The 72089-nt window shown below is 34.4% G+C and overlaps 1 protein-coding gene across 1 annotated transcript; it reads right to left on the bottom strand.

The window, feature by feature from the left end:
- Positions 1-50735: 50735 nt before the first annotated feature.
- LOC149540419 (Nucleic acid-binding, OB-fold-like protein) lies at positions 50736-68505 on the bottom strand. The gene is made up of 3 exons (XM_089801518.1): positions 67945-68505; positions 51477-51683; positions 50736-51222 (listed from the first exon to the last, which is right to left on the bottom strand). Exons 1-3 carry the CDS (start codon positions 68335-68337, stop codon positions 51079-51081), a joined length of 744 nt encoding a protein of 247 aa, XP_089657644.1. The 5' UTR covers positions 68338-68505; the 3' UTR covers positions 50736-51078.
- Positions 68506-72089: the final 3584 nt, after the last annotated feature.

Below are 72089 nucleotides of genomic sequence, written 5' to 3'. Positions count from 1 at the left end.
TAGTGGGATCATGGTCCTACAAGGGTTGAGGGTGGATAGGTCAGATTGGTCATGGGAATATTTTCCCATGATCATTTTAGAGTGGGTTTAGGGCTAGCATTCTTGCAACCAAAATAATGTGGGGACTGAGAGTCTTAGTGGGTAGTCCATGCCCAGATGACAAGATCCTACAAAAGAGGGTTTAAATTGAGCCCCCCTATACACCTAGATAATCTACTTCTTGAACATCATGTTTGCACAATGACAAAAACATAAATTCATGATAGACTCTCTCTTGAAAAGCTAATGAAATATTAATTCCAACATTCTAGGATGATGTTTTTCAACTGATTGGGTAGCTTAATTGAAGATAAATGTTCATGTTTAACAAGGAAGCCTTCGCTAGTTCATTATAATCCAATCTGTAACTTTTTGACACCTAGAAAATATTTAGCAAAAAATAATATTTTTGTTATTTTCTAAATTTTAAGATGATACATGCAAGTCTAAATTAACATGATTTTATCTCTTAGCCATTTTTTCATAAAAATAAAATTGCAAAAATAAGGTAACAAGAAATATAAGAAAATTGATAAAAATAGGAAATCTAGACTAAGATAAGCCACAATGGCAATTAGTCTATGAATTAAATATTTGAAGGGGATGGTAGAAAAGAAATGAAATTTAGAGCAACACATCGTAATCTCCTTGATGCAATCATCAATGGAACTTTGTAAGATAGTAAGATTTTTCATGACTCATCAAATAGTGCACCCATAGAAAGTGTCTACACATAAGAAAAATTGCTATGAAATGCATGTAATTTATCCCCTTGACTCATCAAATAGTGCACCCATAGAAAGTGTCTACACATGAGAAAAATTGCTATGAAATGCATGTAATTTATCCCCTTCTCCAATTACTCACAATAGAGGTATTATGAGGCTATACATGAAAAACTCCCAAAATACTAAAATCACATGATCATTCATAGTCAATAAGACTATTATCTCCTTCATTATTTATGAACTATTAATTCACAAAGAGGAAACACATTCCATCAAGAATCACTATACACAAAATGAGAGTACCAATAACATACTTTAGTTCATAAAATCTTAGATTTGAATACATGTTACAATCATGTATTTATATTGATCCCTCTCCTTCATATAAATTGAGGAGATAGGGTTTTTCTCATATAAAGAGTATGATAAAATGAATAAAATATAGAAAATTATATATTGATTGACTCCTAATATGGTGCTAAGTAGGCCTTCACCCTTGTTTTTATCCATTAATGGGTGTGTGAGCCTTTATATGACTTAAAATGATAAAAGAAGAAGAAGATAGAAGATAGACATCTCTGAGTGCATGTTAGAGCTTAAGGGCCTTCAAAAAATAGCAACTCATCTTCCTCCATGCTCAAGTACTAGTTAACCACTTCAGCACATCAAAAAATGTGATTTTGATGCATGAAATCATCACACTTACACACCTTGGGAAGTTGCGCCCCTATGCACCTTTGGAGACAAAATTGATTACTCGAGCAAAAATTCAAAATGAGGACCTACACAACTACGCACCTTCACAGTTCTCAACACCAAAATTGGCAAGGTTTTTGATAGTCTAAAATATTAATTTTCAACATTTGGGTCTTATTGATTCTCAACCAAAATTATGTATGGATGGTCCTTTTAGCATGAATTCTAATGGTATTCATATGGTGGAGTATCCTAGGTATCATAAAGAGTATGTACATGATTGAAATGTTGCATTCACGACTGTCTTTGTCATTGGTGTCAACATAGTATTATTTTTGTGAAGACTATCAAAGAAATAGATAGAGAATGAGGTCGTACGAGTTGTGTATTGATGATTAGGTCAAGAACACTTAAAGATAAATTCTACACAGTATCTTGATGAAGTGGATAAGTGCGTGTATAGAGAGCTAAAGACCTATGGAAGATATGCTTGATTTACAGAAGACAATAAGTAGATAGAGTACCTCATAAGTGATTTATGATGATTGATTTATATCTTGTAATTGGGATAGAATTAGGATGAACATAGTTAGAATGTGATAGAAGATACCCTGATAATGACATCAATGAGTGTGCAAGGTTTGAGGTCACACGTGTGAGAATTTGTAAAGACTATGAGGCGACAGTGTTGTGTAATTGTAAGAAGATTGTTTGTCTTAAAGAGGTCCTATTATAATTAATTGGTAAAGCCTCAAGGCAGACTCAAGGAATGATTTTGACGATAGGGTATAAAGGAATCTTATTTTACTTTTGATGAAATGTGTGATCGATGAGAGCAAGAGTGCAAGTCCAAATTATGAAAGTGATATGTGAAGTTGGTAAATGCATATAAGCGATCCAAGGGATTATTTGGATGCAAAGTTGGTAATTTGGTATTAAGACTAGAAGAGGTTTGGTTTGGTCAAGAGGATAGAGAAGGATCTAAGGATATTCATTTCTATTACTCTACAAGGAATAATATAGAGACTAGATGGATAGTGAGTTTGGTGGTCTTTCCCCTGATGCTATTTGGACAGTGGGTCCATCTGCCTTCTAAAACTCCTAACAGGGTTGGAATCTCCTAACAAGGAATTAAAGTCTCCTAATAGGGACTGCTATGTATTGAATTTATTTCATTGGCTCCTAATGGAATCCATCCTCTTAGAAGGAAATTTTATATTAGTACATCATTTTGTGGTTATCATCCCTATCAGGGTTTTCCCTCTAATCAAGGGTTTCCCTAGTTAACATATATGATGTTATTGTGTATGAGCGCCTTCTTGTAGTTGTTGGTTATATTGCTCATATGGTTAAGGATTAATAAGGTTGATAAATATTTTAATATTTGGATAACTTATTCATTCCCCCTCCCCCCCTCGTAGTTATCTTGGTGGACTTTACTTTCTAACAATATGTATTAGAGCATCAAGTCCTTGAAGAAAAAATTTAACAACTTAAGGAGATTAATGGTGGGCCACTTCAGAAAAGGAAGTCATAAATTTGATGGAGTTAACTATGAAAATTGGAAGGAGAAGAAGAAGACTCATTTTCTATGTATGGGTCCATGTTATTGGCTGATAGTAAAGAATAAAAAGGAAATTATGGAAGAGAGAAAGCTTTGAGAAAACCATTTAGATAGACAACACATATGATTGAACAAGTGATACCTTGTACTAAAAGTTTTATCAGAGAGACTTTACTTGGAACATTGCAAGAAACAAAAGTGAGCTTAAAGCAATCTAGAGAATTTCCAAGAGTGTAAACAACTTTTAGTGCATTAAGTGTTTGTCATTATTTATCAAGAAGTGCAAGCACTAGTGGAGACTTTTCTAGTAGTAGTAGATCTAGATCCAAGGAGGATAGAAGAATTGAAGAAGGATTTACAATGCTTGTTAGAAGAAAACTAGATGGTAAGAGAATTTCTAAATGTTGGACTTGCAATGAATTTGGTCATTATGCTTCTAAGTGTCCTAAAAGAGAGAAAAAGTATAAGAAGAATTTCAAGTCTAGAAGACCTAGAGATTGTTTGTATGTAAATAAAGATGACAAGTCTAAGGAAAGAGTTCAAAGTGAAAGTGATGATGAGTTAGGATTTGTGGCTATAAAAGAAGAAAATCCTTTTAAAAAAATTAGAGAAGAAAAATACCTAGTTTTGCAAGTTGAAAAGAAATTTGATTGGATTATAGATAGTGCATGTTCACACCATATAATTAGAGATATGAATAATTTTTTAAAGTTTAGTAATCATGATGGAGGAATAGTCAGAGTTGGTAATAATGCAACTTGCCATATCAAGGGAATATGATATATCACTCTTGATGGAAAGATTAACATTGATAATGTTTATTTTGTTTATGGACTAAAGCATAACCTATTGAGTGTTGGATAATTGGTTGATAAAGGTTATTAGTTGAAATTCAATGAAGAGACATGTATCATCAAGGATAAAGATGGTAAGTTAATTGGCACTAGTAGAAGATCCATAGGTAATGTGTTTCAATTGAATCCAATAGAGATGACTTGTTTGGTTGTAAAGGTTGATAACAGTTGGTTATGGCATAGAAGATCCTATCATATAAACTTTGATAACATTGTGAAGGCTAGTAGTACATTCGTTGTCAGAGATCTACCTAAAATTATGAAACCTACTAATTTTTTTGCAAAGAATGTGTCATGGAAAAGAAGAAGAAAGTTTTTCTTTTCCCAACAAGAAGTTCACTACTACAAAAAAATTAGAGATTGTTCATACAGATTTGAGTGGTCCTACCACAACAAGAGTATTCTATGGTGAAATGTACTTTATATATGATTTTTTATAATGATTTCACTAGAATGATGTGGGTAGCATTTCTTAAAGAAAAGTATGATGCATTTGAAAAGTTTAAGTTGTTCAATAATATAGTTGAGAATGAATCTGGAGTAAAAATAAAATGTTTGAGGAGTGCTAGAGGTGGAGAGTTTACTTCAAGAGAGTTTAACATCTTTTGTGAAGAACATGGTATTAAGAGACAACTATCAACACCTAAGACTCTTGAGCAAAATGGGATTATTGAAAGAAGAAATAAGCTTGTAACATAAGAAACAAGAGAAATGATGTTTGAAAATGATATATCCAAGAAATTTTGGAGAGAAACAATCAACACAACAGTATACACCATGAACAGAGTGCATATTAGAAAAGGTACAAACAAGGCTCCCTATGAATTATGGTTTGGACATACACCTTCAGTGAAATATTTCAAAATTTTTGGGAATAAGTATTACATAAAGAGAGATGATGTATTGGTAAGTTTGATGCAAGAAGCGATGAAGGTATTTTCTTTGGTTAGTCATTGAAAAACAAAGCTTATAGATGTTTTAATCAAAGAAGTAAGATAATTGTTGAGTGTGCAAATGTGAAAGTGGATGAAAAGTTTTGAATTAAAGAGAGAATATTGGACTATATATGTAATGATGAAGAAGATAATCCTAAACCTATTAGAGACTATATTGAAGTTTACTTTGAGACTAACATTGATTTGCAAAATGATGTTCAAATTGTTGAATAAAGAAAATAATAGAAATTTGAACCTAGAAAAGAAGTAATAATTAAAATAGTAGCACCTACACCAAACAAGAATTTGACAAAGAACCACCCTAAAAAATTAGATTATTGGAAGAAAAGATAAAGGATTTATGACAACAAATAGAGTACATGAGGAATTGTGTTTGATTTCTCAAGTTGAACCATATAGTGCAGATGAGGCATAATAAGATGATCATTAGATCCAAGAAATGAAGGAATAACTATATCAGATTGCGAAGAATGAGACATGGGAATTGGTTCCTAGAACTAAAGACAAGAATGTTATAGGATAAGTGGGTTTTCAGAAATAAGATGAATGAACAAGGCAAGTTTGTGAGGAATAAAGCAAGATTTGTATGCAAAAGATATTCACGGAAAAAAGCCATAGACTATGAGGAAATATTTTCCCCTGTTGTGAAACTTGAAATAGTAATAATGTTCTTGGCTTATGTAGCAATGAAGAATTTCAAAGTATATAAAATGGATGTAAAGTTAGCAAGATTGGTATGCATCTTGAAGGATTTCCTTTGGCATAAGAAAAAGACATGGTATGTAGATTGAAGAAAGCATTGTATGGTCTGAAGAAAGCACCTGGTCTAAAGAAAGATTGGACAAGTATTTGGAAAAATTGGGATATGCTAAAGGAATGATAGATAACAATTTGTATTTGAAATAAATTGAGAATGGATTGTTGATCATTGTGATATTTTTTGATGACATAATCTTTGGAGGAAATGATGAAGAAAGTGATAAATTTGTTGATGAAATGAAGAATGAATTTTAAATAAGTATGATTGGTGAGATGAAATTTTTCATGGCTCTCCAAATTATATAGAATAGTTGTTGTATTTTCTTATCATAAGCTAAGTATTTGAAAGACTTGTTGAAAATATTTGGCTTAGAATGTTGTAAGCATGTTGGTACACCTATGATAACTAGTCACAATTTATCTAGCAAAGATAAGACAACTATAGTTGAGCAAAAGAAATATAGATCCATGATTGAAGGTTTGCAATATTGACTCACACCAGACTAGATTTAGAAAATGAAATTGGGATAGTAGCAAGATTTTAAGTTGATCCTAAGGAATCAAATTATGTAGCAGTAAAGAGAACATTCAAATATTTGAAGGGTGCACCTCATTTTGGATTGTGGCATGATAGTCAAGTGATTTCACTTTGTATGCATATACTAATGTAGATTGGGCAGGCAGTATGGATGATAGAAAGATCACCAATGGTGGAGCATTTTTCCTTGGAGAAAGATTGGTTTCTTGGCTAAGAAAGAAACAAGATTGTATTTCACAAAGTACAATAGAAGCAAGAATCTTATGTTGCATTTTAAGATTAATAATATATCTATTAAGTATCATTTTTTAGAGAGAAAGTTGTAGAGAAAGAAATTAGATTAGAATATGTAAGTACAAAAGAGAAGATTATAGATATCTTTACAAAGTCATTTTCGAAAGATAATTTGAGTATTTGTGAGGTATGCTTGGGGTTATGCCCCTTCATACTTCTGAGTAGATGATATAGGAAGTGCATCTATCCAGTGGTACATCAAAATATTATTTTTCAAGACTAAATGTTGATGCTTCTTGTATAGGGGAGTATCTGTGATGAGCAAATTCATCAAGGACTCTTGGTAGTTGCTATAGAAAAATGTTTTTGGACACTTACATTGATTGAAGACTTGGAAAAAATGATTGACATAATGAAGCCTTTGGCATTGATGTCAATGGGGGAGAGATTGAACGAAAAACATCTCCTATGTATGGGGGAGAAGTGTTGTAGATGAAAATAAGCTCTCTAACATAGTGGGGGAAAGATTGTAACAATGGGGGAGAAATACTATTGAAAGTGATTGATGTCAATGGGGAGAAATATTGATGTTTATGGGAGAGAAGTCATGAACAATTGATTTCCATCCATGTAATTTTTTCCTATGAATTAGAGTGTGAAAACCAATGTCAATCCTAAGAATGAGGAAGTAGATAGAGTAGTGTTCCTCTAAGTTTTAGATTTGATTGATGAAGAAGATTTGAAAAGAAGAGAACAACAACAACAACAGAGTTGGTATTCTTAGAACTTAGATGTTTTTCATCTATGTTGCCATCGATTCCAAAGGAGGAGAGTCTCAGCATGAATTTTGATGGTATTCCTTTGGGGGAGTATCCTAGGCATCAGAGAGAGTAAGTATATGATTGACATGTTGCAGTTGTGATTGTTTTTGTTATTGGTTTCAACATAGCATTGTTTCTATGAAGATTGAAAAAGAAATAAGTAGAGAAAAAAGTGGTATAGAATTTGTATTGATGATCAAGTCAATCACAATTAAGGATGTATTCTACACTTATCCTGATGAAGTGGATAAGTTCTCATACAAAGAGTCAAAGACATACAGAAGATATGCTTGATTTATAGAAGATAGTAAGCCAATAGAGTACCTAATAAGTGGTTTTTGATGATTTATTTGTATCTCTTAACTAGGATAGAATTGGGATGAGCGCAAATAGATTGTAATGGAAGATAACCATGCAATGATGTCAATGAGTATGCAAGGTTCAAGGTTGCATGTGTGAGAAGTTGTAAAGAATGTGAGCTAACAGTGTTGTATAATTGTAATAAGATTGTTTATCTTAAAGAGATCCTATTACAATTAATTGGGAAAGCCTCAAGGCCGACTCAAGGAATTATTTTGAGGATATGGTATAAAGGAAGGTTATTTTCCTTTTGATGAAATGTGTGATAGATGAGAGAAATCTAGAATGATGATTTACCAGTACTTCCATTGACAAAATTATTATATGAAAATGTTGCCTGTGGTAAAATTAGATCTAATCCTTTTGGTTTATCTCCAACCAAACATCTCAACAAGTTTCCCAAACTGTGATTCACAACTTTTGTTTGTCTAGTCTATGGATGATGTGATGAACTAAAATTCAAATATATTTTTAATTTATTCCACAATGTACGCTAGAAATACCCAACAAATTTGGTATCACAATTTGAAACTATCCTCTTTGGCAAATTATGTAGTCTCACCACTTCTCTAAAAAATAACTCTGCCACATGAACAACATCACTAGTATTCTTGTAGGGAATGAAATGTGCAATCTTTGAGAATATGTCAACTACCACAAAAATAGAATCATGCCCTTGTTGAGTCCTTGGTAATCCAAGAACAAATTCCATGCTAACATCCTCCCACAACTTCTTTGGTATAGGCAATGACTGATACAACCTTGTATTCTACTTCATTTCATTTTCCACCTCATATACTTTGCAACTCTACACAAACTTCTTCACATGCAACTATGGCTAGCCATAATTCTTAGCAACCAAATAAATGATCTTATCTCTCCCAAAGTGTTCAATCAATCCTCCATTATGCTTCTCCTTGATGAGATTCTCTCTCATTGAACTTCTTGGAATGCAAAACAGGCTCCCTTTGAACAACATACCATCTTGGATTATGAAATCCAACCACTTTGTCATATCAAGAGTGACAGGTTTTGTATAAGTCTTCCATGCTTTACCAAAATTTGGATCCTCTAGATACAAACTACTGAGTTCTTTGAACCCAACCACCTCAATCTACATCTTTGTCAGCAAAAGTTGTCTTCTACTAAGAGCATCTACAACTCAAGTAGACTTCCCACTCCCGTATTTCAAAACAAATGTATAACTCTGCAAAAACTCAACACACTTTAAATGCCTCTAGTTTAATTTTTCTTGACTATTCAAATATTGCAAAGCTTGATGATTAGTATATAAAACAAACTCCTTAGGAAGAAGATAGTGTCTACACTTCTTCAATTCTTGAAATATAGCATAAAATTATTGATCATAAACATAATATTTTCTTTTGGCATCATTCAAATTCTCACTGAAATAAGAAATAGGTCTACCTTCTTGGCTCAAAACAGGTCCTATTGTAGTCTCGTTAGCATCACAATCTACTTGAAACACCTTGTTAAAATCTGGAAGTGCTAAAATAGGCTACTCTATAACTTTTTGTATCAATATTAAAACTCTTATCTACTCCTACAATCCACTTAAATTCTTTTTTATCCCCCTTCATTCTTTCAAGAAAGGGTCCACAAATACTACTAAAACCTCTTATGAACTTTCTTTAAGAACTAGCTAGTCCATGAAGAGATCCTACCTCTTTAGCACTCTTTGGAGTAGGTCATTCAAGGATAGCCTTCACTTTCTCCAAGTCCATTTTTAGACCTTCTGTTGAAACTACAAATCCTAGGTACACCAACTCCTTCTTCACAAAACTGCACTTCTTCAAGTTTATCAGCAAATTTTCTTCCCTCAACTTATCAAACAACTTTTGAATATGCACCAAATGCTCCTCTAATTTCTTACTAAAGATCAATATATCATCTAGGTAAACAATGACAAACTTACCCAAAAAATCCCTATATACCTCATTCATGATCCTTATGAAAGTGCTCAGTGCATTGGTTGACCCAAAAGACATTACTAACCACTCATATAATCCTTCCCTTGTCTTGAAGGTAGTCTTCCACTCATCTCCTTCTCTAATGCAAATCTAATGGTATCAACTCTTTAGATTTATCTTTGTGAAATACACAGCTCCAGTCAAAAAGTCCATTATATCATCCATCCTTGGCAATGGAAATTTGTACTTGATTGTGATCTTGTTGATAGCATGAGAATCCATCTACATCCTCCATTCTCCCTTATTCCTTGGTCCTAATACTTCTAGTAAAATACATGGACTCAAAATCTCTTGAATCAACCCCTTCTACAATAACTCATGCACTTGTTTATTCAAATCCTCACTTTCTGCTACTGTCATTCTATGGGCTACCTTATTTGGAAAATTGACTCCTGGAATCAAATCCATTTGGTGACTGATCTTCCTTATTGGTGCTAATTCATCAGGTACATTATCAGATATAATATCTAGAAATTCTTCCAAAAAATCTATAGCTTCAGTAGATACTTCTTTTCCATCTTTTAGAATTATCACAAAACACATTTGCTCATGCATCATACCCTCTAAGAACTTAATCCATCAATAAAATAGACTCTAGGAACACTACATAATTTTTTAGTTGTATCCTTCAATGACTTCAGCTTATGTTTCACTCCATCCTTTGTCAAAGTGTAGGTATTTTCTCACCCATCATGTACAATATGTATGTCAAACTATGACGACCTGCCTAGAAACATATGACATATGTCCATAGGTATGGTATCACACAACATGTCATCCTAGTAGCTTCCAATATTGAACTTCACTAAGCATTGCTCACTAACCATGACCTTGTAGTCATCTTACACTCAAGCAATACAGTATGGACATAGGTGTTTCTGCCTCTTCAACGTCAATGTTTTGACCATCTTTTTTGAGACTATATTGTTAGTACTTCCACCATCAATGATCACATCACAACACTTATTTTCACATTTGCACTCAATGTGCAACAAACTCCTTTGATCAGGTTCATTTTCACCACTCAGCAAGAATCTCCTATTAACTAGGACTTCTCCTCTTTCAACAAATTCATAATAGGATAATTTGGTATCTTCATCAACATACACAACTTTGGCCTAGCCTTTTGTTCTTTGATATGTCCTTCCTTGCTACTGGGAATATTCAAATGCTCTATGCCCTTCTTCTCTGCAATGAAGACATTTTCTACAAAAACCCCCTCTTCGAAATTCTTTCCCTCTTCCTCTTCCTCTCTGATCTTTATTGTTCTAATGTTGGAAATTATTGGAATTTTATCCCCTCTAGTTTTGAATGTTACTTCCACCCTCATCCTTGTTCTTATGATCATCATTTCAGCCTCCATAAGATTGTCTGCTAGATCTTTTATTGCAACCTTTACCACTACTTTTGCTATCAAACTTTTTCCTCGGCTTCTCCTCTACTATTAGGAAAAATTGGTATGCCTCCTCAATATTGGTCATTCAAACTAGGCTCAACTCCTCTTGAATTCTTGGCCTTAACCCATTAAGATAACATGCGACTTTCTCCTTATCAACTTTTACATGGCTAGTTCTTATGAGAACTTGGTAGAACTCCTCAATGTACTCTTGAATAGATCTTCTCGCTTGCTTCAACCCTTGCATCTTATTTAGCAAATCAAACTCATAATCCATAGGAAAGAACTATCACTTTATTTTAGCTATCATTTGATCCCATCTGGTGTTTTTTTCATTCCCTCTTTTATTTCACTCCAATTTGATCTCCTACCACCAAATCTTCGCACAACCCTTCAATTTGGCCATTGAAAACTTGACCCTATACAAATCTTCAATATATTCATATTTAAATTACTCTTCCAATTCATTGATCCAATTGAGCAATTCCTCTAGGTTAAGATTTTCAAAAAATGTTGGAACATCAAACTTAGGTCTTTTTCCAATCTAAAAAAAATCCTTGAAAAGCTTTTCCTCCTCTGGGTTCAAAACTTCATCTTCTACTACTTGATCAACATTTCCTTCTTCTTCCCTTTCATCCTCACTTTTGTCACCACCTACAACAAGATTTATTCCTCTGTGAATCTTTTCTTCTAATGCTTGCATTTACTATTCACCATCCGCGCCCCCCCCCCCCCCCCACCTATTTTCCAAACGTTTATCAATTCCACGAAAACTAGGTTGGTAGCCTTGATCCATGTTCATTGAATAATTATTAATTATCATGCAAACCTAATAGGAATACAAAAAAAATCCTTGACTTTTCTGTTGTATTTATAAGTCTTCAATCTTTTCATATTTGCATGTTATATATCCTTATGAAGATTCCAAGTTGCAACCTTTCAACTGCTCTTCATCGCTTGGTCATAGGCAATTAGCACTTAACCATTAGGGAAGCTATGAATGTGTGACATGGTTATCCTAGTAGTTAGTGCAACTTTATAGGATAAAAGATTAACATTCAAATGCAGGTTGTGAGGTTGCAAAATGCATGGTGGTTGCATCATTGTAGGAGGTTTAGAGTAATCATGGTTCAAGTTGTGAAGCAGTGAAATGCTTTGGTCACATGTTCACGAGGTTAAATTTTGAACTCAAAGTTTAAGTTGCAAGCTCATGATGAGTGGACATGTGTTTGGGTAAGCCCAATAATTCTGATTTCCTTCAGTCGTAGCATCACATGGGTTAGTTTCAAAGGATTTTTTCATTGAATGAAAGCAGATAAGATTGGATTGATGCATTCCATCAATAGAGCTTCAAAAGTTAAGTCACAACCATGTGAAAAGTCAAATAGGCCATAGTCAAAGCTCCATCATTGCAGGTGATCAAGAGAAAACCATATTTAGAGTTGTGAAGCTACAAAATAATTTCATTGCTTGGTCGTAGGAGGTTAGGCCTAACCTAAGGTTAAGATGGCAAAGAAGCGATCACTTTGGTCATAGCTTTGTAGGATTAAATAAAGGAATTATTGCAATTGTGACTATGTAATCATGGTTAAGGGTGTGGTCTTTGTGCAGTCATAGGTACCCAAGTTGCAGTCAAAATTTAAGCCATGACAGTGCAAATGGAAACACAAGCAGTCATATTCTTAATGTTCCTAGGGTCATAAACATTTTATGCTAGCTAGGATTTAAGCTACAATAAGGCAGCAAGGACAAAGAAAAATAATTTTGCATCATCACATGGTTAGAATAATGTCAAGTCTAAACTATGATAATGGTGTGAAGGTCCAATTTTACAATGTTCATAGGGTTGCTATGGTTAGGAGAATAAAGTGAAAACAACCTATGACACAACGATAAGTATGAGATAATGGGAAGTCACAGCTTCGTGAAGTTAGATAGTTAGTGAAGGAAACAAGATACAAAGCCACAAACAATGGTAGTTAGTGGTCAATAAGTAAATAGAAGATTGGGTTAGGTGGAAAAATATTTTAGGGCCATTGGGCCACATGGAAAGGTCTGAGGATTGACTTTGATCGACCTGATAACATGGCTGACTTGGCATGTTGAGAACAAAGAGAAGCAACTCTTTAATGGAAAATTGATCTCTTGATTGTCTACAACCACTCCTTGGTGTTCTCCATGCTTATTCAATGCAATTTCCTTCCTCCTACCACTTTCTTATCCATCTACCCAATCATAATGGTGATGGCCACCATTTTTGTCCATTCAAAGCCAGATTTTCACATAAAAGATCAGATTTTATGTATGGGAATGTGCATATGATCATGATTTTCTTCTAATTAGTAGTTATTGCTCCTTTGCAATCTCAACTCTACTTGGTTAGATTTTGAACTCAATGTAATATCAGAGTTATGCCTGAACTCTATAAAAGGTAGTTGTAAATATTTGTAAAGGGTTCTTCTCTGCCTGTATGTTGTAGCAGTAAATATTTGTAAAGGGTTCTTCTCTGCCTGTATGTTGTAGCAGCATTATGCTTTGCAACTTTTCCTTCTATTAATGAAATCTTTGTTCCTTACCTTCTCTTTCCATTTTTTTTCTAGTGCATGTATATGCCTTGTAGTAAATATTTTCTTTCTATTTTCTTAAGTTTACATGTTGTGTTCAATTTGTTGGCAATCATTACATAAGTGAATATTATCTTTCCTTTCAACATTTCATCAATTCCAAACCTACATGTCACTTTGGGGAATAGACTGAAGTTAAGTCTAGTGTATTTCCAATTTTCATGGATGTTTTGTGTAGTTGTAGATAGAGTTGTGACCATCTCAATTAGGTGCATCACCCCCCTTTAGATTAGATTAGGTAGTTTGATTTCATGCATCTCCTTCTCCCTTTTCCTTCAAAGAGTAGTTAAGTGCATCCTATTGTAAGGAAGTCAAACTTCTTTGGAGATTCAACCTCAAAGTGCAAGTCCCACACTTAGAGGTCATTTCCATGTTATAAGAGGTCACTTGAGGGTCATACCTCAAGCAAGGGTGCAAAATTTTTTGTTAATATTTAAATTTGGAGGGCTCTAAAACCATTAGGTGTAACACCTATGACTCTCCCACTAAACTCTCTTTGTGGAGGCATCTTCCCACTTCTATTAAAACCCTAGTGCAAATTGCCTTATAATCGCAATCAGTCTACACACTCAAGAACTCTAGCTTTGATACCACTTGATGAAGGGTGCTCCCCTTAATACCTTAAATGCATAACAAGAAGAAATAAGTAACAACAATTTATGAGAATAATATATGGGCTTCTTATTATCACTGCAAATGTGGAATTATAGAATTTAGGATTACAATATGCTAACCCACATGGGTGCCTTCATTAAAGTAATCTCAAAGATAAATCTATGAACTATCACCCAGAATTTTCTGAGACAATGTTTGGGCATTTCTTAAATAGGTAATTTTATGCCACCTGAAAAGGTTCTAGAAACTCAAACTTAATACCTAGGGCTAACAAACCCTAATAATACATGTACAGTCAGCCAAAGACATTTTTGACATTTTTTGGTCAACCCAACTTTAGAAGGCCATATCTCCCAAACCATTTCTCTGATTGACTATTATAACCACTTTTTGGAAAGCCATATATCAAGTCTTCAGGCCTCATTTAGGCACATTTAGGCCTTCAATGGTGAGCCTAAAGTTTTTATACCAAAATTGTACACCAAAAATTCATAATAAATCCCTGAATATGCATGATATGGCATTAAGCCTCAATAGGTTGATTGGTATATCCAACATGAGCATCCACCTCTAAAATTAGGACATTCTAAGCTTGTATGACTGACTTACTAAGTAGATATCAACTCTGCATTAAGACAAGCCTTATTTACACAATTGAAATGAAATATTTTTGGTTGGTGAAAGATTTATCTTACACCCAGGATGCTCCTACATCAATTTTTGTAGTGTAATTAATGCAAGGAGGGATGAAGAGCTAGGGCCAAAGGGACACGTAATTATCCAAAAACCTCATTGAGTAAAAAAAAAGGAAGAAAAAAACATAGAGAACAACACCATGGAGAGAAGAAGCAACAATTATTTTATTAATTCATCAAATTGTCTAAATACATGCTTGACTGTGAGGCCTTCTGGGTTACGACCAACAAGATTTACAAAATTCTAAATTAGAATTTACACAAATCCTTAATTCAAACTTCTAGCTCTTCCAAATTTAAAATCTCCCTCTAAGCATGCCTAACATAAACCTAAACACTGCTATTTATACTTGCCAAAATAGTTTATAAAAGATTCTAGATTATTACATAATAGAAAGTTGACCTCAAGATGTTCTACACACATTCAAAGACAAGATCCTTATATTAAATTCATGACCCAAATAAATACATAAGTTGTCTCATACTCAATCATAGAAAATATTGTTCAAAGAAGGAACTGAGCATTGACAAACATCAGGTTCACTTGGCATGTGTTACATGAGGGAATCCAACAAATAAAGATTAAACCTCAAGAGCAATTTTTGGAAGTGAAAATGTACTATAGCATCACTAGCATTGAGATTTTTGAAGATGAATCAAAGACCAAGCTTTCCTCAATGCCTCAATAGTTCAACAATTTAGGGATACATTTGAAAATGCTTCATGACAAGATGATGTATGACAAGCATTGAAAATTGAAGAAGCATTGTTGGAACTCAACACCAACCTTGAGAATTTTGTGAATACTAAAATAGAAGTAAGTAATTACTGACAAGTAGTTAAGGACAAATATGGTACATTAAATTTTTCAAAGGCTAATGAAGTTGCAGAGATAATAGAGGCAAGCATCTAGATATCGTTTTGGTATAAAGGGGAAAAACCCAGATGTTGGAAATTTAGTTTCGACACTTAGAATTTTTTTGGATTTTTGGAACTTGTCACCAAGGTGCACATGTGTTCTTTTCATAAAGGTATGCCAAAATTTTTGAAGAAGAAGTAGTGCACCAATAGTTAACTATTAGTTGCTATTTTAGAGCATCACGTGTATTAGAAATGCATTTTGATAGTAGTTCAACTTCCGCAAATGCCTAAAGAAGGTTGAGCTTCCATTTTTAAAGCTTCTAGAGACTTCCAGATCATCTCACATCTTCCTTCTTCTTTTTTACTCATTGTTTTATTCTTGTGTGTCATGTAAATGCTCATGCACCTATTAATGGATATAAACAAGGGTGGAGACCTACTTAGCACCATTTAGAGAGTCATTTTGTATATAATTAGCTTTGTTTTATTAGTTTTTAGCATAAGTTTGCATTTAAAGAGCTCTCACTCCTAGCACAAAGAGAGGAGAGGATTTATTTTTAAATACATGGATGTAATATGTACTCCAAACCATTATTTTTATGCAATAATATATGCTATCGATGCTTTCATTCTGAGTGTAGTCATTCTAGCCAGAGTGTGTTATTTTTGTTAATGCATGTTCATGAATAATAATGGAGCCAATGGTTTTATCGTGTTGTTATGATTGTGAAATATTTTATTGTTGGTTTTTTCCCTATGTTAAAGAATTTTTTCATTTTGATAAATTGGAGAAAGGATCATCTTTGTTCTTGCATAGTGTTTTGTCTTGTGTGAGCACACTTTTTGTAGACTCTTGATTTGATGAAACATGAAACATCTTTCAATTATTATTGAAGTTCCCATCAATGGTTGCATTAGTGGAGTTGAGGAAATGTTGCTCCTAATTTCATTGGTTTCTCCTAGATCCTTTTGATACATTAATTCGCAGACATGTTACTTTGGCTTATGTCTTTTAGGAATTTTCCTTTCAAAAAAATTCTTAAAATCTCTGTTTACTCTATCTTTGTTATTTTCTTTTCAAACATTTAGTTAAAATAGAAATTCATATAGTTGCATTGATAAATTGCATTCATCATAATATAGAAAATACAAAAATATATATCTCTTTGTGGTTACATTTCAACAATAGGTTGTGCAAATTGGTTGGAACTAGCAAAGGAATCCTCATGAACATTCACATTTATCTTCAATTGAGTTACCTAGCAGGTTGAAAAATAATCATCTGAAACCTCGAAGCTGGTCATTGATCAACTTTTCAAGAGAGATACAAAAGGATTTATGTCATTCAGCATCGTGCAAAATGACATCTCAACAATCCCTTTGGGGCACCTATCTTATAACAATGGGTAGACTATGTCTTGATATTAAACATCTAAGATGACACTTTTATTGGTGCAAGCATATGAAATCAACCCTTTTTCTTGTTTAGTATCAGTTATAAATTTGGTTAAGCCTTTGCCTTAGACCAATTTCATAGGTTGGATCTCAAGGTTTAACTCTTGTAGTATATCCATTCATTTTCCTTTTGTTTCTCCCAACTCATTTTGCATCAACAATAATTTAACCATGGGATCTAGTACAATAGCATAGATCTTACTATGTAAGATATAGTGCCTGAATTTTTTGACTGCCTTTGCCAAGACAAAGGATTGCTTATCTAGACTCAGATAGTTTAACTCGACATTTTTCAAGGGACAACTCATGAAGTATATAGGTCTTTCATCTTCATCATCTTTCTTCTAAGTCAAAAGATCAACACATGAATGTTTTGAAGAAAATGAATACACTTTAAATTGTAGTTGATAGTATGGGCTTATGAGTATTAGTGCAATAGAAATTACAGCTTTAATATTGTCAACAGACTTCTTGACCTCAAGTATCCAGTCAATTTTTATATCCTTCTTGAGAATTTCATTGAGAGTTCATCCCATTTTACAAAAACCACTTCTAAATTTATGATCAAAATTGATCTTCCCAAAGAAAGAGTTCAACTCTTTTCTACTATTGGGGGGCAACAATTTTAAAATTGCTTCCATGTTGTCTAGATAAATGGAGATACCAACATCTTATATTATGTGTCTAATAAATCTTCCTTTCATGACCCCAAATGAACATTTTTTAAGATTGAGAGAAATTTCATACGTAGGAAATCTATTCAATACTTATTTTAGATAGGCAATGTGATTAGCTCGATTCTTTGAAAATACAATGAGGTCATCCATGTAGATGAGTAGGCATTTATCTACCAATCCTTTGAATTCTTCATCCATAGCTCTTTGAAATGTGGCTCCAACATTAATCAATCAAAAAGGCATTTGTCTATACACAAATACTTTCCATTTTTTTATGAAGGTGATTTTCAATCTATCTTCTTCTTGAACCATCACTTGGTTGTAGCCAGAGTAACCATCCAAAATGACATCATTCTAGATCCATTCATGATTTGAAGCCCTTCATTAAGTGAGGGAAATAGGTAATTATCCTTTTGTGATGACTTACTTAAATTTCTAAAATTCACACATAGTCTAATATCTCCACTTTTCTTACGTACGGGTACCAAGCTGGAAACCCAAGTGGAATGGAGGATTGGGAAAATGATCTTAGCATCCAATTTTTTTTAGGCCTCTTTCATGATTAGACACTTGATGATTGGATTGACAAGCATTTTTATTATGAAAGGGATTTGCATCTAGTTTCAGAGGTATATCATGCATGATTATATATGGATCATGTGTTTTGAGGTCCTCACAACTCCATGCTATAACATCTTTGTACTCAGCCAAAAGCTGTAGCATTTCGTTCCTTTCTAGTTCTATTCAAATCTTACCAATCTTTACCATTTGAGGAACTTCAAAAGGAACCTACATTGAATTAATCACAATCATCATTCCCCTCTTCAAGAGATCTTTATTGTGTTGATTCATCCTTATCAAATATTTTCTCAATCTCTACCATCCCCCTATGAATAGTGTTTGTTTTTAAATTCAAACTCCATCTTCATCCTCAACTTCCTAATTTTCTTCAACCTCTTTGGGTTCATCATCTATCATCCATCCTTCAAACATTCCATTGCTCATAACAAATTCTAGAATCTATTAATCATCTTTAAAAAATTGGAAACTAGTGATATTATTTGGGATTGAAGGGGTTGCAACTAATTTGACAGAGAATCTCTTAAGTTTGGTTTCCTCCATTGGCTATAATGCATTGGCTGATGTGGCCAATGCATCTAGGACTTCATTTCTTCTTTGAGGAATCAATCTTATGTTGAAGCCTTGAAAATCCTCCATCAAGTCACAAACTCTTTTTTTGTAAGCTTGTAGTCTTGCACAATTAGGTTCACCTAATTTTCCTTATAAGTAGCTAAGACTCTCCTTAAAGTACAAGAATCTTCACATAATTCTCTAGAGCTATCAAAAGGCCTCATTGCACTGTTGTTAATACATAAAAATTATAAAAGATAAGCATCATAGTAAGACTTACTTCTAGGGTTGATTAGTTCCATTCCATCTCCAACTCCTTGCTTGCATTTAGAACTGTCAAATCACAAAGTCCATATCCCATTTGTATCCTTGACTTGTTTCATCCTTTTCTTAGATTTCACCTTGGATTTAACTTTTTTTGAAAGATTTAGATTTAGGCCTCCATTCCATCTTGCCTTGGGTAGTATTTCAGACTTCCACAAGTGTGTTCCTAATTTTGGGTAGTGGTTTTGTGCCTTGTTTTTCTTTTTCTTGAAGTTAATTTATCTATTCCAAGACTTTGAGGTTTCCCCCTTTTGGCACAACAATGAAAAATTTCCAACCCTGACTTTTGACATAACATCGGATCTTACAATTAGTTATTACTCCTTCATAACTTGGTGGAAGTCTTCCTCCATCTGATAAAGTATCACTATATGAAACGTTGATGTCTTCTTTAGAGAGATGTCCTTTGGAGGAAAAATTTTTAGTCACCAATCTTGTTCCATCATCTTCAGACCAATTGCTTTGATCAACAATCTTAGTTCTATTAGTTGCACAAGGTTCTTCAAGAACCTATGGTATGGTTAGCAAGGTGATGTCTGTTGCTAACTTGGTAGTTTTTGGCATACTTCCTTGTGATAGAACCTTTGATAAGACTCATGATATAACATCTTGGCAATGTGGGCATTCAAAACTTGAAGACTTTCTTGATGAAGGTGACATAAACTTGGTAGTAAGAGTGTGTTTGGATCAACATCTTCTCCAAGATATTGCATGTTCAAAACCATATTTTCCATGAATTATTTGAAGGTATTATCTCTTAGTGAAATTTTTTTGCACTTCCTCAATAGGGCTTCCCTCAAATATTTTTTAAAAATTGAATGCTAGAACCTGGTACAATCCCATATCAGATTGGTGAAAAAAACCCTCATTGGGAGCGTTATATTTATTCACCATTGTTTTCAACTTGGCCTCTACATAAATCTTGATCTAATTATTCAATCCCTTCCATAGAAACCATAGTTGGCCAAAATTAGTTGAGAATTATCTGCTTAGACACTTAGTCCATTCTCTTCTTAAAACATTTGGTATATCTAAGGGATGTCGACTGCATGCATGTCAATTACATCTTGGATTCTTGGATCTGTAATGAGTTGAATATACACATATTTAAATACATCAATTAACTCAACTTTTTTTTTATCTAGTTCTATAACCACTCTATTTGTAGGTTGGTTTGTCACACCTAGCCTTTGAGAAATTGATAGTGGCATGACATTGTAGCTAGCACCTAAGTCTATTAAAAACTTGTGTAAGTTTCTCCCAAATATCCAAATATTTAATAAGAATTGAGGAACTTCCAACTTATCCATAAATATAGTAGGTATAGCTTTGGCTACATTAACATTGAACTTGGAGTGGTGGGAATTTGTGTAGACTTTGTATTATTTGAAGTCTTCAAGAGAGCTTCCCTTTGATTGGGGCAACTCTGCAACATATCATACATGGAAATGTTGGTATTCATTCTCTTCAGTTTTTCTATTGTGTTGTATTTTTCTAAAGACCATACTATATTTTTAATATCATGTGTTGATTGTTGATTGTTGAATGTATGTACCCCTTGCAATGGTGCTCATTGTGAGATTAGTTTATTGTTTTCCTAGGGATCTAGGTGTGTAGGATGTGATCCTGGAGGTATACCATCAATCTATAGTTCCTTTTGGTTGTGTTAGTTATAAGTATTTTGATTATCATTGAAAATAACAAACATCTCTATGGCTTTAGGCTCAACTTCTTAACTAAAGGGGAACACAAATTTATGATTCACTAAATTCTCCTCCTCAACTCAAGGTGCATCATAAGATTACAACACCATTGCATTGAATTAAATAGGAGTTACATTTGTATCTTGAGAATGTTGATTTTGACTATTGTTATCATCATAGTAATAACAATCTTTGTTTTTTTTTATTGTTCCAATTGGACCAACATAGTATGTCTCAACAAAGTTGATGGGATTAGCATTATTAGCAAGAATACTACCATTATTTGGACGAGCGTTCCACTATCAGTTTGGCCTTGGCACCCCAATAATTCTATCTTGTGCATTATGTTCATTCCCACCATTGTTGTTGTTATTAGAAAGTAATGTTCACCAAGATAACTAAGAAGGGGGCAGGGGGGGGGGGAAGTGAATCAACTATGAAATTAAAACAACTCTCAATATATTTAATTAATTTGAAACTATAAACAATAGATGCAACAACCGTAGAAAGATAACCATGCACAATAACACCAAATTTGTTAAGCAGGGAAATCCTTGATCGGAGGGAAAACCCTAGTGGGAATGGTACCCAAAAAATGATGTGCTAATATAAAAGTTCCTTATAAAAGGATAGACCTTGTTAGGAGTCAATGAAATAGAATCAATGTGCATGAGTTCCTATTAGGATACTTTGAATCCCTGTTAGGAGATTCCAACCATGTTAGGAGTTGTGCCAACACTGTTAGGAGTTGAAAGGAAGACCACTAAACCCACTATCCAAATAGCCTCTATACTATTCCTTCTAAATAATGTGAAATAACAATTTTCCAACTAGCAACTTTTCTTGCCAAATTCAATTCCTTTTAAGGTCACCATGCCTCAATTGCACCAAACTCTACTCTAATCTTCAAAACTTTGCATGCTATACTTGCACAATAGATATTGCAAAGATATGACTGCATGTCATACTTTACCACAAGAAAATTACCTTTCCATTATACCAAGTCCTAAAAAAAATTAGTGAGTCATCCTTGAGGATTTTCTAATTTACAATAATAATATAGAACCACTTGAAGATATTACAATACATGTTACATAACAATTTTACACTTTAACCAAGATTACAATCAATTTGTTGGCTTACAATCTTCATAAATTTTCACGCGATGAACATATGATCATGTTAACTTAACCAAGTCATCTTCAATATGTCTTCAACCTATGTCTCATCTTGCTCAACTAGATTCCATCTCCATTGGGGGATAAAATAAAAACAATGTTGCATGCTTTCCAAACACGTTGTCTAAAAATTATTGTCACTAAAATATGCATAACTCTATCTAGTCTTCATATTTTTGTATGTGCTCCTAATTGTAGCATAAAGACATACTCTAGAACATAATCCCAAGTGTGCATAATTTGATCTTTAATCCTCAAACTGTGTAAAGCCAATCTCTCTCTATTCTTTTGCTAATCTTCACATAATAACTAATATGTTAACATCAATGACAAAAACTGTCATAAATGCAATGCATAAGCTTTGAAAAATATCTCCAACAATTTTGAAATACTCCCCCATAGGAATAGCATCAACATTCATGCTAATAATTATTGTTTTTGTTGTAGGAACCATAATTTCTATTAGAATTTTACGCATACTTATTACTATTTTGAGTAGTAGCTAGGTGTTGGTAATTTTGATTTTGTCCCTAAGATGATTATATCCTTATAAACTTATTGAAGAGTTGTGACATCATTATTTTCATGACTTTGAACTCGGTATCCATGTTATTGTTTTCAAGTTCCACTTGTAAAGCAATATTTTATTCAAAAAATGTTTTCTTAGGGGGCTCATACCCTAGATATGTAAGAGCTACTAGTGGAGCAGCAACATATTATTTCGTAGGAATACTATTGTATAGTCTATATTGAGCTATTACCATTTGTGGTCTTTTCAAATATGATGGCATCACTCCTGTGGTGTTTGGTGGCAAGGGGATCATCATGCTTTCCCCCTCTCTTGGGGTTATCTTTCTTTGTAAAAGTGGTTACTTATTGGAAAACCTTTTCAAGGGTATTTATGTTTGTAGTGGGCAACCTTCTTAGAAAAATTTTTGTAAGTTGATCCACGGAGTTGAGATAAATTTGTATTGTAGCCTCAAGTGGTATCGTATAAGGGGACTTTGTCTATTTTTTAAATCATATGAAAATGATGATTAAATCTTGAGATAGTCTCATGAGGGTCCCTCTTTATGGCATGGAATTGTTGGTGTACCACAATTGGGTTAATAAAGGTCTTGAACTAATCCAAGAATATATTATTAGAAGAGTCTCAATCTATGACATATGTTAGAGAAAACTTCACATTACAATTAAATGTTGGCTCTCCAAAAGTGTAAGGGAACAAACAAACAATCACATTCTCATGTTGAATCTTCTTTCTATTGGAATTTCTTTGAAAATTTTGATGTAGTCCTTTGTCACCTTTGTCTCTTCATAAACGTACCTGGGGGAGAACATGTCAAGTTTTTTAGGAAGGTCATTGAGTGGACCTTGTAAGCTTATAGGTGAATCTTGTGCATTAGCAAATAAAACCATCGATGGTGGAGTTGGCTGATTTTGCTATTGTGGGGGATGTGTTGGTTGTGAAGAAATAGGAGACTGTAAAGTGGAAGTTTGCAATATGAAAGGTAGTGGAGAATGAATTTTGGGGAATCCCTTTATTACTATGAGATTTGAAAAAATGGTCAAGTTCTTAGATAACTAAGGGGAGGGGGGTGAATCAATTATGTCAAGTTATCATATAGTCCCTTCAAACTATTTGAGTACCAACAAAATAACATAATATTTAAAACAATCACTCGATGTAGTCATTTAACTTATCATTTAACTCTTTCATTCACTTTTGCAAATTGTTAGCTAATTGGTCCTTGCATTACAGAGTATCAATAAACTTTCTAGTTATTACTAAGTTGTAGTAAACTGTAAAAACATATAAAACAATGTGCAACACAAATAACATTCAGAATGTTGACACCATGATTTTAATGCGGAGACCTTGTGAAGGGAAAAATCACCTAGGACTGACAACCCAAAAAATTTCACTCTTCTAAAGTGAACTTTGGTAGGAGCCAACCTTGTAAAAGGATACATACACATTGTTAATGTTACCTTGTTAGAGGATTTCACCAAAATGTTATCTCGACCTTATCACTCCTTGTGCCAGACTAAAGAGTGGCTTGATTTAAAGGACTTAAAAATACCACTAATCGATGTTACCATATAGGAGTTCAAAAACTTGTTAGATCCACTCGATTCTTCCAAGATTTTCTACTACAATGGTTAAATAGTAATAGTACAAATGATCTGTTAAGAATTGAAACTAGCTTTTCTTGTTCAGATCATTGTTCTTGCTCTTTCTTCTTCTCTTTACTCACTTGGGTGATTAACTCTATCACCAACTTTGCTTCTTATATTTTCTCTTCTCTACTCAATTCTCCTAGCTCAACTATCTTCTTTCTCCTTCAACAACTTTGTACTTTGACCTACTCTCTTTTACAACTTTGACATAATATCCAACTAACATTAGCATTATCAACACTTAACCAACAACATAATAAAATCAGTAGCATAAAACTATCTTAGTCTCCTCCTTAAATAGTCATCTCTAAGCTTCCAAATCCTTCCATTTTTTGTTTCTTAATCACCATCATCAATCTTAGATTCATAAAAAAATTCCAAATTCAAACTTCATACAATGAATTTAGACACTTGGAAAATATAACTTTCATAGAATTTTGTGTCCATCCTTATCCTTCTTTAATCTCCATCATCATATCCTTCTCCAATTTTTCTAGTCTTTGATCATGTAAAAAACTTTGGCTTGTGCCTTATACCATCTCAAACTTTCTATATTTTTATCAAAAGTTGGCCTTAGATTCCAATTCTCCAAACTTGTTCATCCAACTATTACTCGATAAACATAACATTTACTCAAGTAATATAGAACTCGGTTATCACTGACTCGCTTGGGCAATACTAAATTTTCTCTTTTTCTTTTCCAATCACTCAGGAAATATTGTAGTCACTTGGTGAATATAGTCTCCCTTTACTAACCTTGGTCACTTGGTTAAGCTTGAGTTATTCAATACTTCTCAATATTTCATGATTTTAAAACAAACCAATATTACATCATCAATGTCCAACTCATTCAAGTACCCATTGAATACCTTACATATCAATACTATCTTCATCGTACTTTCTTCAAATCCTCTCTATCAATCTAATAATATGGCACTCTATGGAGTTAGCATAATGTCTAGCCAACTAAGACTTTGACATCAATGATAATATAACAACTAATATAACTCTCTTACAGACATTCATAACATTATTAGATAACAATCTCCCACTATCAATTACAATATCAGTCAAGGCTAACAATCTACCCCTTTGGCATTGATGGAAATACATAAGATTTTACATTACAAAACATTACATAAGATAATCAAATGTATGCATTGTCAACAATCCAACTTTTTAGCTCTTTGCCTTCAATTGTAGAAACTTTGTAACTTAGTGTATATCTTTAGTAGCAATACCATCTTTAACATATCTCCCCCTTAGGTAATGATATCCATTCTTTCCTTCTTTTAGTATATTCTCGCATATTCTCCCTTTTGCAAATTCTCTCCTCCTTTGGGTATACTTCACCATTTGATAATGTCTCCATCTTTTCATTAATCATCATTAGTAATCTTCTCCCCCTTTGAAATCAATGTCAAAGGTCATTATAAATTCCATCATGAAACTCATAAAACTTTGTAGTTATCCTTGTACCTAGCGTGTATTGATTACATCAATTTCATCATAGTCAACTTCACAACTTCATAAAGGATCCTAAAGTGTGAACACTTGCATATCAACTCTAAAAAGATATTACAATTCAGCCATGAATTAATGCAACATGCATCTTCACTTAGTGAATTTTGGATAGGGGCAAGACCCCTAGTTTACCTCTTAGATACTAGCTTAGTGAATATGTAAACAATTTGTTCCTTACACTTCACATATTTACACCTTACTTGTTTCTCTTTTACTTGTTCCCTCAAATAATGATATTTGATTGGTATGTGCTTTATTTTTTATTACATCACTGATTTTTTCAAATATTTATGGCGCTAGTATTCTCATAGTAAATAGTAATAGAATCAATTACCTCTTCTTTCATTATTTCCAATAGTTTCTTAATCCATACAATATTTGAACAATTGATTGCAACAACAACATATTCAGATTCAATAGTAAATTGTGAAATACAACTCTATTTCTTGCTTATTCATGTGATCAATCTTTCTTGTAGAAAGAAATCTCCACCACTTGTACTTTTTTTGTCATCAATATTACCAGTCCAATCATCATCTATGTAGACTTTAAGATTTAATTCATCCTCTTCTTTATACCATAGGCCATAATCTTCAATTCCTCTTAGATGTTTGAATATCCTTTTCACAACAGTCATATGTGTCTCCTTTGGACAAGATGAAAACCTTGCACCAATTCTAATAGCTACTGCAATGCTTGATCTACTATGTACAACATAGTGTAGCTTTCCAATCATATATTTGTATTATATTTCATTTACCTCACTAGTAGTGTCTTCTTTTGACAATTTTACTCCAGTCACCACAAGTGTACCGATTGGTTTAGACTCATCCATACCAAATGTCTTCAAGATTTGTTTCACATACTTAAAGTAAGTCACATATATACCTTTTTGGGTTTGGTAGACTTGCAATCCATTGCATTTTTTTATTTCTTTAAACATCAACATTTCAAATTCAGTCTCATTTGCTCAGCAAATGTCTTACTCAACAAGCTATTTCCTCTAAATGTTATATCATCAACAAATATTTCAGCAATCAATACCATATCTTCATATTCATTGTTCAAATATAGATTATGATTCTCACTTGTTCTAGAAAATCCAATCTTAATCAAATAATAGTGCAATCTTTCAAGCCATGCTCTAGGGGCTTACTTCAGTTCATACAATGATTTTTTCAACTTGCAAACTATCTTCTTTTTAGGTTCAATGAATCCTTCAAGTTGTTCAATGCAGACTTCCTCTTCAAGTTTCCATTTAGAAATACAAATTTGACATCCATTTGATATACTTTGAACTTATTTTATGTAGCATAATCTAGTAGTGTTCTTATTCCTTCCAATATTTCCATAGGTGCAAAAGTCTCACCATAATAATTCCTTCTTCTTATGCATATCCTTTGCAAACTAATCTTGCCTTGTTCTTTACCATTTCTCCAATTTTATTTAGCTTGTTTCTAAAAATCCATTTAGCTCAAATTACATTTTTATTAGTAGGTCTTGGTACTAATATCCAAGTATTTTTCTTCTTAATTTGATCAATCTCTTCATTCATAGTATTAGCCCAACAATCATCATCCAATGCAACTTTTACTTTTCTTGGTTCAAAATCAATTATCAAACATGTACCTTCTCTTAACTTCTTATTTGTACTCTAGCACTTTTGTCCCCAATTATTTGTTTAGATGAATGGTTCTCCCTCATATATTTGGCCAATATAGTTTAAGTTCTTTGATTCTCCACATTTCCTTCACTTGATAGAAGTTCAGCTTCCTACTCAGGTTGTTTTGTCCGGTGCTTGGGTATAGCAGTCTGTGATTTGGTTGCTACTTTTTGGTTCTTAGTAGCTATGTTTTGTAACTTGTGTAGAGTATCAGGTGCCTCTTCATAGATATATAAAAAAAAATTATAATCTTCAGGTTCCTTCTTTCTTTCCACACCATTCTTCTCTACAAACTCATCAAATCTCACATTTGCACTTTCAATTATCTTGTTAGCAACTTTGTTCAAACATTTATAAGCTTTTCTCTTAGATGAATAACCAAATAATATACCCTCATCTCCTCTAACATAAAGTTTTCCATTATTTGCATCTTTGTGAATGTAACGTCTACTTCCAAAAAAATTGAAATAAATTACATCTAGTGTATAACTATACCACAATTCATAAGGTGTCTTGTTTGTTCATTTCTTCAATTGAACTTGGTTGAGAGTATAAACAATCATATTGATTGTTTCTCTCCAAAATATCTGAGAAACTTCCTTCTCAATCATCAATTTCCTTGCACAATCCATAATAGATCTATTCCTCCTTTCAACAATACCATTTTGTTATGGTGTCCTCAGTGCATATAACTATCTTTTAAAACCATTCTCAGCACAAAGTTAGTGAGTTCAATAGACATAAACTCACCACCTCTATCAGATCTTAAATATTTCAAATATTTACTAATTTCCTTTTTTACTCTAGCTTTATATCACTTGAACATATCAAAAGCATGTGATTTCACCTTCATAAAAATTAAAGTCGTCATCATTAAATAATCACCCACAAAAAATATAAAGTATCTATCACCATCATAACTATCAATAGCACTTGGACCACATAAATCAATATGTACCAATTCCAATATATCGTTTGAAGTGTGTGACTTGCTAGAAAAACTAGACCTTGTCATCTTACCAAGCTGACATTCCTTACACATAGCATTCTTTGATTTTGCAGATTTGGTAAGCCTCTTACTCTTTTCTTTCTACTAATTTTCACCATGTTCTCAAAATTTACATGACACAGCCTTTTATGCCATAACCACACATCTTCAACTTTAGAAAATAAGCATGTCTCAACTATAGGATTAAGGTAGATTAAGTTACCTTTTGTTTGCATTACTATTCTAATTAGATTTTTTTCATCATCAAAGATGTTGACCTTTCTTTTCTCAAATTTTGGCTTGTAACCTAAGTTATTCAATTGTGCTACACTCAAAAGATTATATTTCAGTCCTTGAACCCAATATGAATCATTAAATCTGGTCTTATCATTCAAAATTAGTGATCCTTTACCTTTCACCAGGCATGGAACACATTACCTAGCTTAACAATTTCACCACCATCATTTTCTTCAAATTTATCAAACTTACTTAGATCACCAGTCATGTGATGTGAGCAACCACTATCAATAATCCATGACTCGGTTTTACTAACATGTGAAATAAGGGCAATTTCATTCTCATAACTTTCAACATTTCGATCTTCTTTGATTGCAACATACACTATTTCAACTACTTCCTTGTCTTTATTTGAACTAGACTTGGTATGCTCTTCCTTAGCAATGTGACACAACTTCTCTTTGTCTTTGTAATCCCTGTTCTTCCTGAACTTGAAATCTTTCTTGTCATTTCTATCATTTCTATCAAACTTGCTTTTGTTAGGGCATTTAGAAGCAAAGTGACCAGCCTCATTACATTTGAAATAGATTAGGAGAAATTTATCTTTCTATTTACCTTAACCTCTTGATAACCTTCTTGCATGTAGAGCTTCAAGCTCATCCAAAGCATCCTCAGTTTTAGACTCACTTACTTCTTTTCTTCTCTTCTCTTTCTTGAATTGTTGATGGTTAGTGAAGACTTAAATGCATTTCCCATTATAATCAGACTTTTTCATAATTACTCAAGTCAAATGCAATCAACTGACCAACTAAACTATATCATGTCAGATCATTTCCAAGCATAGCTCTCACCTCTTGAATTTTATAGACTTTAATAGCATAAACAGGCAAAAAAATTCTAAGAACTTTATGTACAATTTTAGAATCCATGATTTCATAGAATTTTATGTCCATCCTTATCCTTCTTTAATCTCCATCGTCTTATCCTTCTTGAATTTTCTCAGTCATTGATCTTGAAACAAAATTTGACTCATGCCTTATACCATCTCAAACTTTTCATATTTTCATCAAAAGTCAGCCTCATATTCTAATTCTACAAACTTGTTCATCCATTTGTTACTTAGTAAACATAACATTTACTCGAATAATATAGAACTCAGTTATTATTGACTCATTTGAGCAATATAGAATTTCTCATTTTCTTTGCCAATCACTTGGACAATACTACAGTCCCTCGGTGAATACAGTATCCATTTGTTAACCTTATCACTCAATTAAGCTTGAGTTATTCCATACTTATCAATATGTTGTGATTGTAAAACAATAATGAAATATTAAATTATCACTTTTCAACTTATTCAAGTACCCATTGAATACCTTACATATCAATATTGTTTCATTATACTTTCTTCAAATCCTCTTCATTAATCTAATGATATGACACTCTACTGAGTTAGCATAATGTCTAGCCAACTAAGACTTTGTCATCAATGACAATATACAAGGTGCACTAAATGGACTCCACAATATTGTATGACAAATGCTTTCCCATTATGCGGTTGGTCATATTCCCCATTGATAATGCTTGAAAGAAAATGTGCAAATTGGGAAAAGGCTACAGATGGAATAGAATAGTCTTATGACAGTTTCTAGTTTGCAAATATGTGAGTGCACTAGGTAACTTGAAGAACTTATTAAAATTATTCTCTTCAAGTTTCTTGGGCTCACTAACGTAGATGGTGCACCTATGTTCCTTTAATAACTCAATGTGTGAGATGGAGCACCTTTACACACACTGCCAAACATTTCTCAAACCTTTATACCAAAGCTCCCATTTTTTGTGCTCGTGTATTTTTTGATGTCTAATCTTACAAGTTCATCTCCACAATTAGTTCACAAGCATTGGAGGACAATAACATTCTCCACAGGCTTTGGTTCTTTTGATCTTGCCTTGAAATTTTGAAAATTTTAAAAGGATTTTTAACCAAAAAAACTTATGCATTTTTTTGTCATTCATGAGGCATTTTGTCAAATAGATCAATTTTGTTTATTAGTTTGAGCATAGTATTTGCATGAGAAAATCCCTAGTTACTCTATTCATATGAAGGAGAGGGATCACTATAAATACATGATTGTAGCATGTATTCAAGGTTGACATTTTATGCAATAAAGTATGCTATTGGTGCTCTCATTCTATGTGTATTGATTCTTGTTGGAATGTACATTCTCTTTGTGATTTAATTAGTTCATAAATAATTAAGGAGCTAAAAGTCTTATTGTATGTAAATGATAATGTGATTTTAGTATTCTAGGAGTTTGTCACATATCACCGCATAATACCTATATTGTGACTAATTGGAGAAGGGGATTTCCTTACGTGCATTTCACAATAATTTCTCTTGTGTGCGTGCACTTTTCATGGTTGCACAATATGATGAGTTGTGAAAAAATTACTATCTTACAAAGTTCCATTGACAATTGCATCAGGGAGATTACAGTGCCCTACTCTAAATTTAATTGGTTTTCTACCATCCCCTTCAAAGATTTAATTTACACATGCAGTGCCATTGTGGCTTACATCTATCTAGATTTTCCATTTTTAACATTATGCTTATCTTTCTTGTTACCTTATCCTTATAATTGTCTTTTCATAGAAATATGGCTAAGTTAGAAAATCATGTTGATTTAGGCTTGCATGCATCATCTTAAAATTTAGAAAGTAACACAAATATTATTTTTTGCTAAATATTTTCCAAGTGTCAAAAAGTTATAGATTTGATTTCAACAAAACAAAAAAGGCCTCCTCATTAAACATAAACATTTATCTTCAGTTGAGATACCCAATTGGTTGAATAATAGCCTCCTCAAACCTTGGAGTTGATATTTTATTGTCTTTTCAAGAGAGAGATTCTCATGAGTTTCTATCATTGTCATCATGTAAACACAACACTCAACAAGAGAAGTGGCACTAGATGGAGGGCCTAAGTCTATTTGAAACTTTGAGCAAGATGGAAAATTTTGATCCATTATCCCCCTTACAATGAGTTTTATGGTCATCACCTAACAAGCACGAGTTCTTGGAACTTGTGTTAGCCTCAACTAATATTGTAATTGATAGCGGGAGATTGTTAGCCGGTAATGCTATGAATGTCTGTAAGAGAGTCATATCAGTTGTTATATTGTCATTGATGACAAAGTCTTAGTTGACTAGACATTATGCTAACTCAGTAGAGTGTCATATCATTAGATTAATGAAGAGGATTTGAAGAAAGTATGATGAAACAATATTGATATGTAAGGTATTCAATGGGTACTTGAATAAGTTGAAAAGTGATAATGTAATATTTCGTGACTATTTTACAATCACAACATATTGATAAGTATGGAATAACTCAAGCTTAATTGAGTGATAAGGTTAACAAATGGATATTGTATTCACCGAGGGACTGTAGTATTATCCAAGTGATTGGCAAAGAAAAAGAGAAATTCTATTTTGCTTGAATGAGTCAGTAATAATTGAGTTCTATATTACCCGAGTAAATGTTATGTTTACTAAGTAACAAATGGATGAACAAGTTTTTAGAATTAGAATATGAGGCTGAATTTTGATGAAAATATGAAAAGTTTGAGATGGTATAAGGCATGAATCAAAGTTTGTTACAAGATCAATGACTGAGAAAATTCAAGAAGGATAAGATGATGGAAATTAAAGAAGGATAAGGATGGACATAAAGTTCTATGAAATTTATATTTTTCAAGTGCCTAATTTCATTGTATCAATTTTGAATTTGGAAATTTGTTATGAATCTAAGATTGACGATGGTGATTAAGCGACAAAAGATAGAAGGATTTGGAAGCTTAGAGATGACTATTTAAGAAGGAGACTAAGATAGTTTTATGCTACTAATTTCATTATGTTGCTAGTTAAGTGCTCGTGATGCTGATGTTGGTTGGATATTGAGTATGCTGAAGTTGAAAAAGAGAGGAGGTCAAAGTGAAAATTTGTCGAAGGAAAGAGAAGATAGTCAAGCTAGGAGAATCGAGCAAAGAAGATGAAAGATAAGAAGCATAGTTGGCAATAAAGTGAATTAGCCAAGTGAGTAAAGAGAAGAAGAAAGAGAGAGAACAAAAATCTAAACAAGAAATGGTAGTTGTTATTCTTAACACATGATTTCTGCTATTACTATTTAACCATTGTAGTAGAAAATCTCAGAAGAACCGAGTGAACCAAGTCCATTTAGTGCACCTTGTAAAGTTGGCATACAAGACTTTGTCATACAAGCTATGACATCTTTTTTGTTGAAATTAATTTATGATCTTGATGAATCAATTAGACCAAAAGAATGTGAACCAATGATAATACATTATGATTTAAAATATAATCTTGTCAATTTTATTTGGCTCACTGACTATATTAGAATCGGTCTCTTCACATGAAATGCACGAAGACCACAAAACATGTATTGGTTGGATCATGGATAAAACAAAAGTAGATATTTATTTCCTTTTCAATGTCATGAACATAATACATGTATTGAACTCCACTACAATATGTATGTATGTACCATTTCCAATCTATCATAAAGTCATTCAAGCACGGTTGTACTATAGTGGTCAATTTTTCAACAAGGGAGGTTGATTCTATTGGCTTGCAACAAAGGCTTAATTTATTTTTGTGGGACTTTTATATCAAATTCTATGAAGAAAATCTGGCAATTTCAAAGGAAAATATACAAAAGATGGGACTTGATCACACAAGTATCATTCTAATTGAGTTGAAGTGGATTTCAATGGATTTCCTTAAAGATCAACTTGACCATAATAATTTGAAGACATACTTCTCAATTTGACTGAATTGATGACTTCGTCATTATGTGAACAAGTATTTCTAGGTATTCTTTTTGTAAATGGCAACTTTTGTCTCTTTTAGTCAAAGTTGGGAAATAGACTACTTTTGCACAAAATTTGTGTGAAGTTCATAACCTTGTTTAATTTGTGTGAAATTGAGTAGCTTGTTAAGTAGAAAATGGTTAGTTATCAAAATGATGCCTATAAATACAAGGCAATTTGTAATGTGAGGCAGATAATTTTATGAAGGGGGGAGGATGGAAATATTTGTAAAGGGACTTTTAGATTTACATTATGTATTGGGTGTTCTTGAACTTGTATATTTTCAAGAAAATAATGAAGAACTCATTTAGTCATATGTCTTGAATGTGTTCATTATCTATTGAATTACTAGCTTCTCATATGTTGAGTTAGTGATCTCTTTTGTATTAATGTAATATGATAGTCTTCCCATTTGAAAAAAGTATTCATTTTATAATATCTTGTATTGAATATATCGGAATAGCACCTATTTTTGTATTTCAAGGTATCTTATTCATGTTTTGTCATTATTATATTTATCTTCTTGAAATCTCCTTGTAACTGGTTATCCATTGTGGAGTCCAATTCAATATGTATAGGTCTATTAGTGGGGTTTTTGCTATTCACTTTGTTTAGTTTTATGCTTACTATTCTTTTGTACTTTTACATGAAAAGTACACAAAAATCACAAATACACCCATCTTATGAGGGAGTTGCCCCTCTCAAACATAGAGGAAGATTGCAGGTTGGTAGTGATCATTTGCAATCTCTCCAACTATCGACAAAATTGTCATTGTTCGCAAAGGGACCAAGATCGATTTCAGAGATAATTTTGCAATGACAAATATGTTTACCAACATATTTTTGGTGACTTTTTTGGGGAAGAACAAAAGCTATTATACATTACTCATCCAAGTTTGCAAGGTACTTTCCCTAGAATGAAGGTTGGTGACTCTATTTACAAGATTTAATATTGGAAACTCTATCTAAAAGTGTAAATTCATAATCATGATTTGGTACATAGGAAAGGTCAAAAACGATAATGATAGTGACAGTGATGATGAATACTTTGCATATTAGAAGAAGAATGATCTTGACAAACCCATATGTGTTGATTTCTTAAGGAGCTTTTATGGTAATGCACGACTTGATCCAACAAAGATCCATCCATCTTTGCTTTGAACTTTGCAAAAGATCAATGAAGAGGATAGAAGAGACAATCAATGTTTCTCTCACACATTGGAGTCTTTGTCAGAAATAAATTTGAATTATAAAGATCAAGATAAGATAAGATAATTCTATTAATGTCCAACAAAAGACCACAATGTGGGTCTATGGGACTAGAAACTTACACCAAGAAGATAACAGAAAAATGAAGCACCAAATGGTGTCCACAAAATGACAAGTACAACAAATGAAGAAGAAAGCAGGAGACAACACAGAAAAGATTACGTATCCATCCTCACAAGGAAAAAGTCCAATAGTGACTGATATGGGAGGCTATGAGAGGCTTTGTGATGAGGTTGAGTGCTATGAGAGGAGTTTCGTTGGTGAAGAGGTCCCCTACGGGGTCTCATAGATCGGGAATGGCCCATGTAAGGGAAACTGTACGGTCGCTTCACACCCCAAGCCAGAGCTAAGGGTGAGAAGAAGGTCATAATAAGTTGTGCCTAGGTCTGACTCCTAGGAGATGATAGTTGTAAAGTATGGTCGCAAAGCTATAAGGACTCACGGAGATAGAGCGCAATGCAACATTGATCTGTGTACTTGAAACAATCTAAGAGGGATCTGCAATCTCTAAACAAACATTAAGATCTCCCTCTAATCTCATAGTATATGGGGCATCTGAAAAGGAAATGGATCTTAGATTTTGCCTCTACTAAGGTACAAAATCTACACACCCAATCCTCTCTAACAATATGGTGATCGACCTAGATTTGGAGTTTGTGCAAACCCACCCTAAAGGAGCGAAGGGAGATATGTAGGGTGTGTGTCCAATATCTATGTAAATATTCAGGGTGTACAATAATCGCATCCTAAATATCTAAGAAGTGCTTAGGATAGAAAGTCATCCTTGAATGTAGTCCACCTAGAGGATCATCTCAAGTCTATATAATATACTATCTATAAATGTTGAGTCTGACATGCCCATTCAACTCCTATCGAGGGGAGTAGATAAGCAAGATTTTCCAAAGAGAACTGGTAGGGAGGGATATGGTCAATGTCAATCCCAACTGAACTCAATAGGATAGTAGCCTAAGCATACCAATAGCAAGCTCTAGTGGCTAGATCAGAATCTGCAATAACAACTGAGGGGTAGTAGACTAAGTAAGGGTATCTATGTTGGCCTTCAGTCGAGTCTACAAAGCCATGAAGATAGTGGAGAAACTAGATCGGGTCAAAAATGGTTGCAAGCCTTAATGGGTGAGCTCCAAACTCAGCAAGAATAATACTGTGGGGGGTAGATCTATGACATCTAATAATTTGACGAAGGAGCAGAGTCTAGTTGCGCTCGATCATGGCCCAATCCAAGTCTAAAAGGGAAGGACCCTAAACCACTGAACCATAGAGCATTATGGGTCTTACTAAGGAATCCAGGAGGGATAGCTTAGAGGATGTGTCCTGAAAGTGGTGTCTAAAGAATTGTCTCTTGAGCATGGCAAGGGAACCCAACCCTTTACTGATTCAAAGCTGAATGGCTAATCTCAAGCTGAAATGAGATTCAAAAAACTTAACCCCAAGGTATGTGTAAGATGATGTAATCCAAACTTCCTGACCCTGGAAGTGAAAATGGAGATGTGAGGTCTTCAAATTGTTGAAGGCCATAACACGAGTCTTCTCAAGGTTCACGACCAACTATCTCATGTCACAAAAAGATGCAAGTCTATCCAGAAGCCTCTGAAGACCCTCAAGAGAAGAAGCAAGAAGAACCACATCATCAACAAAGAGAAGGATGGAGATCAATACCTGGTGTTGATGATAACCATCACCGAGAAGTGGGGTCACTGATAAAAGCCTCGAGCTCATTAGTATAGATCCCGAACAAGGTGGGTGAGAGAGGGAAACCCTGCTTCACCCCAATGGTACTCTTGATAGGGTCAAAGAGGCCCTTAGTGGCCCTGATTTTACCAATCACTGTCTCATATAACCTCATGATAGTCGTTAGTGAGATCTCAAAAATACCAATATCTCTAAGTCTCTGAAAAAGGGCAGCTCTGGGGATAGAATCAAAAGCCTTATGAAAATCCACAAAACAATAGTAGACTTTCTTCGAGTGGTGCCAAGCCTCTTCAATAATAGCCCATAGAGTAATCCATGGTCTAGTAGCCTGCCCTGAATCCTAGTTGACCCTTAGCCTTGCAATTCTTTCTGTCAAGCTCACTGGATAAAATAGTATTCAATGTTGTAGCATAAAATTTGGCCAATGTATGCCCAATCATAATGGTCCTATAGTTTCTAGGATCAGAGGCCATCCCAAACTTATGGATTGGGTGAATAACATGTCTCGACCATGAGTCTAAAAAACTAAAGCAAACCACTCTATTGAAGAGTGTAAAGAGTAAAGGCCAAGGATAGTGGCACCAATCTTGAAGAGCTCAACTTGAAAACCCTCCTCATTAGCCGCCCTACTACATCTCATAAGTCTGATGGCCTCGTAAATGTTTGGGGTGGAGAACAAGTGACAATGGGGGGGTGGGCTAGGAAGGGGAGTGAGCTAACCTAGGATGTCATACAACATGGAGACATGGGAGGCAAGGAGGCAAAGGTCGGGGTGGATTGGGGTTGGCAATGTCGGGGGGAAATGATGTGCCAAAACAACTTGGGATATTGAATAATCGTGTCATGGAGGGATCTTCCTTGTGAAGCAATAAATAACTACTTCTTGTGGTGAAGAAAGTGTTCGTAAGAGAGTTGTAGATTGGTGAAACTAGGGAATGAGTATCAAAAACCAAGTGCAAGGAGCAGTGGAAAGTTTTACAGGTATCATCAAACCATTGGTTCATGGGGCAAGTATTCCATCGAATAGATCTAGGAGTGTTAAGGATGGGGTGGTGGGGGATAGAGAGGAGAGTGGACTCCCAAATCATGGTGGCTAGTGAGTGAAACATGGTAGACACTTAACTATGAGTCGTGAAGCTAGTGGGATAGAGGAGTCTTCTCAAATGAAAAATGAAGAGGTCTTGATCACTTTCCTCAAAACAAAAACAGGTATGGGGGCAGATCTAGGCAGGTTGACTAGAGATGGGTGGAAGAGGGTGGGAAGAAACACAAACTGAAAGGCTAAGGAGGGCATGATCAGCCAAGGGAAGATGAGATATGGTAAATTTGTGGATGGAGGGGAGGAAAGAAGCAATAATGAGGATATAATCAACCATGCTCGCACCTTCACTATTTGAGGATATAAAGAAGACTTTATGTATGATTTATGTGAATGAAGTTTGCAGATTGGTAAACAAGAAAGTAGTTCACCACCTACACATGTAATAGAATCATACTTTTAGTGATCCTGATCAAGTTCAATTTTTTAAAAGCTTCTACAATAATCGAAGACTTAATCCTACTAAACTACACCATTCATTACTTCAAAATTTGTAGAAAATTGAGCAAGAAAATAAGAGTAAGTACTATTTTCTTGCTGATAGTATATATTACGAGAAAAATGTTGAAATAAATTCATCAAAAGATGTGTGCCAATAAAATGATCAAGAAGAAGTGAAAAAGAAAAAGAAATATGTATTGCGCCTTGTGAGAAGCATGACAGAGATCTTCAGAAGGTAATAGAAATCATTCATGAAATTGAAAACAAGGATCTTGGCAAAGAGGCATCAAAATATTTTCATGCATGCTCGCACCCACAATTTGAAATGAATGATGAAGAGAGAGTGTCAAAAGATGAATCTTATGTGGTTGTTATTCCAAATTGGTGTCTTGGTGCTTGAGATGATGACTTTCTATGTGGACAAGATCTTCCCATTCCTCCATCATTGATTGTTAAAGAGGAGACAAATGTTGATAAAATTCAAGGTATGAACTCATGTATGTCTTCCTCTAACATGTTACTAAGAAATGAAATTCATGATGATCTTGTGAAAGTCGAGGAAAAGATTACTAAAGTTGTTTATTATAATTAGTTAGAAGGGAGTTTTTCATTAGAGAAGTTGCAAATAATAGATTCTAGCATCGAAAATCAATCTCTATCTATAAGAACAATGCTAATATCATGAATAAGGCAATTTTTGAAGAGATCAAATTTATGTCAACACATAAAATTGTCGAAAGCCATCTCAAAGAGGGCGATCAAAAAAGTGTGGGTGTTGATAAATTCAAGAAGGTTCATGACCATGCCCAAAGTTATGTAGGACACCCTCTTGATCAGTGGCAAGATGCTTTACGCAGTGATTCTCTTTGTACTATGAAACCTTCTCAAGTTCTTGGTCATGATTATGATTCATCAAAGGCCTTTCGCCCTAATTTGCAAAATAGATCAAAGTTTCATGAACTATGTCCAAATCAAGAGATGGAAAAATATGAAGATGAAGTAGATGAGAACCCTACCCTAATGCACCCACAATCAAAATGTGAAGAGAGAGATCTCATCCTAGTTTCTCATGATCGTGAATCTCGAATAATGTGGGCCATATGGAAGGATGATGCATTTTTAAATCCAAACCACTTCTTAAAAGGTTTAGCTAGGACTATGAAAAATGAAAAAGAAGGCCTACATGTATCATAAAAGATTCGAGGGCTTCATGATGACCAATTACAAGAAATCCAAGTAGAGGGCTTTCCATTTGGAGAAAAAGGTGAAAATTGCATTCAGAAGCTTGAGAGCCTAATACTTCAACTCATTGAAGAAGAAATCACAATAGCATGCAACAAGAAGAAAATTTGAATCCAAACTTAGAGGTTTTTTTATAAGGCTTTGTTATTTGGGCATGTCAATTTGCCCATAGCAATGATACATATTAAAAATATTGAGACAAGAAATCAAGGAGCAGGAGTACCAATGCTTCCACAACCCCTTGAAAGTTTCCACTTGTTGCTATACCATGGCATTTACTTTCCACAACTAGTCAATGGGTTTGCATGACTCATCTGGAGTTTGAGTTGTAAGAGGTAGGAGTGTCCTACCATGTATATATGTTAGTAAGTTATGTTAATTGGTCTCATTTTTGGCTTGTCTCTTGTTTCTCTTGTCAATTCCTATGTGCTTTCGCAATTCACTCTATAGCCCTTTGATAATGCATCGATTTTCAAATTATTGGGTTCGTCCTACGTCCTTTATAGTCTTTTTCCCAATTAGAGTCAATTGTTGCATGGACTTAAATTGTTAAAGTTGTGCCCTATCGCTCAAAAAAAAAAAATAGTTCCTTACTCAAATGGCTTTTTAAAAAAATTCATAAAATTTTGAAGTTATAAAAATATTCTAACTTAAAAGTTAGTAATGCCTAAAAATTGAGCATGCATAACCTCATGAATTACTTATGCTTCAAAGTCGAGCATAAATAACTAGTTTTCATAAATTTGCTTTGAAAAGTCAAATTAGCAACCAAAGTGCTCATAAATGTCAAATTCAAAACCAATCAGAGGTTACTATTGGTCAAAAATTGAGCATGCAAAACTAAATAGTTTTAAATGCTGAAATTTTAGGCATTTCTAACTCTTTTTTAAGTTGCTCAAAAAAGTCAGAGACATAACCTTATGCAAGAGCATCTAGTGGTGTAAGGGCAATCCTGTATCACCCAAAAAATATGCTTAGTGTTAGTTTCTGTTTAATGTGTTTTCATTTCTGGATACCCATTTGGGTCAAATAGAGATTCCAACTCTCATAGTTCCACTATTGGTTTTCTAGGTTAGAGTTTTTGAGTACCTTGGGATACATGCCAATGAATAAAATAAATTATTTTGTAATTGAGCCATAATTATGATGAGTTAGAGGATATAAGTTGGAGGGATGATTATACTTGTAATTTAAAGCACTCCATAAAAAGAATCAGGTCAAAAGGCTTTACGGTTTGAAAGTTATTGTAGTTTTAAGTTGCTTGGAGATCCCTTAAGAGTGCTTCAAATTTAGATTTGAGGCACTAAATGGCCTCATACGGGCCCAAAAAATAGGGTGCAAGCAAAGCTCTTCCATAGGGCTATAGAGTGCTTGGAGAGCTTTCCAAAAATGTAAATGGTTCATCAATCGGAATCTCGGATCAAAAGTTATGCCTCCCAAAAGTTGGACTACCATTTTTGGACTCTTCTCATTTTACACCAACTTCTAACGCATTTTCTAGAACCTTCTGTTTTGGCGGTAGATGCCAAATGGCATATTCTAAAATGTATTCCTAACCCTAAACCTAATTTGGGTTACTTAAGGACATTTTTGGCATTGTAAATGCAATTTTTGGTGGAGTTTGGGAGAATATACTGTGAGAAAGGTTTTTCTCCAGAATCTGATAACATTGTAAGCAATAGGGCATGTCATTGGTTCTGTTTTCATTGTATTGAATGTAATAGCATATCACTTCTGATAATAATATTCCCTTTTTCCTCTGCCTAGTTTAGGACTTCTTCGTCTCCTTCCCCTTCCTGCCCAATATTTCCTCCTTCATTTTCCTCCTCACTTTCGTCACCAACGACAATATTCATCCCTCTACGGATCTCCTCTTGCAATGCCTAAACTTGTCTCTAGAGGGCTCTAACCTCAGGAGGAACAAATCCAACCCTTCCACCATGCTCTCTTCGTGGAGGCATCTTCTCGCTATATCAAATCCCACAACCACATAGTCCTGGTGCAAACTTTTGAGAGGCATAACTTTTGATCCAAGACTCCGATTGACGAACCATTTACATTTCTGGAAAGCTCTACAAGTGCTCTATAGCCCCATGGATGAGCTTTTCTCATACCCCATTTTTTGGGCCCGTACGAGGCCATTTAGTGCCTCGAATTTGACTTTGAAGTGCTCTTAAGGGATCTCCAGGCAACTTAAAACTACAATAACTTTCAAATCGTAAAGCCTTTTGACTTGATTCTTTTTCTGGAGTGCTTTAAATTACAAGTATAACCATCCCTCCAACTTATACCCTCTAACTCATCATAATTGTGGCTCAATTACAAAATAACCTATTTTTTGCATTAGCACATATCCCAAGGTGCTCAAGAACTCTAACCCAGATAACGAATAGTGGAACTATGAGAGTTGGACTCTCTATTTGACCCAAATGGGTATCCAAAAATGAAAACACATTAAACAAAAACTAACACTAAGCATATATTTTGGGTGATACAAGATTGCCCTTACACCACTAGATGCTCCTCCATCATAACCATTAAGGCTTGAAATGGTCAAATCCATAACCAACCCAAGTTGTCAATGCTCAAAACTTAAGCATCCATAACTGGTTTTATTAAATGCTCAAAACTTTTGAAAGGTTGTGTATGCTTGAAAGTGGAGCAGACATAATGCTTCCATCCCAAGCATTTCGAAATCAACATTCAAGAAATAGTTATTAAAATATGCAAGCATACTTGATAGTCACAAGGTCATAATGGCAGACAAATCATAGGCATGGTGTTCATGAGAAGGTTATTTTCATATTCACAAAGAAATGGTGAGGTGTATCTGAAATATATCCATTGAAATGGACGGCTTAAACATGACACACTGAGGCTTGATTCCTAGACTAAAAGTGTTAAATAGTCAAAGTTGATTTATTTTTCCAAGCTTAATTTCTTCCTTAGTGTATGATGTTTAAGGTTGTCGTGTTGAAATAGGTAGTTGAAGGCTTAAGCACACGCACCATCAACAATTATTAGCTTTGATCAAATGAGTCATCTACCATAGCAACAATTAAGGATATTTCACCCAAATCTAATCATTTGGGATTGAAATTTTTGGTTCAAAAATTGAAATAGGAATACGGGAATTTACAACAACCCCTCGACCCACATTCTACCAAGCATGCACGTGAAATATGATGCAAAGGTGGAATGTTAAGAAGAGGCCACATGAATGTTCAAAGCACAGTGAGCCCAATACGAAGAAATGTAGTGGTTGCATGAAGGATCAAAGTAGACACCTCTAAATGGCAACAAGGAAGCTTGTTGGACTGGATCATGCAGATGATGTTTCATTAATCAAAAGATGTATGTAAAAGACATTGAAATGTCGATGGATATCCTTTGCTCGATATGCAGAACATAAAGAGTATGGGTATCTAGGCAAAGAAGTTGAATTTGGTAAAAATGCATTTAAAAGGATTTGTATGCTTAGTTGGGTTTCGTGTACTGTTAAACAAGATCAAGGCCACATCGAGCTCTCTTCAATGTACGTAGTTATTCTGTTTTTTGGGCCACTCTCAAATATCACACACTAAGGAAGAACTTAAGCGAATGACTTAAGCATCACACACTAAAGCTTCATTCTTAGGCTAAAAGTGTTAAATAGTCAAAGTTGACTTTTTTTTTCAAACTTAATTTTTACCTTAGTGTGTGATGTTTAAGGGTGGTCGAAATGAAGCTTAAAAAATAAGAATACTTTGACTATTTAACACTTTTAGCCTAAGAATCAAGCCTTAGTGTATGATGTTTAAACCATTCATGTTGTTTGGCACTCTCTACAATGATTGACACTTCTCCAAACCCTTTGGGCCACCCTTAAATATCACACACTAAGGAAGAAATTAAGCTTAAAAAATAAGTCAACTTTGAATATTTAACACTTTTAGCCTAAGAATCAAGCCTTAGTACATACGATGTTTAAATCATTTGTGTTCTTTGGCACCCTCTCCGATGATTTACACTTCTCTAAAACATCTAATGTGGTGTTCACATCATCCTACTACATTAGTGTTCTAATTTCTCTTCATGAGATGTGTCTCATTGCAATAGTAGTTTGTGACATGCGAGATTGACCACCTTTACAATCCCTCAATGAGGGCCACCCTTAAATTGTTGACAATATGGTTGGATAAATATCTTGAGAGTTATCATTTATGGCAACATGTATTCAGCATTTCATTTATGCATTTAGAGTTAGAAAATTGTCAAATAAGTCAACTTTCGCTATTTAACACTTTTAGCCTAAGAATCAAGCATTAGTACATACGATGTTTAAACCTTCTATGTTCTTTGGCACTCTCTCTGATGATCTACACTTCTCTAAAACATCTAATGTGGTGTTCGCATCATCCTACCCCATTAGTGTTCTAATTTCTCATCATGAGATGTGTCTCATTGCAATAGTCGTTTGTGGCATGCGAGATTGACCACCTTTACAATCCCTCAATAAGGGCCACCCTTAAACTATCGGCAATATGGTTAGATACATACATTGAGAGTTGTCATGTATTACAACATGTATTCAACTTTTCATTTATGCATTTAGAGTTAGAAAATTGTCTAAGTGTTGGACAGGTTGCAACAGCACAAAGATAGAGGTGATGTCTACAGACGACTCATTGAGAGTTAGCTTATGTGCAATTGAGGAAAGCTTTATGACAATGTCATGATGACTTGTGCTAGTGCATAGATGTGTACGAACTGTATGTCACGAGTTATGATTGAAAATCCAGTATGGGTATTTGACAGAGCAGAACAGAGCATAGCAGAGAATTGAGTTGTACAACTTAAGGAATTATTTAGTAACAAAATAATTACTAAGTCATGATGAGCCAATTTTGTGGATGTTAATCCATAAGTTATTTTATATTATGTCAAGCGTGTGAAGACATAAAGATTGACTGAGCAAAGATTTACTAATTTGTGAAGTATTAGTAAAGATTTTATATTGCGCAGATAAATGTGTGATCTATGTGATATTTGTGATTGATGTGAAGTCAATGAAATGATATGCGAACTATGTGATGCAAGATCTAATGTATGATCAGAGCAAGTGAATTACAATAGTCATAAAGTATTGTATGTATATCTATTCTTGTGAAGAACTTTATTGTATAAATGCATGTTAGAGCAATGGGCTCTTCTTGCATACATTATATTTGATCTACCAACTCCTAACAAAGTTGAGGCTTCTAACAAGGCCTAGTCCTCCAACAAGGACTCGAGACACTATATGTATTTCATAGACTCCTAACAAGGTCAATATCCTTAATAAGATTCTTTTGTTTAGTGGATCATCTAATGGGTATCATCCTCGTCGGAGTTTTTCCTTGGCCAGGGTTCCCCTAGTTAACAAATAATGGTGTTATGAGTTCTCTATGTGCATGGTTATATTTATTGTTCAACATTATTGGTTTACTTTCATATGCAAGTTATTAAATAATTAACAATATTCAGTTGTAGGTAAAAGTTTGTAGAATACTTATTCACAATCTATCCTAAAGTCATTTGAACATAGTTGAACTACAATGGTTGATTGCTTAATAAGGGAGGTTGATTCTATTGGCTTGCAACAAAGGCATAATTTGTTTTTGTGAGTTTTATATTGAATTCTACGAAGAAAATATACAAAAGATACAACTTGATTTGAGAAGTATCATTCTACAAGAGTTGAAGTGGATTTCAACGGATTTCATTGAGATGAAATTGATCATAAAGACATACTTCTTATTTCAACTAAATTGACGACTTAAGTATTAAGCCACCCTTAAATATAACACACTAAGCAGAAAATTAAGCTTGAAAAAAATAAGTCAACTTTGACTATTTAACACTTCGCCTTCAAATGAAGCTTAGTGTGTGATGTTGTCATCGTTATATGAACAAGTGTTTCTATGTATTCTTTTTGTAAATGGCAAATTTTGTCACTTTTAGTCAATTTTAAGAGATTAACTACTGCACAAAATTTGTGAAGTTCATAACCTTGTTTAATTTGTGCAAAATTGAGTTAGTTATTAAACCAAAAATGGTTGGTTATCAAAATGGTGCCTATAAATACAAGGGAATTTGTAATGTAAGGGAGATAATTTACAAAGGGTAAAAGCTAGAGAATTTTATCAAGGGACTTTTAGATTTGCAGTAGTTATGTATTTGGTGTTCTTGAACTTGTCTATTTTCATGAAAATAATAAAGCACTTATTGAGTCCTATGTCTTGAATGTAAATTCATTAGTCTTCCTATTTGGAAAATGTACTCATTCCATGGTATCTTGTATTGAATATTTCAAAATAGCATATATTTTCACATGTCAAGGATTGTTATTCATGTTTTGTTATTATTACATTTATCTTATTAAAAATTCCTTGTAACTAGTCATCCCCTATAGAGTCTATTCACTTTGTTTAGTTTTATGATTTCTATTATTTTGTACTTTTAGGTGCAAAGTACACAAATACAATCATTCTATAGGGAGTTGCCCCTATCAATTGTAAAAGAAGATTGCAAATTGATGGTGACCATAGGGTCAATTTCAAAAATAAGTTTAGAGTGACAAATATGTTTACCAACAAAAAGATAAACATTCATTTTACCTTAAAAGTTCTAAGCCACACACAATGCACTTTATAAATTATTAATATTAACATTTTAATAGATAAATGATTTACAAATTTTACATATGTATATGTATATGTATATATATATATATGTATATATATATGTATATATATATATATATGTATATATGTATATATATATGTATATATGTATATATATATGTATATATGTATATATATATACATATATATATACATATATACATATATATATACATATATACATATATATATACATATATACATATATATATACATATATATATATATATATATATATATATATATATATGTATGTATGTATGTATGTATGTATGTATATATGTATGTATGTATATATGTATGTATGTATATATATATATATGTATATATGTATATATGTATACATATATATATATATATATATGTATATATGTACAAATTTTACATATGTATATGTATATGTATATATATATATATGTATACATATATGTATATATGTATATATATATATATATATATATATGTATATATGTATGTATATATATATGTATGTATGTATATATGTATGTATGTATATATATATATATATATGTATGTATGTATATATATATATATATGTATATATGTATATATGTATACATATATATATACATACATACATATATACATATATATATATATATATACATACATATATATATATATATACATACATATATATATATATATATACATACATATATATATATATACATATATATATATATGTATGTATGTATGTATGTATGTATGTATGTATAAGTTAGCCAATAGACTATCACACACCAAATTGCAACCAACAATTGCAATGTCTCATACAAGAAAACTTTTGTTAACAAATGAAAAGTAAAATTTATGTGGTCCCCAAGGCTGGAGAAGGTGAAGGAAAAGATGGGATGGTTAGTGGAGAAGTTGAAGCCTAATGGGGTCTAACAAATAAATTCAAAAGTAGGCAATTTGAATAATTCGTTGACAAGTATCCAACACTGACATGGATGTGGCCACAACAAATTGGCAAGTTTACTGGGGTCAGACGTGACATAGAGAGAGCCACATCATCATCCCCTTGCTTGGAGCCCAGTCCTCTACACCCACTTGTTTTATAACCCTCATGCTCCATGATATTTGCATTGGCATTTCATAATGTAATGCACCAATAGCGACTCCATTGTTGATTTATTGCCTTGTAATTTTATTAAAAGAGAATTAGGGTTCTTCAAGAACGAAGAATGAGTAGGGTCGTTTGTTACACTCTACTTACCTCACTTTGAGTTGGAAAATCTTGATTTCTCTTTGATCCTATCATTTGGACTTATTGATTTAGATTTTCATTTGAGGCATTCTTTAGTTGAATCTTTGCTCTTTTGTTGCACATTTTGTATGAATGGTAGACGTACTAAGGTTGTCAAACGATCTATTGTACAACATGTAACCAATTTTCTAAAATAATTGGAGGGGTTTATATTGTTGCATAGTTCATTTTCTACTTTGTGGTTTTGAATTTGGTTGAGGCCTATAAGATTACAGAGCTCAAACAAGGCACATATTCTATGGAGAGATCTGGAGAAGGATATTGAGGACTAAGAATGATTAGAGTTGAGAATTTTATTTTTCTCCAAAACATCCCACAAGAAACCACCTTTGAAATTCTTTTCCTTTTCGTCGCTCACCTATAAATCACAACTGATAACTACAAGTGAGCCATCTCACAATCAAAACAACTTTTTAAGTTTTCTTGTTCCATGTAAGGACATTCAAGTAATTTTTAATAGAGTTATTCTAATATTCTAATATTTATTCCATGTTTCAATAGAGTTACTTTTACTTTTCTCAAATAACTAATTTCTAGATAAGCTCTCATATATAATTAAATTTTAAAAAATAATTAATAACAAAATAATTATTTAACCTTTATGTTTGATAAAAACCAAGCCAAATTAAAATAACTAATTTCTAGAAAAATAATCTTGTATATAATTAAATTTGAAGAAAAATGAATTGATAACAAAATAATTATTTTATGTTTGATAAAATTCAAGCGAAACTAAAATAACTAATTTCTAGAAAAATACTTATATATAATTAAATTTGAAAAAACATAAATTGATAACAAAATGATTACTTACCCAAAATTCAAGACAAATGGTTTAAAAGGTTAATTTTATAAATGATGTTATCAAGAGTGGTCAAATTTCATGTTTGATAGATTTTTATTTCTATATATGTTAAATGATTACATAATATATTAGTAAAAATGATTTAATGTAAATGGTTGATTTTCATGTAAATAGATTTTTTTTTTTAAATAACCTCAATGATTATTAAACTTCTATGTTTGATTAAATATTGTGATAAGAATTGTCAACTTTCGTGTAACTAATTATAGCAAAATGATTAAATTTTTATTTCCATATATGTTAAATGATTACATAATATATTAGTAGAAATGATTTAATTGAAAAAATATTAATTTTTTAAATGATGTGAAAAGAATGGTTACTTTTCATGTAAATAGATTTTTTTTTTTAAATAACCTCAATGATTATTAAACCCCTATGTTTGATTAAATAATGTGATAAGAATTGTCAACTTTCGTGTAACTAATTATAAGAAAATGATTATTTAAACTTTCTGTTTGATAAAAAATTTGGAACAAATGGTTGAAGGAAATAATTTTCTAAATGATGTTAGAAGAATGGTTGACTTTGATGTGTGATAAATTTCCATTTCCATGCATAAAATTTGTTTATATCATTCAACAAATAAAGTTAATATAAATTACGAATAGAAATAATTGAGGAATAATAAAATGAGGGTGATCATAATTAATTTTAAAACATATTGGTTAAATTTTGAAATTGAATTTGGAAAAATAAAATAAAGTATAGAAGATTAACTATTGTGATCTGTAAGCATTCAAAGAGAGAATGATATACATCATGCAAATTGTTGATCAAAGAAGAGATCACCATTTTAGGGGAAGCTTGTAGGCATAAAGAAGCCAATAGTTACTAAAATCTCCCAACTTTAACTCTTAACCATAATACTAAATTTAGTTATAATTTTAGCTTATACACCAGCTAAATATACTTCGAAGGTTCTATGAGTTCATGTTTGATATGGATAATCATTAGTACTATTTATTATAACATCTTGAAATTGTAATCACCATGTTTAAAAATTTATACTTTCCAAAATTATATTTTATTTAAATATCTATCCATGAAACCATTGCACCTCCTTTTGATGCAAATGCTAGTATTAATATTAACACTAATACCATTACACAATTAATTAGTTAAAAAAAATGAACATCAAATTGTTTGTACATAATACTAAATATCCCCAATACTAATATTAACACTAAAACCATTACACAATTAATTAGTAAAAAAAAATGAACATCAAATTGTTTGTACATAATACTAAATATCCCCAATATTTTAATATTTGAAACCATTCAGCTTCACTAGATCAAGGGCTCATTGACAATGATAACATTTTTTAATATATACATTTCTAACTTTGAAACTTATATAGTTCAATTGATTAGTAGGCATACATTATTTAAGAAGACACCTATATATCTAGAGATATTATTTTTATTTCTTAACGGAATCAATGCATAATGCAAGTGAGCCCATAACATTATAATAGATGGAGCAAATGTTGCGCTTTTTCAATCCTAACCGCAAAACTTAGCAGAATGGAGCTGGTATAAAGTTCAATTGATTAGTGGCTATACATTATTTAAGAAGACACCTATATATCTAGAAATTATTATTTCTTAACAGAATCAATGCATAATGCAAGTGAGCCCATAACATTATAATAGATGGAGCAAATGTTGGGCTTTTTCAATCCTAACTGCAAAACTTTTAGCAGAAAGGAGCTGGTATAAAGCCCTTTAATTTATGCAGCTGATTTTACTTACTGAAGCACACACTCAATGCTACAGCTCGGCCAGCTGCAAGCGCATAGAAGAAAGGTAAACCAAAACATCCACTTAACACAATAGGAATAAATGAAATGACAAGCCAAATGATATTATACTACCCTCCCATATTCCTTTGATAAAATCAGGAAAAAGTTAAAACGGTTATTTCTAATAATCACAGGAACTCAATAGTATACATGCTGCATGTTTATTTAATGCTACCCATTTTGATCACTTGTTTGCATACTTGCCCATAATTCATTGATAGAAATGATTATTTTCTGCTCAAATACAGAACTTGCAAACATAAAACATCTTGCATAGTTTTGGATATTCCTGTCTGATATTTGTAGTTGACATAAACACAAGTGTAACGAGGAATAAGATATCTACATTGAAACCCAGAAATATTACAATACAAGTACATCAAAATGCTGTCTACGATTACAGAAGATATAAAATATTTGATGTTGCCATGCGTGCTCATATCAACTACAAAAGTCTTCTTAATTCAATCTGCAAGTATGGATTTCAAAAAAATATACTTTTTGAGAAGTGGAATACTTTTTGAGAAGTGGTCTTTCCCATTTTCAATCATCTCAGTAACTCAAATGTGTAGGTGTCTCAAGTCGGATGCATTCCGAAAGAACAATAAATAGGAAGCAAAGAAAGCAGACGCAAATTGCATAGTTGATAATTATTACCGATAAAATTAAGTCAAGGATGCGTACAGAAATACAGGGCATTTCCCTTGCTCCAAGAAATAACCTTGATGGTTCCTGATCAAATCAATGTCATACCAATATATTCACCGACTTAAATGAGACATTTCTTTGTTTCTTTTTTATATAAACTGAATCATCAAAAAATGCCAGAGGTGCTACATTTGTAAGCTTCTTTCGTTTTAGGGGTTCCCAAATAGGAGCTACATAATGGCATGGTCAAACCATGGAAGCAAAGTCATTGCAACAGTTGCCTGGTAAGGAATCCACGGTAAGTGCTAGATACATAGCATATCAAGAAATGTTAGCATTCTTCAAAGAACTACAAGTCACCAGGCCAGTGGATGTTCGCATTGGTCTATCTTTGAATATAGCAACACAATTATCTGTTGTCGTAAGGTGAGGCTGCACAGTTTCCCAGATCTTTTTCTTTTGAACCTATAATATTATGTCAAATCATACTCAGTGGAAAGAGTTTAACAGATGGTACACACGTTAATTTATTATGAACTCTGTTACAATGCTTGAAGATAAGTGAAACTAAGTTTTGTTTGGTTTACAAATTACAAACCGGAGGTGTTATTTATTTCTTTACCATAACTCTTTGTACTATACAGAAATAAATAAGTAAAGTGCACTAAAACACACACTGATACATGTCCAAAATATTTAAATAATAAGCCTCAGCATACCTGATTTGGGGAAGCAGGATCAGGCTGACTGTTTGATTCTTCATCTGAGCCAAACCAGATTCGCTCCCCAGGTACAGAACCTTCAGGAGCCATCAAAAGTTCAACATTTTTGTGAGCCACATCAGATGCCGCCATAAGCATCCCACTAGATTTGATGCCACGCATATTACGGGGCTTAAGATTGGCAAGAACAACCACATTCTTGTCCTGCACACAATCCATATTTAAAACTGGCATGCAAACGATTAATAGCACGTCTTCAGAAGTGTCAAACAGATAGTCACAAATGGATATTTAAAAAGCTAATTCTAGTTTGCAGAGAAATAAGCAGGGGTACAAAGAGGCATGTCAAAATCATTCCATGTTGTCCCTGGTGCCTTGGCTCGATGACATACTTGGAGGCACCCTTTTATTAGGGGAGACATCCAAGGATAAAATACCCAGCATCCCTGATGTAGTTAAGGGATGCCTCGTATACAACAAAAGACCAAAAAAAACTTAAATACCCTGACATTTAGCTTCCATACATATTAGATATTTTGAACTCTAAATATTATAAATTGTCTTTTTCTTTTTACTGTTTTCCAACTTGTAATCAAAGCACTGTCAAATTATCAATTATAACCTTATTTCTACACAAGGTGTAAACTACAATTAGAAATCTGAAAGAACTAAGAAAAATCACTGCCTATAATAACTAGTATTTGTTTCCAGTTACAATGGACTACTAAAATAATGTCATAGGAAGCTTTCAATAATTCACTCTCACCCCATCACGTGTAAAGAAAAAGGGAAGAAAAATCATTGTGTAGAGAATAGTCGTGAATCCTTTAAGGCACTTCATAGAGTACTTAATAAGTAGTTACACTGCACAAGTTCCTTGCACCTAAGTGGTAATGGTGAGGAGCTTGAAAGTTGAAATTGACTGAAGCAGTAGGGGAGGGAAGGCCAGCTGAAGAGAGTTCTCAATCTGGTAGTCCAGTTGATAATGATGATTTTCCATTACCCTTCCAAGATGTTGAAGTGCACCATAGATCTATTCATTCAAAAGACCCCTTTACACCAATGAAACGGTTGATTCAAAGGAGAATCACCTGTCTTGATTTGAAGGGCAGCATTATTAGAGTGATTGTGCACTTCCAACACTCCTATTTAAGGGGTGGTATATGCAATGGATCTCACCTATGGCAAGGGCTAAGATAAACAAATCATAAAGAGGTGTCATCTCCACACCTCATATTGCCTCAGTACCTACAAATATTTCACAAGCTAATAGTAAATGACAGACGTAAATTCTTGTTATTGAGTAAAAAGTTGAACTTAAGGGTGAAAAGAAGGCCAAATGTTCAGCTCCAAACTTGATGTCAGATACATTCAATTAAGTGTATAGCCTAGAATAAGGCATATGATACCCATTAACAAAATCATGTTTACTATTACCATTCCAATCCATGGTTTCCTGAGCAGAGAGTGCTACTTACCAAAGGAATTAAAATTGAGAACAACAATCTTATGTATGAACTATTCTGATACAGATGGACTGAAGGAATTAAGAGCCAGATTTGTCTTACATGGGTGCAACATTATTGTGGATGGGTGGTGTGCAATACAACACTAGGCACCATCCACAGATCAACAGAACTGTGACATGTAAGTAGGGATTTTGACTATTTAGGGCAATCAATTGTTTGGGAACTACAAGCATTTGGAATTTCATTTTCAGATTCTGAAAGATGCTATCGTAGATAATATCACTCAAAATAAGGTGCAAGTTGTGACAATTGCAGCACATGTGTCCAAGGCAACTCAAAAATTGACTCATGCTATGTACAAAGCATACCATCGTAACCCTTGTGAAAATGTCATGATCAATGAACTTGTAAAGATCAACAAAATGGGTGGATATAACAACTTCTCGTCAATGCAAAACACGTGCAAATATTTAATGCAACCCCCACAACACCAAATGCACTGTTCTAGTCCTCCTTTAAGATGGAACTCACCAACCTCGCTAAAATAAAATAAATCATGGAGGCTGATTGAAAGACAACAGCCTTGGCAAGTAACAGGATCACACAAAAGTCAAAAGGATGAGACAATTCAGAGGCTATGTTACCAGTTAGCGGGATTCTGTAGCTGGGTAATGAGCCATTTCAAACCCAAAGAAAAATCCCAGCCCTGTTTGCTATGGCTCCAAACAAGGTTCCAATTCTGCCAAATTTGAAGCAAATTTCATACCCAACAATGCATTTTGCCAAAATTAATGAATTAACCATTTGCTTTTTACATTAGTATTTTGTTTTTATGTAAAGGCTAATTCCCCCCTGCAACCCTAACTATTGACATACAAAACCACCTAAAAGGCAAAATCTCTCATTTTTCATATTGTAAGTAAAAAAAGTATTATCCTGCTTTGCTGAACCTATTTTCTTGCTTGCAAAACACGAATCATGTTGTGCTATTCCTACACTTGATTGTTAATATAGAGATTGTAGAGGAAGATTATGTCAAAAAAGTAGGTTTTTTAAGCTTTTGGTTTTTTCCCTTATACTTCCTTTTATAAAAAAGCTCTCTTGTTGGTTCCAAAGCCTTTTGCTTTTCACTTGTTTTGAATGTGTCTTTCACTGTAATTGTTGTCTTACATAATACAATGGCAACTATTCAAATCTCTATGAACCAACCCCACTTCAAAACCAACCCAAACTCTCCCCTTTCGAAATGTATTGAAATGGTACAACAGCTTCCAAGTAGAGAAGTTTGGATTTACAAATATTGTGAAGTTAGAGATTTGAGCTCATACAATCAAGTGAAAAGCAATTTGTGTAGGATAACTAGATAAGGCATCAAATTTTGTCCAAGCAAACTGGACCCTAATGATAAGGTCCTTCCAAACATAGTAGTCTTAATATATATTGAAAAGCAAAGAAGAGGAAACCAAGTATCAAGAAATAAATCAAATCAATATTATCCTTTGCTAAAGAAAGGATCAAGAGGGATGAAACCCCTTCCACAACCTTCTTGTTTTTAAAAATTTAAACCAACAAAGGCACATCCATTTTTTGTCTAGTGTTCTTAACATATATTGAAATGCAAGAAAACACAAACCAAATAACTAGAAGTTAATTAAATCAAATCATCCTTTCCTAAAGAAAGGAACTCAAGGGATGAAGCCCCTTCTACAACCTTCTTATTTTGAACCTACAAAGGACCATCTAATTGATGTTCATGTCAAAAGAACTATTGGCCTCTACACGTAAGAGATCAAAGAGAATGTTGAAAAAGAAATTATATAACAATCTACTGAGATTATTGATCAAGAAATTGTGAGATGTGTCTATGCGAACAAATTGGCATTCAAAGTTTCTACTCACCATACTGGCAAAAATTGGCAAATTCAATTGATGAGGCTCCAGATTTGAAATTATTTCAATAACTATGGACTCCTTGCTTCATTGACTATGGGCTCCAATTTCAATGGATTGAAAGGACAGTTCAATGATTATAGACTCAATGCTCTAGGCCAAGCACATGGTAGATACTACTAGTTGGCAAAACTTCCATGGTGAAACACACATGCACTTATATATTGGCAAAAACTAGCAAATTCAATTGATGAGGCTCCAGATTTGAAATTACTTCAATAACTATGGACTCCTTACTTCATTGACTATGGGCTCCAATTTCAATGGATTGAGAGGACAGTTCAATGACTATAGACTCAATGCCCTAGCACAAGCACATAGTAGATACAATAATTGGCAATACTTCCATGGTGAAACACACATGCACTTATAGCCTCTTGAAATTAATATTTTATCACAAGAAAGTTCTACTTATATTTAGTGTAACACCAATATTAGGATACATGAGGGGACGCTGAGGCAAGTTCCTAGGACGACAAGGGATGGCGGCAAAAATTGGCATTCAAAGTTTCTACTCACCATACTGGCAAAAATTGGCAAATTCAATTCATGAGGCTCCAGATTTGAAATTATTTCAATAACTGTGGACTCCTTACTTCATTGACTATGGACTCCAATTTCAGTGGATTGAAAGGACAGTTCAATGACTATAGACTCAATGCTCTAGGCCAAGCACATGGTAGATACTAATAGTTGGCAGAACTTCCATGGTGAAACACACATGCACTTATATATTGGCAAAAACTAGCAAATTCAATTGATGAGGCTCCAGATTTGAAATTACTTCAATAACTATGGACTCCTTACTTCATTGACTATGGGCTCCAATTTCAATGGATTGAGAGGACAGTTCAATGACTACAGACTCAATGCCCTAGCACAAGCACATAGTAGATACAATAATTGGCAATACTTCCATGGTGAAACACACATGCACTTATAGCCTCTTGAAATTAATATTTTATCGCAAGAAAGTTCTACTTATATTTAGTGAAACACCAGTATTAGGGTACACGAGGGGACACTGAGACAAGTTCCTAGGACGACAGGGGATGGCGGCAAAAATTGGCATTCAAAGTTTCTACTCACCATACTGGCAAAAATTGGCAAATTCAATTGATGAGGCTCCAGATTTAAAATTATTTCAATAACTATTGACTCCTTACTTCATTGACTCTGGGCTCCAATTTCAATGGATTGAAAGGACAGTTCAATGACTATAGACTCAATGCTCTAGGCCAAGCACATGGTAGATACTAATAGTTGGCAGAACTTCCATGGTGAAACACACATGCACTTATATATTGGCAAAAACTAGCAAATTCAATTGATGAGGCTCCAGATTTGAAATTACTTCAATAACTATGGACTCCTTAATTCATTGACTATGGACTCCAATTTCAATGGATTGAGAGGACAGCTCAATGACTATGGGCTCCAATTTCAATGGATTGAGAGGACAGCTCAATGACTATGGACTCAATGCCCTAGCACAAGCACATAGTAGACACAATAGTTGGCAGTACTTCCATGGTGAAACACACATGCACTTATAGCCTCTTGAAATTAATATTTTATCACAAGAAAGTTCTACTTATATTTAGTGTAACGCCAGTATTAGGGTACACAAGGGGACACTGAGACAAGTTCCTAGGACGATAGGGGATGGTGGCAAGTGGTGGACGGGGTGGGGAGGGGTGTTATATATGTTGGCAATATGACTAAGTAGGATAAGTTAGGGTTGTTATTTATGGCAACATATATCTCAGGATGAGAAGGCATATAGTACAGATAAAGATCTCACGGTTGGATGCAAAAAATTGTCTAAGTATCAAACAATTTCATTGGTAGTGCAAACACAATTTTAGTATGAGAAGTCTATCGAGAGACAGTAACCACGTGCGCAATTGAGGACATATACTACAGAGTGTCCTGAGGACATCGCTAAGTGCGCAAGTCTGTACAAACAGTGCAAAAGAAGTTATGCAGTAAACACCAATAAAGGTAGTGAATAGAGCATAACAAAGCATAACAATAAAAGGTGAATTACAAGTTAAAGATTTATTTTGGTTATGAAATAATTACTTAACTAATTAGGGACGACATCATAGATGTTAACCCTAAGAGGGCAAGAGTTATTTCTGTATTATGCCAAGCGTGTGAATGCTTGAAGGCTAACAAGACAAGTTTAGTAAAAAGGCAACATATAAGTAAAAGATAAAAATATGTGAAGTCGTGTAGATGTGTGACATATGATATGCGAACTATATGATGTGAACTTTGATGTAAGATCTGAAGATTGCAAAGTACAACAGACAGCAATAAGAGGTTTTTGTATCTATCTCTTTGTATATAAGAACTACATTGTATAATTGCATGTTTGGGCAATGGGCTCATCTTGCATACATTTTGTCATACCAACTCCTAACAAGGTTGAAGCAACTCCTAGTAGGGTTGAGGCTTTTAACAAGGCCTAGTCTTCTAACAAGGACCGAGTCACTATATGTATTTCATAGACTCCTAACAGGGTCATTATCCTTAACATGATTCTTTTGTTTAGTGGAACATTTTGTGGGTATCATCCCCATCGAGGTTTTCCCCTAGCCAAGGTTTTCCTTGTTAACAAAATATGGTGTTATGAGTTCTCTTTGTGTATGGATTTATTTATTGTTCGACATTGTTAGTTTACTTTCATATGCATGTGTAATAAAGTAATTAATAAAGTGATTAATAATATTCAGTTGTGGGCAAAAGCTTGTAGAATACTAATTCACCCCACCCTCTCTCTATATTATCTATTTCTAACAACTGGTATCAAAGCCCAGTTACTCAATAGATGCTTAACAACTTGAGTAAGATCATTATGAATATGGAATAGTTAAAAGAGGAATCTTGAAGAAGCCCTAGAGCAAATTGATCTTCTTATTGAAGAATGAGACAACCTGAAAGAAAGGTATGCTGATGCAAAAGATTACATTGGGAAACTAAAAGATAAAATTGATCATCTCAACTCTAGAAAAGAACCTAGAGAGCAAACAAAAGATAGTAATGAGGTAGCAACCCTAAAGAAAAAAAATGAGATTTTGAAACATGAGTTGAAAATTGTTGAACTTAAGTTGAGCCTAAAAAAGGATGATAGCAAGACTGAATCAGATCTAAAATCTGATAATGCAGATCTAAGATCCCAATCTTACAAAAGAGACATCTAAATTAGATTTTATAAAAATAGAGCATGCAGAACTCGAGAAATACAATATCATTGTGAAAGGAGAATTGACCCAAGCTAAACAGTTAGAAAAGCTATATTCCAGTAGTGATAACATTGATGAACAGCTATTCTATCAGATATATTCTTATGATAAGACAGGTCTTGGATATCTCATTGGAGAAATATCCACAAAGAAAACTGAAGCTAGAAAAGAACCAGATCCAGTTGTTGAAAACCCTGAACCCAAGAAGAATGAATAGGATGAAAGTGAGTCAAATAACTCTACAAAAGTACCTAAAGAAATTGAGCAGCTAAGCCAATTGAAGAAATGTAATAAACCCAAACAAACAGAGCAAGTTGAACCACCTAAAGAAGTAAGATATGAAGAATTCAAAGATAGATGCTTTATATGTAATGAAGTTAGTCAAATGAAGAGATGTTGCATAGGTAAGTCTTTAAAACCTATTACTAATTTCTATTGTTACAATTGTCATGGTTTTGGACATAAAGCAATTGATCGTAGAAGACCTAAGTTTGATAGTAATAATGGCAATAGTAGAATGTTTAGGGATACTAACCCTGTAGGTAATGGAAGAAGAGATCCTCAAACAGATCTAATGATACAGAAGGAGTTAATAGAACGAGGAGAAATATTGTGTTACAAGTGTAACAACTTTCGACACATGGCCAGGAATTGTAGAGCACCAGTCAATCAAAATGGACCTAATCAAAGAGGGAGTATAATTTTGGTTGCAAAGTTGGGAGAAGGAACAACAGATCGTAAGGAAGCTTTGGTTAAGAGCGCAAGTCATTTGGAGATCGTATGAGGCTGTATGAATGAAAACAATTTTACTGGTTAACAATTAGCAACTTTCGCAAATTGAGTAGTTGCGCACTTAGTGTGGAGGTCGTTACAGAAAGATATAAGCCGTGCGAGTATGATTGAGAGCGTCATTCAACCATGAAAAGAGTTAAGGAGCAATCAAGAGCAATTTGACATCAGAATTGAAGGAGATTTGAAGAGTTTTCAAGTGTGAAGAACAGAAAGCCCTAGTTACGCATTTCATCCAGGTATTTCACTTCTAAATCTAAGATTTGTGTTAAGAATTCAGTTGTAGAGATGGATAAGTCATTAATTCACAATGTGGAAAATGAAGCGAGACCTAAATTGAAGGTTACCCTGTCAAAAATGTAAGTGATGACCCTAGTTTCGTGTTATCAAGAATGCCAAAAAAACATCATTTACTTAGATGTTGTAACTATTTGAGAAGTAATTTTAAGAATGTAGGTGAGGATCACATATCCAAGGATGTGAAGGATGTGAGGATGAGATTCCTAAACACCTCTATGAGAGGCCGACAAATAGGAGAAATAGAGTTGCTGAAGAAGACAAAAATATCAGAGAAAATCAACTCAACAAATTGTGCCAAATTGTCAGTGATGAACATATGGCTAGTTTAATAAAAAGTCTAGAGCCATATCTAAGAAACAAGAAGAGAACCAAATTGATAATGGGAGGTAACTACCAAGAAGTCAATGAAGAAACTGAGAAGGTAATTGTGCAAATGATGGGAGATCTAGATAAAGTAGCAACAGCAACACCCCAGATCACAATTGGAACTGACACCATGCAGATTGGAGCCACCATGGTTACAGTTGACACCGTTGGAGATCCTTTTAATTATCATGGGCCACAGATTGTTGGCAATATCTCAAATAATTCTAGCATAGAAGAATAAACAGACAAAGGAGTAGAGAAAAGAAAGGAAGAAGTGGAGAAGAAGAAGAAGGAAGAACAAAGTAAGAAGAATAGAAGAGGAAGAAAAAAAAAGAGGAAGAAGAGAAGAAAAAGAAAGCAGGAGAAGAGAAGAACAAGAAAGAGGTTGAAGTAAACAAAAGGAAGGAAGATGAGAAGAAGAAGAAAGATGATGAGGGAGAAAAAAGGAAAGAAGAAGAACAAAGGAAGAAGAAAGAAGTGGAGGATAAGAAGGCAAGTGCACCTAGCACATACCTAGCACATCTCTCACCTTTGCAACACTAACAGGTTCAGAAGATGATGATCACACAGAGTTAATATCATCTCTCAACAAGATAATCAGCAAGAACAAACAATTGAAGAGTTTACAAGAAACTATCATGGATGTAACTAAAAAGTTACAAAGCACGCTCACAGTAAGGTCATCAAATCCTAACCCAGAGGATAGAGCTAAGGCAGTGATCCAAGCATTTGATGTTGAATTTCAATTCGCCAACTTGTTAGAGGTAGCAACAGCTCAAGCACAAGCGAAGCATGATGCTCAAATGTTTGATATTGTGTGTCAAAACATCAAGAATGATTTGAGAGCTCTTGATGCCTACATCAAGGAGCTAAGAAGATGCGAGCTTGAAGGCAAGGCATTATATGCCAAATGCGCCATGTCCTTCATTTTCACCAAGGACATTGATGAGGAGCTAAGGAAAAAGCGTGATGAAGTCAAGGCCTTGGAAATCAGCTCAGCCAACCTGGAGTTAAAATTGAAGAGATTAAAAGATAGGTCAGCAAGACTTACAATGAAATAAGTCTATTAGTAGTCAACAAAGAAAAGATTACTAAAAGGTTATCACTTCCAAGAGAAAAACACCTATCACTAAAAGTAAGCACAATTGAGCAGTAGGTAGAGGAATATCTAGCAGCAAAGATATCCTTTGACAAGTTCATCTACTCATAATTGAATGCAGTTGAGATTGCATCTTATGGGTTATGTGCTCCCTTCAACATATCTGAGGGAGTGAAAGACACGTGGGAGAAGAACTTGAAGAGTCTGACAATAAGTTTTTTAGACTGTATCTCTCATTTAACAGCCTAGAGAAGAGGTAATGAACCAAAATTTGAAATGTTATAAGTTTCGATACCTTTGTCATTGATGTCAAAGGGGGAGATAAGTACAAGACAATTGTATAGAATATAATGTAAGGGGAAGTAACGGTAATATACTACGAGGGAGTAGTACTATATAGTATTAGGAGTTATAAAGAAAGATGGTTATAATTGTATGATTCACAAAATTTTGAATTTTAAAATTTTGTAAAGTTTTGATGGCCAATTTTGAAGAAAGGTTTTGAACAACATTTTGGGACTTAGCCAATTTTCCCATATGTTGCCATCAATGCCAACAGGGGAGATTGTTGGCAATATGGCTAAGTCGGATAAGTTAGGGTTGTCATTTACAGTAACATATATCTTAGGATGAGAAGGCATAATGTACAAATAAAGATCTCACAATTGGATGTAAAAAATTGTCTAAATATCAAATAGTTTCACTAGCAGTGCAGACAGAGTTTTGGTATGAGCAGTCTACAGAGTGACATTCAACATGTGCACAGTTAAGCACAAATACTACTAAGTGTCATGATGATAGGCTAAGTGTGCAAGTCTATATGGACAGTACAGAAGAAGTTATGCAGTAAACACCAGTAAAGGCAGTGAACAGAGCATAACAGTAAAAGGCAAATTATTTAGGAATTATTTTGGTTATGAAATAATTACTTAATTAATTAGGGACAACATCCTAGATGTTAACCCTAAGAGGCAAGAGTTATTTTTGTATTATGCCAAGCGTGTGAATGCTTGAAGGCCAACAAGGCAAGTTTAGTAAAAAGGAAAGGTACAAGTAAAAGATCAAAATATGCGAAGTCATTTAGATGTGTGACATATGATATGCGAACTGTTATGGGAATTATATGATGCAAAATTTGATGTATGATCAGAAGATTGCAAAGTACAACAAACTTCACTAAGAGATTTTTATATCTATCTCTTTCGTATATAAGTACATAGTATAATTGCATGCTTGGGCAATGGACTCATCTTGCATACATTTTGTAATACCAATTCCTAATAGGGTTGAGGCTTTTAATAGGCTCAAAACTCAACCAATGACCAAGTCACTATATGTATTTCATAGACTCCTAACAAGGTCAATATCCTTAACAAGATTCTTTTGTTTAGTGAATCATTTGGTGAGTACCATCTCCATCAAGGTTTTCCCTTGGCCAAGGTTTCACTTGTTAACAAAATATGGTGTTACGAGTTCTCTTTGTGTATGGATTTAATGATTGTTCAACATTGTTAGTTTACTTTCATATGCATGTTATAAAGTAATTAATAATATTCGGTTGTGAGCAAAAGTTTGTAGAATACTGATTCACTCCCCCCTCTTTAGTATTATCTACCTCCAATAGCATAGTACCCTCTTAGAATTATCTATCTCTAATAGCATAGTATATATATAGAACTTGAAATGCTAGTTATGCATTGATGTTTCAATAGGACATACCAAATTAAAATACTTGAATATAGCAAAATAGCAACATGAACTAGAACCACTGAACATTCAACACAGTAACATACCCAATAGTAACATTCATAAATCAAAATTCAAATAGAAATTCAAGTACCCATCCCAGTGACAACATGGTTGCAGAATGGCAAAGGAGGGAGTACTTGGGTACTCAAGTACCTAGTGTGGGGACGTCTTGGGCACAGGTACTTGTTGTGAGGTTTTCACACATCGCCCCAAATCTTGGGGACCCCCTTTCTTTTTTAATCACCTCGGCAAATTTTTGGATTGCCCAAAAATTTTGAATTTTGAAAATGTCACGCCTTGGCACCTTCTGGACAAATATGAGAGGCTTAGCTTATTTTCACCCGGTTTTCTTAACTTGATTTTCCAAAGCTATCAATTTTATCCCTAGGCCAAATAATTATCTAAGTTAATTTCAACTTGGCAGGATAAAGTTGTGAATTTTGTACTCAGACATTTTCTTTTGGAAATTTGGTTTTAACTCTGTAAATTTGGATAATTTTCAAAAGAGATATTTTTTCAAACTAAGTTTTTGGAAAATCTCAAATTTTTCTTTGGTGAAATTTTTTTTTTAATTTTGTTGAAATGTGGAAAATTGTAAAAATCAATTTTTGGTTCTAAATGCAATTTTTATTTTTTATTTTTATTTTTAGCTTGGCGAAATCGATTTGGTAGAAAATTGCAAAAATTGGTTTTAATTGGATTAATTGCCTTGAAAACTTTTAAGTTTTTAATGAATTTAGTAATTTAATATTGAAAAAATGACTTTTGGTTAGCCAAAATACAATTTTAATGATGTATTAATTACTAATCCTCATTAAATGGAAATACTTAACACCCTCAAGGCCATTTAATTTCGTTTTGCAATTGGAGCTAATTGGTAAATTTAAAAGTGCAATTTCTTTTAGCAAAATTAATTTTTTTGAGCTAAGTATTTAATTGTGGGCCTTAACTTGAATTTAATTTTTGTTTTTGTTTTCTCCTAGACCATGTAGGCCAGCTTTATGGAGAAAGAAAATTGGCTATAAAAGGAGTCTCCTCCCCATCTCATTCTCACAAATCATTTCTTCCTCTCCATGTGGGCAAATTTTGTGGAGGAGCAGATTTTTTTCCAGACTTGGGCGAAATTTGTGGGAGCCGAATTTTGTGGAAGGCGAAATTTGTGGGGGCCGAATTTTGTGGGAGCCGAAATTTGTGGAAGATAAAATTTTGATTTTTTTCAAGAGGCTGCGATTTTTGCCCTAGGTTGGGTAATTTTATTTGGAGGTGAATTGCATGGTAAATTCCTGATTTGCAAAGGGATTTGAACTTCTTGAAAGTCATATCCTAGGTTCCGAAAAGTCGCTATAAGTTTATCGATTAAGGTGAATTTTCATCATCTAAAGTTGCAAGGAGTGCTTAAGCTGAGATATCCATCTTTCGTTCTAGGCTAAGGATTGCTCTGCTTGGTTCTTCTTGCCTTTTGGTCCACCACTCTACCATCCCATAATAGGGCGACGAGCATGGAGGATGATAGTGCAAGTAAGAATCCCAGGCGGGCGAACACTAAGAAAGACAAAGAGGATATGACGCCCAATACTTCCTTCTTCTCAAAAATGAAGTGAATAACCAACACCAATATCTGTACAGTGGACATGATACGGATGAGGGACAGACTGAAGGAAGGACAATTCCCCTTGGCTATAGGTAGAGGTAATTTCAAATTATTTAGAGTTGTGAGGAGTGCTTAAGCTGAGATATCCATCTTTCGTTCTAGGCTAAGGATTGCTCCGCTTGGTTCTTCTTGCCTTTTGGTCCACCACTCTAGCATCCCGTAATAGGGCGACGAGCATGGAAGATGATAGTGCAAGTAAGAATCCCAAGTGGGCGAACACCAAAAAAGACAAAGAGGATATGATGCCCAAAACTCCCTTCTTCTCGAAAATGAGGCGAATAACCAATACCAATGGTGGTACAATAAAAGGATATACAAAAGACAGTTGCACATCACAACCTAAGCATCGACACTTCCACTGTGACCATGATGAGCGACAACGGCGTAGCCCTTGATTTTGAAGATATCAAAGAAGAGGATGTCAATGAGACAAATTTTGAATCGAGGTTGGATGAATTAGGAAAGGTTGCCATCAAGAAAAAGCATTCGGGCACCCTTCCCTCTCTCAACGCTTTTATTGGATTTGCAAAAGAATATGAGAAGGATCATGAAAAAAATACTACAAGCAGCGAACAGCGTGGCAAAGATAGCGGAACTCAAGGCGAAGCACACACACCTTGTCCTCCTATGGAAGAAGTTAACGAAAGGCTAGCTAAGTTCATTTCCTTAGCTAAGAAAATGAAAGAAAAGGGAAGATTTATATTAGAAGATCATTTGATGTAAGCCCAAGTGGCAAATTTCCCCTTTCTTCTAGAATAGGACAAGTGTCTATTTTTTATTTGCCACCATTCTGGTGCCTTCTCATTGGTTGCCACTTTTTGCAATTTTTTCATTGGTCCATTGATGAGGTGGCAGCTTCTCATTGGCCGATGGGGTGGCAACCCTAATTAAGGTTTTGAGGATCCAATCTAGATCGTTGATCTTGTTTTGATCTCCACCGTCCATTGTATTTCTGGCCTCTATAAAAGGCCATCTGCTCTCATTTGTAAAGGGGTCGGAGAAATTGTTGTGAAGATAATACCAAAATGCTCTCTTTTTCATTGTTGCGATTGGCATGTTGATCAAGAACATTGGGTGTTATTGCATGTTTTCCACTTCCACTTACTTAGATTTCCTTTCAAATTGTTAAAGTTTGTTTCATTTCAAGTTGTTTAAGCAAGAGTAGAGTAGATGGATAGTTGTATGGTAGCATTGGTAAATGTTTGATAGGGATCAATACTAAGCCACTAGCATCCTAGCGGCTGGTTGGGAAGCTTTGTGTGGTAAACTAGTTTATTTTTCCTTAGAATCATTGCACCTGTGGAAGTGAGGCCGTTGGTCAGCTCTCATTAGGTTTGATCCTCGTCCATTTGCTAACCTTCCATTCATAGGAGTGGGAGTAGAATAGTAAGTAGCTGGGTAGTCGAAGCTTAGAGAAGCAAGTTAGAGTAGATCAAGTGATAGAAATCATCCCTTCACCTTCCACAACCATCGCTTTCCCATTAACATCATCATCGGCAGAGACACCCTCCATCATCGCGACCATCAACATTATTTGCCTCCGCACATTTCACAAACCGAGTCGTCATCTCCATCATTCCACCAAAGTTCAAGTCATCCTCGAATGAATAGCATAAGGCCGCCTACGTGATTACCAGAAAATCACATCAATAAAACTGAGCGAGTATCCAACGGTGTAAGGAACATTGGAGCTATTGCTTATGTCTTCATGAGTAATAACTTTTCAAGAGAGGAGTTGTATGTTTGATATCTTCTATCAAATATTCAAATCCTAATATGTTATGTAAGTGATACAAAACTCGCATCAACAGTACTTCAAGGTTTGGGAGGGGGATGCAAGTCCCCATTTTACAATACTTACATTTAATTTTTTTTTATTTTGTAACTTGTAACTCTCTAATTTTGACTTACTATGTTTGCTAGTTCATTCAAATTCTCCATCCACACATTAAAATGCAATATCCTTTGCAATATCCTATGATTAAAAAAAATAAAATTTATGTATTCAAACTTGTGACTCCTTACACAAGCAAAGAGAGTGCAAAAAAGGGGAGACAAGAAAGTGGAATAATGAACCAAAGAGCATAGAATTGGACACTTCTACTGCCCACTTCATTGCACTCAATGTTCATGATGGTTGATGATGACAATGACTAGCTCCGCCTGGTAACCTTGAGAGGTGGCACCAATGCTAGTTGCTCCTAATTTACCATAACTTATGATTTATGATGACCCACATAATATTTAGTCAATGATGGCCGAGTGTAGACACTTCACATAACCATTTTTTAACTTAATGTTTAATATATAGCATGACATTTGATTGGCTAATATTTGACTAATAACATGGTGGTGTATAAGGCTTTTTCACTAAGGCTACGAGCTGCTGGAAATGTCTCACACAGCCTGCCGAAACTCTGCTTTACGACCCTCGTCTCCCACCTCTAGCACTCCACAACATCGAGAGCATGACACCGCACTAACATTCATTTTTTCGTGCTGAGCTTCTTGATAGAAGCTCAGCATTTGGCTGAAACAGGGGCACCCTGGTCTTGAGCTGCCTCAGCACATGGTGCCAATGCTAAGGCTGTTTTCTACACCGGTATTTCCACATTCTCCATCTCCAAACACAGTCACTATCAGACCCACGAAAGCCACAAAGAATAAAGACTTTTGAAGATCCATTACATCAAGAGCATAAAATATTGATGTATTATGTGCATAGAGCCCATTATTGAGGATGAATGGTTTTGCTGTAAATATACAATCTGAGGAATGTAGTCCACTATAGATACTAGAACCATTGTAAGCAATTGAATATTTCTCCTCCATTAAGACAAACACATAAGAATGCCGCCATTATGGCTGACTTGCCACCGCTGCCTGGGGTCACTAAATATAAATTGAAAATAATTAAAAATAAGCTCAAAACATTTTCCTCAACTGAAAAAAGAACCAATAGCTGTTGGGCCCAACAGTATTACAAATTTTGTTGATCACACTATCATTCACAAATTCTAAAATCTGCAATTATTTTCATTGCTGGCAGGTAATTACAACACTAACCCCATTGCAGTTACAAAATGGAAGGTGGTTTGCCGGTTTACAATTTCATGGTGTGCACAAGACTACCCTCATTGTACTTACTCATGGCTGACAAAATCTCCAAACATATATTCAGAAATCTACGTGAAGTTAACAGATTGTGGGACAATTTGATAGTTGAGCTTACAACTTCTAAATGGCTATCAAATGTAAACATTACACTCTAATTATATTACAATAATCAATTACTATTTTTATACATTGTAAAAAGTGTTACAGGACAAGCTACATAACTTCACCTGACTTACCTATCGGCTATACCCTTGCTTGATGCAAACACTAGTTTATAAAATAATGTTATTCTGAACTTAATAACTTTTTTCTTTTTAATTATATGTTTTCTATCAGATTATCAATGAACCCGAGCCCAAAAATATTTTGTACGCACCCATTCAAACTAGCCTTCTAAAATAACCCCCGCCAATAACATAGGTCAAGGACAAAGCAAGGTTTGAGGGCTAAGCAAGCGTAAACACATTTTATCAAATGTAAACTCTATACTATATCACGATAATCATACAATTTCTTATCGGAGATCCCATCTTAAATTACATTAGGGTTTAAATACATAAAGAGTTGGAGAAATTACCAGCATAGAGTAAGCTGAATGCATTATATTTATGTTGTCAAAAAAGAAATTAATTATTTTAAGGGTCAAGAGTAAGCTGAACGCATTATACTTATGTTGTCAAAAAAATAAATAATTATTTTAAGGGTCAAGTTTGGGAAAACATACCTGAAGGTGGTCTTGCTGAATATAGTTAACGAGGCCACTGCATATAGTACGGGGCTCTGGCTCGCCTACATCTACTTCCTCCACGTACAAAGTATCCGCTTCTGGATGCCTCCATACTTTTTGAATGCGACCCACACGAATGTCCAACGCCTCCACAGCAGCTTGGAGGGCACGCTCCCCGCTTTCTTCTTCTGATGGAGAAGGGGGAGTAGTAGTGAAGGGAGTAGAGGAACATGAAAACCATAGGTTTAGGGTTAGGGTTTTCATGCGAGGAACCCCGGGCCTCGGACTCCATAGCCGAAAGCTTCTCGAATGTAATGGAATACAAAAAGGGATGTTCGATGAATGTGAAATGAGAATGGCGCTGCTCCTGAGAGCAACTGAAGATGCCATCAGCTCGTTTAACTAGTTAGGGCATCTGGTAGATTTAGGGTTTTTAAGACCCACACATATTTATACATGATTTTGTTATCTTTTTGACGCTGCGCTCCTTAGATGCACAAATTGAATTGGTTCACCTTATAGATGGTCCATAGTTGCAATGAATTCTTCGATCAGTTTAAAACAAAGTGGAAATTGTGATAGTGGTAAATGAGGATTCAAATGATAACAATATTACAATTTGACTTGCACAATTATTACATCAATCAATAAGTAGGAGATCATTTCCACATTGAGTCAAAATGTGATGAGTCAAATTGTGATAATGCTATCAGGACTTAACTGTGTGATTTTGAGTCAAATTCATTGACCCATGTTTCACTATAGTGATTCAACATGAATCCATCTCTCATGAGAATGAATGGAGCACTTAGCACTCATTGGATCTAGGTGATGCTCACAGGGTGAAGCAGCGAGACTTCTTGGGAGGTCACCCATCCTAGTACTACTCCAGCCTCAGCGCGCTTAACTACGAAGTTTCCTCCATGGTTAAACCCAAAGCTTGCAACCTGCACTCAACTACGGAGTTTCCTCCATGGTTAAACCCCTGTGAGCATCACCTAGATCCAATGAGTGCTAAGTGTTCCATTTATTCTCATGAGAGATAGATTCATGTTGAATCATTACTCATGAAACATGAGTCAGTGAGTTTGACTCAAAATCACAAAGTTAAATCCTAATAGCAATATCACATCAATCTTTAAATCTAAATATTCAAATAAATTAGAGATTCCTTTTTATTTCTTTGTATATTTTAAGAAAATATTTGTTATAATGTAAATTGTGGCTTTTTGAAATTTCATGAAGTCTTTTTCATAGTATTTGAATTTTATTTTCATTTCTATAACATTTGTCAAATTTTGATTCTTTTTTTTTTTTTGCTCTGCTAGGGTTTCTTGCTTCATGCGATCTTTTAATTTTTTTGTGTATGGCTTTTCATTTGAACTTTCCCTCTATTAGCTCCACTTGTCACACCGCATTTACTGCGGGAGTGTTTTAGGCTAGGATATAATGGCTCCGGCCAGCGATGAACCAATTGTTTCTAGTGTTTATGCTACTGCTTCAGTCTGCCATGGCACCTCCACAGAACAAACGTCCACGCAAGTTTGTCCCAAAGTTTTTTCACGAGGTAATCCTAACATTATCCTTCTTTTGCAAGAATTTGATGTTGCATGTGATTAGTTGGAACAACACACCTTAATAGGTTATTTTGTGGGTAGGACTCCCCCTGAAGCTATGCTCCGAGAATGGGTTAACAAGAGCTGGACTCCTCATGGAGTCCGCCTTGACACTATGCAAAACCTTACCAAAGGTTTTTTTTATTTCGCTTTGCTAACCCCTCGCAAGCAGACGCGGTCTTTAACAACGAACCATGGTCTGTGCATTCTTCCTTGCTTGTTTTTCAAAAATGGTCACGAGACTTCACAGTCTCGGATGATAAAAAGCTTAGGGTTCCTATATGGGTCAAGTTCCCAGGTTTACCTCTGCCTTGTTGGCCTTTCATTGAGTCCATTACCAAAGCCCTTGGCCAAGTTGTCACCAAGGAGCCTGAGAAATTCTTCAATGCCCGCCCGCAACAACGCGTTTATGTAGAGGTGGATCTTTCCAAGGATCTCAAGGATTCTGTGGAAATTCAGATTAGGACTAAAACCTTCTCTCAGAAGGTTCTTTACTTGAACCTCCCCAACACCTGTTATAGGTGCCAGTCTGTGGAACACAAGATCAAGGACTGCCCTCTGGCTACGCCTAGGGTCAAGCTCACGCCTAAAGAGGCACCTGTCAAACAGGTCGAAGGGAAAAAAGAAGAATGGGTTACTGTTGGGCGTAAGGGCAAGGCTCCCTCGAATCCCTTGCCTCCCAAGCAATCCTATGTTGTGGTTGTCGTGATTCCTCCTATCCCTACAAGAGTGTCAATTCCAACCAGCATAGGGACACAGGCGGCGAACGACGGAACTGCTTTCGAAGTTTTGCAGGTTTCAAACTCTGTTGGCTCGCAAGGGATTAAGGCAACCGTCAAGGTTTCTGCCTTGGCTAGGGTGCGAACTCCTCTTACTACCTCTTTCATAGCACCACCAATGACGTGGCATTCTCTCAATCCTCCTAGACATGCGGAGATACCAGAGGTGAAACGTGAGGTTGTAAGTCCAGAGGGTTTTTTGTCTAACTTCAACAATGTTTCTACCTTCTTGCAGAATAGCTACTCCTCTCTTGAGGACGAAGATGATATGGAAGAGTTCTCATGAACTTCCTATCATGGAATGTTTGAGGTCTCACAGACCTCCCCAGAAAGTACTATGTTTGGGATGTCTGTCATAGACTTGGTAATTTAGATTTCCTCTATCTGCAAGAAGTTAAAATTTCTAATTTCATGCTTGCTTTGGCATGCCACATAATTTGGCAAGATGGCGTGATGTTTTCTTCTCAGCACAAAGGTGGCCGAGGTGGTGTAGTTACTCTCCTATCACCTCGCCTTCATTCTGTTGTTATTTCGCACAGTTCTAACCCCACACATAGAATTATTTAGTTTTTTCTTTCCATTAACAATCATTCTTTTGGAGTCATTAATGTTTATGCTTCTAATGATGTTGTGGAAAGATCCCAGATGTGGGCCTGGTTGGCTGACAACTTGCCTCCAACTACTTGGGTTATGTGTGGGGACTTTAATATGGTTGAAGTGGCCTCTGACAAAGATGGCATTCTACCTTTTCGCTAGACAGCTAGGGAAAGACAAGCCTGGTATTACATGTGCAATAAATTGTGGCTTTTTTATCCCAATACCAACCGCTGCCAGGATAGTGGGGTTTGGCACATTTGGTCCAACTTTCAAACTAGCTCTGACCACATATTAAAATGCCTTGATCATGCTATGATCATTGCGCAATCTTTTTTCTCTTTTTCTGAGGATCGAGATTTGCCTGTCATTCCCCTACCAGATGTGATGTTATTTGACCACTACCTCATTTATTTTGTCATTTCTTGGCAAACAATTGTCCCAAAGGTGGCCAAGTCTCAGTTCTTCCTCAACACGTATGTGTTGATGCATGCTTCCACCATTTCGCACATCCTACGTGTTTGGAACTTGGAGCCATGTCTGTATTCTCAAAGGGGTTGGATTCAATGGTGGAATGATGCCATTACCAAAACTGCTTGGTTCTTACGCATTTATGGGCGACAATTGGCTATGTTCTGTAAACAGTCATGTGAAGCCAGCACGCTTGCCCTAAAAAAAGCCTCTGAGGCCCTCACCCTAATCCCTTTGATGTGGACTTGCAAATTCATCTTGCCAAGCTTTGCCATGACAAACAAATTGTTGATAATTATGTTGCACAGGGAGCCCAAATCAAAGCTCGTCTCCACTGGTTGGAGGTTGGCGACAAAACCTCAAAGGAGTTTTTTCAGGCTCTTCGTGCTCGTCATACCACTGTTGGGATTAAAAAAATCAAACAAGGAAATGTTGTTCTATCTAGTCTCCCCGACATCCTACAAGCATTTGTTCATCACTATGAGAACATGTTTGCTTTGTAGAGAAATTCAGTTGCTCAAGAGGAAGCTCTCAAAAAGAGTATTTTTATTACTCCAAACCATCTAGCAGCTGAGCAACGCACTTTCTGTGAGCAACTTCTTTCCCTCCAAGACCTTAAAGAGGCGATCTACTCCATGGCAGATGACAAGTCCCCTGGGTGTGATGGGTTCCCTTATGAATT

This window comes from Cupressus sempervirens, chromosome 9 (assembly GCF_028749045.1).
Source record: "Cupressus sempervirens isolate cs-2001-9-10 chromosome 9, ASM2874904v1, whole genome shotgun sequence".
Taxonomy (NCBI): Eukaryota; Viridiplantae; Streptophyta; class Pinopsida; order Cupressales; family Cupressaceae; genus Cupressus; species Cupressus sempervirens.
This window is presented reverse-complemented; position numbering and strand designations above follow the sequence as displayed.

Excerpts from the sequence above, each read along its gene's own strand:
- LOC149540419 (XM_089801518.1), bottom strand. The coding sequence starts at position 68,337 with ATGGCATCTTCAGTTGCTCTCAGGAGCAGCGCCATTCTCATTTCACAT. Across the intron at positions 51,684-67,944 it reads TTCAGCAAGACCACCTTCAG|GACAAGAATGTGGTTGTTCT; the intron begins GTATGTTTTCCC and ends GATTGTGTGCAG. Across the intron at positions 51,223-51,476 it reads ATCCTGCTTCCCCAAATCAG|GTTCAAAAGAAAAAGATCTG; the intron begins GTATGCTGAGGC and ends ATAATATTATAG.